General features: G+C 43.1%; 2 protein-coding genes, 2 long non-coding RNA genes and 1 other non-coding gene across 9 annotated transcripts in view; 3 read left to right on the forward strand and 2 right to left on the reverse strand.

The window, feature by feature from the left end:
* Nucleotides 1-4,673: 4,673 nt before the first annotated feature.
* On the reverse strand, nt 4,674-27,732 carry LOC137312653 (uncharacterized). Of its 4 annotated transcripts, none has more exons than XR_010960773.1 (5): nt 27,652-27,732; nt 26,715-26,841; nt 26,252-26,338; nt 10,952-10,984; nt 4,674-4,952 (listed from the first exon to the last, which is right to left on the reverse strand). It is a non-coding gene; the product is annotated as an uncharacterized lncRNA (long non-coding RNA). The 4 variants fall into 4 exon arrangements; XR_010960775.1 differs by having other exon boundaries at nt 26,248-26,338; XR_010960774.1 differs by lacking the exons at nt 4,674-4,952; nt 10,952-10,984 and having other exon boundaries at nt 24,507-26,338; nt 26,715-26,786.
* A 2,300-nt stretch (nt 27,733-30,032) lies between these two features.
* trnag-ucc (transfer RNA glycine (anticodon UCC)) lies at nt 30,033-30,104 on the reverse strand. The gene has a single exon. It is a non-coding gene; the product is annotated as a tRNA-Gly (tRNA).
* A 536-nt stretch (nt 30,105-30,640) lies between these two features.
* On the forward strand, nt 30,641-30,967 carry LOC137312569 (histone H2A type 1-H-like). The gene has a single exon (XM_067979100.1). The coding sequence runs from the start codon at nt 30,641-30,643 to the stop codon at nt 30,965-30,967; it is 327 nt and encodes a 108-aa protein (XP_067835201.1).
* Nucleotides 30,968-46,830: 15,863 nt separating this feature from the next.
* On the forward strand, nt 46,831-47,273 carry LOC137312523 (histone H2A.J-like). The gene has a single exon (XM_067979059.1). It carries the CDS (start codon nt 46,884-46,886, stop codon nt 47,271-47,273), a length of 390 nt encoding a protein of 129 aa, XP_067835160.1. The 5' UTR covers nt 46,831-46,883.
* Nucleotides 47,274-53,314: 6,041 nt separating this feature from the next.
* LOC137312545 (uncharacterized) overlaps nt 53,315-72,089 on the forward strand; it is a 19,473-nt gene continuing 698 nt past the window's right edge. Inside the window, exons 1-5 of one of the 2 annotated variants that reach the window (XR_010960754.1) lie at nt 53,315-53,814; nt 54,191-54,277; nt 58,829-58,914; nt 63,718-63,923; nt 65,997-72,089. The exon at nt 65,997-72,089 is cut by the window's right edge and continues 698 nt beyond it. This is a non-coding gene — a long non-coding RNA (uncharacterized lncRNA). The remainder of the gene's footprint in view (nt 53,815-54,190; nt 54,278-58,828; nt 58,915-63,717; nt 63,924-65,996) is intronic. The other variant, XR_010960753.1, reaches the window with a different exon arrangement.

A 72,089-nucleotide genomic window follows, 5' to 3' on the forward strand; every position in this document is an offset into this window, starting at 1 on the left:
TGGAAACAGCCTTCCAGTCGCAATAACACCCGTCAACCATTACCCTTTGCTCCTGCCACTGAGCCAATTTTGGATCGAACTAGCCAATTTCCCTTGGATCCCATGGGCGTTTATGTTTTTGACTGGGCTGCCATGTGGGACCTTGTCAAAAGCGCTGCTAAAATCCATGTGGACGACATCAAATGCACTACCTCATCGACCCTCCTTGTTACCTCCTCAAAAAATTGAATCAATTGAGTCAAACACGACCTTCCCTTAAGAAATCTGTTATCGAGATCCTGTCAGGAGCGGAGCGCAGAGATCTTCTCTGTGAACATTATGCACGGTTGCATTGAATCAAGTATGATTTTTTATTAACACGAAGAGCGTTGAAATAATAACAATCTCTTTTCCCCTTCACTCACCTGCTATAGTTACCGTCACAGCGTCGCTGATATTGGACAGCAACCGTCTTGTTTTGACGGAAATTCCATATTGGCATCGGTACTGCCCTCCCTGGTTTGTACCGGTAACCGGGAATGTTCCAATGTTGTTCTTTGTGGTGATTTGACCAGAGTTCAGTGGTTCCTTCTCACTGTAAAAGTAGTATGTTTTGTCGCGATATTTTCCGCTCACGGTGCAGGTAATGGTGACCATCTCTCCTTCTACATACACACCACTCCATTCATCAAGAGATATCCCTGGCGTTGTTAGCGGATCTGTGATGAAGTAAATGGAAAGATCAATTAGAAATGGATCTCTGGTGCTCCTTGTAAACTGGAAGGCTGGGAATTCAATAATGATTGAGCTGTGTTGACGGGAAGTGTTTGCATCGCTGACTGAGGTTCCACAAAAGTAGGATTCGGGATTTGATTAAAAAGAAACAAGGAAAGACTTGCATTAATATGGCGCCTTTCACCATCCCAGTACTTCCCAAAGCGCTTTACGGCCAATGAAGTACATTTGAAGTGTAGTCACTGTTGTAAGGTTAATGACCGTGCCAAGAAAATTAATCAGCTGGGTTTCTCTTTCCCCTGTCACAAACACTTGATCCTGACGGTTGAGTGACACTGAAGGTTTCTGAGGGCGAACTGAAAGTTCGATGTGAACATTAATGTAAATACACGAAGACAAATAGCAATACTAAAATATTAGCATTATATTATTACTGTTTGTTAGAATTCCACTTAATTTCTTATCCACAACGACGTGATTTATATAGCGCCTTTAAATTACTAAAACGTCCCAAGGCGCTTCACAGGGCCGATTTTCAAACAAAAGCTGACACCGAGACACAGAAGGAGATATTAGGACAGGTGACCAAAAGTTTGGTAAAGAGATAGGTCTTAAGGAGCGTCTTAAAGGAGGAGAGTGAGGTAGAGAGGCGGAGAGGTTTATGGAGGGAATTCGAAGGCCTAGGCAGACTGGAGGCATGACCGCCAATGGTGGGGCAATTAAATTCGGAGATGCACAAGAGGCAAGAATTGGAGGAGTGCAGAGAGGGTTGTAGGGCTGGAAGAGGTTACAGAGATAGGGAGGAGCCAGGCCAAGGAGGGATTTGAAAACAAGGATAAGAATTTTAAAATAGCAGCGTTCCAGGACTGGGAGCTAATGCACGTCAGCGTGCACAGGAATGATGGGAGAACGGGTCTTGGTACGTGTTAGGATACGGGCAGCAGAGTTTTGGATGAGCTCAAGGTTATGGAGGGTGGAAGATAGGAGTTCGACCAGGAGACTATTGGAATAATCATGTCTCGAGGTAACAAAGGCATGGATCAGGGATTCATCAGCAGATGAACTGAGGCAGGGGCAGAGACGGGCAATGTTAGGGAGATGGAAGTAGGCGGCCTTGGTGATAGAGCAGATATGTGGTCGGAAGCTCATCTCAGGGTCAAATAGGACGTCAAGGTTGCGAACGGTCTGGTTCAGCCTCAGGCAGTGGGCAGGAAGGAAAAGACTTCGGCCTTCCCATTAATAAGTTGGAGACTAAATATTTGCTCCAGCAATCATGGAATGACAGAAAGAGGCCAGATCGGCCTGTGCTGACTCTTTGAAAGACCTATCCAATTAGTCTCATTCCCCTGCTCTTTCCCCATGGCCCTGCATTTTCCCCCCTTCAATTATGTATCCAATTCTCTTTTGAAAGTTACTATTGAACCTTCTTTCACCACCCTTTCAGGCAGTGCATTCCAGATCAAATAAATGTATTTAATTTTCAACTTATCCATGCTGAGATTTATAGATATGGATCGGGCGGCGTCTGAAGATATTGCTGATATCGGTGCAATCATAATAAAGTCCAGTTGTAATATTTACAGAATATATTTCTTGCCAACTGACATAAGATAACTTAAAAAATGGCAAGATAGAGAAAACGCTTTTTTGCCCAACCAATCTCGCTCCTTTAATTCCTCAACTTATTCTAATTGGTTGAGCTGGATTTTAAACTCATCGAATGGATTCAACTTCGCTAACTCTCCATGTAAATTTATTGCAAACCTTTATCAGTCTTCTGCAGTGTCAGCTGGGGCTCACTGAGTAACACTCTCTCGCCTTTGAGTTCGAAGGTCGCAGTTTCAAGATCCACTCCAGAGACTTGAACATAAAATCGAGCCTGACGCTCACAGTGCGGCACTGAGGGTGTGCTGCACCGTCACAGGTCCCGTCTTTCAGATGAGACGTTAAACCAGGGCCCCGGCTGCCCTTTTCTAGTGAATGTAAAAGGTCCCAGGCCATTATTTCGAAGAAGAGCAGTAGAGTTTTTTCCCGGTCCTGAGCCCAATATCTACCCCTCAATCAACACCACTAGAACAGATTATCTGATCATTATCACATTGCTGAATGTGGGACCTTCCTGAGTGCAATTTCACTGTCGCGGTTCCTGCATTATAACAGTGTCTATACTTCAAAATTATTTCATTCGATGTAAATCACTTTGGGACGTCGTGAGGTAACAAAAGGCGCCATATAAATGCTACTTCTTTCTTTTATTCAAAAACTGTGGCTGTTTTCCTTGTAGCAACGGAGAATCGAGGTAATTTAGTTGCCGTGTTTCAATTGCGGATCGGATGGGACCGAGCATAGAGACACAGGCGGTTTCCGGTGATTGAGGAGTCCTAACAAATGAACATTGATTATATAACTGGAGGATAAACACCAACACGAAGTGGTTGAGCCGAAAGGCCTGTCTCCGTGTTGTATGTTTTCCACAATACTATCTGTATGATCTCCTTGTATTCCTACAGCAACCTACTAGAATCAGACAAGCAGAATTGCATCTGTCTTGCATATTTTAGTTTAAGAATCTCTGCGAAGAGAAATATGTTAAACGTGCATAGAACCTTAGTTAGACCACACTTTGAGTACTGTGTACAGTTCTGATCTCCATATTACACGGGACAAGTGCAAAACGATTTGCTGGGATGATACGAAAACTGTGAGGATATCCTAATCAAGGAAGACTGAACTGTCTGGGACCCTTTTCTTTAGAAAACAGAAGGTTGAGGGGTGACCTGATGGAGGTCTTTAAGGTTATGAAGTGATTTGATAGGGAAGACGGAGAGAAGATGTTCCACTTATGGAGGAGACCAAAACTAGGGTGTCATAAATATAAGATAGTCACCAATAAATCAATTAGAGAATTCAGGAGGAGCTTCTGTGCTGGAAGAGTGGTAAGAATGTGGAACTCATGACCACAAGTAGTAGTTTAGTTGAATAGTATTGATGCATTTCAGGGGAAACTAGATTAATACATAAGGGAGAACGGAATAGGGTGGGGGAGGCGCTTGTGGAGCATAAACGCCGGCACGGACCTGTTTGGTCGAATGACTTCTTCCTGTGCTGTAAATTCGATATAATTCTATGTAATGGTGGGAAACGAAACTGTCCAAATTTTTTTTAAGTTTTCCCATTGGCTCTTGGTTACAGCATTCTCCAGGTACCTGATTAACTGTGATTCACGATTCATTCCCAAATGTTTATGTTTGAAACAATTAACTGAGACTCTCACTCTGCAAACAATTAACCAACTTTTAAGTTTCAGTTGTGGCGATGTTATCTGAATGAAACTTGTCCAATGACAGTGCAATATGCGGCCGGGCATCTTCACCAAATTAGTTGTTCCGTTCTGTTTTCTGTTTAGTTTCTGTGAGGTGTGGCGTCTATTTAACTGTTCACAACGAATCATTGAATCTTAGAGCACTGAAGGAGGCCATTCTGTCCATTGTGCCTGTGCAGGCCCTTTGAAAGAGATAAGTAATTAAACCAATCCCTCCCCCCCCCGCAACCACACCCCCCGCTCTTTCCCCATTACCCCTGCATGTTTTTCCTTTTAAAGTATATATACAATTTCCTTTTGAATTTTATTACTGAAACTGCTTCTACCACCCTTTCAGGCAGTGCATTCCAGATGATAACTCGCTGCGTAAAACTAATGTCCTTATCTTCTCCCTGGCTGTTATGCCAATTACTCTAAACTGTGTCCTTTGGTTGCCGACCCCTCTGTCAGTGGGAACAGTTTCTCCCTATCTACACTATCAAAACCCATCATCATTTTGCACATCTTTATTGAATCACCCCTTATTCATGTCCGCTCTAAGGAGTACAATCACATCTTATCTAATATATCCACATAACTGAAACATTTGCCTTGTTGTAAATTTTTTAATACCCTGCCCCGTCTCACTCACCTGTTACTGTTACTGGCGCCCAGTCACTGAAGGAGGACAATTTCCATTCCCCGTTAATCTCATACCTATACCGGCAATGATAATATCCTTCATCATTTATTTTGGTTGTTGCAATTTGATACACTGAACTGGTCGTGGAAACTGGCAGTTCGTTCCCAGCTTTGTAAAAAGTATAATTACCACTCGGGTATTTATTGTCGTCAAGGCAGGTAATCGTGATGTTTTCTCCGGGTAAGTACACGCCAGTCTCTTCATTCGTGGTAATTTCAGGTTTCACCGGAAATTCTATATAAAAATGACATTGACTGTCAATGAGTAGATACCAACAAGGCAAGTTGGCGGCTAAGCGGTACAGAGGATGGGAAACTGGGCGCTGCTCTCCCAACCGACATCTGAAGCGCTATCGGCCCCATCAGTAGAACATAGATCAGTTTGTGTTTACTTGTGAACATAAAAACTACCCGCGGTTATAAACTACAGAGTTGTTGTACCGAGCTATGTGATAGATAGAAGAGCGAAAGAGAAAGAAAGGATACAGAGAGAAAGAGAAAGAGAAGTGGAAGCAGAGAGGGAGACATAGAGACAAAGAAAGAAAAAGAGAGAGATGAAGGGAGAGGACCACAGAGAGAGACCGGGAGATGGTGATCAGATAAAGAGGGAGCGACTGAGAGAGATGGAAATCAGAGTGTGGAAGGAAGAATGAACGGGCTAAAAGAGATCACGCAAATGGCGTGGGAGAGGGCAGGAGAGAAAGAAAGAGCGACAGAGAGGAATGAAAAATAGGAGTGGAAGAGAAACAGAGAGAAGGACTGCGAAAGAATCAGGGAGAAATGGAAAGAGCGGTATCAACGAGGCTGGACAGGAAGCAAAAAGAGGGAGCGAGTGGGAGGGAGTGACAAGTGCAATGAGACAGTGGGACGAAAGAGAGAGTATGAAAAAGAGAGGCAGGGAATAGACAATGGGCAATGAGAGAGAGGGGGTGCGGTGAAATAGGAGACGCGACTGGAATAAAAAAGAAGTGGAAAGAGGAAGTGAGAGGAGAAAGTGAGAGAGAAGCTGGACCTTTGACCTCTCCCTCAGCTATCTGTCGCTGATTGGCTCGCTGAGCTAACAAACTGCCTTGCACGAGAAACCACGCCCAACTTAATTTTGGAGCTACGCCAAGCCGGTTATCCCTTTAACTGAGAATTTGGGAGGAATTTCTCCTCATTCAGTGAATGTGAAAGTCTCTGGCAAGTGGAGTGGTTGAAGCAGGTGGCATAGATGCATCTAAGGGGGGCTAGATGCATACATGGGGGAGAAGGGAATAGAGGGCTTTGGGGGCAGGGTGGGAAGCGGTCATTAAAATGTTGGGTATAAACCCTGGCATAGACCAGCAGGAGCGAATGGTCCGATTCTGTGCTGTACATTCGATTAATTCTATGTAATCAGCCCCCTACAGAGCGCTTCGGAATGAAAGCCAGAGTAATATTGAAGCTGTGAATATCATTGGAAAGATACGGCCGAACTCCCATTGTTTGAAAGGAATGTGATGTGTGAAAATGCGCATTTCTGAGATGACTGGTACTCCAGCTAATTTCCCCCGCCTGCCTGTCTGGGAGTGAAGCTTTTCTGACGAAAGGGAAATATAACATTGTCTCCACACTACAATATAAAGGAAAACCATCGATGTTAGATTGTCATTTTCAAAATATTTACTTGCTTATCACTTTTCTGTGTCGATTTTATGTGATTCGTCCCGCAACACAAATGTTCTGCCCAAGCCCAAAAGGGATTGAGAACAGTGATCATCTTTTGTGTTGGCATTACTGACCGACAGATGGCGGTAGTGCACGTTTTTTCGGGCATCTGAAGTTGAAACCGAATAAGAATATAAGACCATCAGAAATGGGAGCAGGAATAGGCCTCAAGCCTGCTCCGACATTCAATAAGATCACGGCTGATCTTCAATCTCCACTCCACTTTCTCGCCCGATTCCCATATCTCTTGATTCCCTTAGAGTCCAAAAATCTATCGAACTCAGCCTTGAATATAGTCAACGACTGAGCATCCACAGCCCTCTGGGGGAAAGAATTCTAAACATTCACAACCCTCTGAGAGAAGACATTTCTTCTCATCTCGTTCCTAATTGGCCGACCCCTTATGTTGAGACTATGGCCTGTAGTTCTAGACTCTTCAGCCAGGGGAAATAGCCTCTCAGCATTTACCCTATCAAATCGACTATGAATGTTATACGTTGCAATGAGACCACCTCTCACTCTTCTAAGCTCCAGAGAGTATGGGCCCATTATATTCAATCTCTCTTCATAGGACAATCCTCTTATCCCAAGAATTAATCTAGCGAACCTTCGTTGAACCCTGTTTAAAGCAAGTCTATCCTTCCTTAGGTAAGGAGGCTAAAACTGTACACAATATTCCAGGTGTGGTCCCACCAAAGCCTTTTAAATTGCAACAAGGCCTCCTTACTCTTATACTCCAACCCTTTTGCAATAAAGGCTATCATACCATTTGCCTTCCTAATTGATTTCTGTACCTGTATGTTAACTTTTTGTGATTCATGCACAAGGACACCCAAATCCCTCTGACTACCAACATTTCTTAGTCTCTCACCCTTTAAAAATATTCTGTTGTTCTATTCTTCCTACCAAAGTGAATAACCTCACATTTCCCCACATTATACTCCATCTGCCACCTGATTGCTCACTCACTTAACCTGTTTATATTCGTTTGCAGCACCTTTGCGACCTCTTCAAAGCTTACTTTCTCGCCTAGCTTTGTACCGTCAACAAATTGGATAAATTACAATGGGTCCCTTCATCTAAGTTGTGAATATAGATTGTAAATAGCTGATGGCCAAGCACCGATCCATGTGGAAGCCCATTAGTTACAGCCTACCAATCTAAAAATGAACCGTTTATCCCTACTCTCTATTTTCTGTTCGTTAACCAATGCTCAATCCACGCTAATATATTACCCCTATCCCATGAGCCCTAATCTTGTGTAACAGCCTCTTGTATGGCACCTTATCGGATACCTTTTGAAAATCCAAATATTCCACATCCACTGGTTCTCCTTTATCTAGCCTGATAGTTACATCCTCAAAAACTCTAATAGACTGGTCAAATACGATTTCCCTGTCATAAAACCGTGTTGACACTGCCAAATCATTTTAGGATTTTCTAAGTTCCCTGTTACTATGTCCTTAATAATAGATTCCAGCTTTTACCCTACATCTGATGTCAAACTAACTGATCTATAGTTCTCTGTTTCCTCTCTCCCTCCTTTCTTGAATAGCGGGTTTACATTTGCTACTTTCCATTTCACAGGGACCGTTCTAGAAACTAGGGAATTCTGGAAGATCAAAACCAAACCATCCACTATCTCTACAGCCACCTCTTTTAAAACCCTAGGATGTAGGCTGTCAGGTACAGAGGGTTGGTTGGCGTTTGGCCCCATTAATTTATCCAGTACTTTTTCTTTTCTAATCTTAATCACTTTAAGTTCCTCACTCTCATTGGACCCTTGGTTCCACACTATTTCCTATAAGTTTTTTTATGCCTTCTACTATGAAGACAGATACAAAGTATTTGTTTAACGACTCTGCCCTTTCCTTATTCCCCATTATAATTTCTCGCGTCTCTGCCTCTAAGGGACCCACGTTTACTTTCGCTAATCTCTTCCTTTTTACATACTTGTGGAAGCTCTTCCAATCTATTTTAAATTTCTTGCTAGTTTACTCTTATACTAATTTTTCTGCCTCTTTATCAATCTTTTGGTCATCCTTTGATGATTTATAAAACCCTCCCAATCCTTAAGCTTACTCCTCCTTTTGGTACAATTGTAAGCCTTTTCTTTTAATCTAATACTATCCTTAACTTCGCAAATTAGTGACGGATGGATCACTTTTTTCATGGTGTTTCTATTCCTCAAGGGAATGTATATTCGTTGATAATTATGAATGATTTCTTTAAATGTTCGCCATTGCTTATCGACTATCATATTGTTTTAATCTAATTTCCCAATCTACCTTAGGCAACTCGCCCCTCATACTTACATAATTAGCTTTGTTTAAATTTAAGTCCCTGGTTTCGGACATAACTCTCAAACTCAATATGAAATTCTATCATATCTTGGTCACTCTACCCCAGAGGATCCTTGACTATAAGATTACGAATTAACCCTGTCTCATTACACAATACTAGATATAATATAGTCTGTTCCCTAATTGGTTCCTCGATATATTGTTCCAGAAACATGTCTCGAATGCATTGCATTAACTCTTCCTACATTTTTTTCCAATTTGGTTTTATCAGTCTATATGGAGATTAAAGTCTCCCACGATTATTGCATTACCCTTGTTACATGCTCCTCGAATTTCCGGATTTATATTCTGCCCAACACTATAACTACCGTTAGGGGGCATGTAAACTGCTCCCAACAGTGTTTCCAGCTCCGTGTTATTTCTTAGCTCCACCAATTCTGATTCTACTTCCTGATTTCCTGAGCTAAGATCCTTTCTCTCTTTACCTCATCCTTTATTATCAGTGCTACCCCTGAGAATCCCTACGTGGTCAGTTTTCGGTAAAATATTAAAATGTCTACGTGGCAAAGAAGCAGAATGCAAAATGGTTAGAAAGGGTTAATCAGTTAGTAACTGAGATTGATACAAGTGGCCTGGCCCTCCTGCTGGGCCATATGTTTGCTTAGTCAGCAGGCCTGCATTGTCTTATCAATGATAGGTCTTTGATGTGAGTCAAGGACTGGTCTGAATGTCTCCATGTTTATGGCAGATCAATATAGGGAACGAGCTTAGCCAAAGTTGAAAGACATTCCAGGTTGGGAGATAAGGAACAGAAGGAACAGGGAAGAACATTCCAAGTTGGAAAGTGAGGAAGTTATCCCCTTTGATGTCTAACAGCAGCATGATCAGCACATGATTATTTATGATTGGCCGGAAATAATGTAACCTCGCATGGCAACCTATGCCCGGCTTATGATTGGTGTTGACCCTCGTTAAGTATGTTCCAACCCTATTGATTTGTATAAAAACGTGTGGATTTCTGTATGTTTCTTGTTCTTGCTCTGCCAGCATAGAGGGACTCTATCAGGAGTCCAAATCAATGCTGCAGACTAAGAACCCTGCTATTAAAGATGTGTTGGACTTTAAAATGTATTCGACTTCAGTTATTACTGAACCAGACTGAGGGGAAAGAATCCGGATGGTCACCCCCACCTCCCAACCCCCCACCACAAACTCTTCCATTTTGTCTATAATTTCTAATAAATCAAGTAACCTGGAAAAATTTGTTAGATTTTTGTTCGGCAAGGGTATTGAGGGATATGAAACCAAGGCAGGTAAACGGAGTTAGGATTCAGATCATAGAATTACATAGAATTACACAGAATGTACAGCACAAAAACAGGCCATTCGGCCCTACAGGTCCATGCCGCTGTTTATTGTACACACCAGCCTTCTTCCTCCCTACAAATCTAATGTATCTGCATGTCCTTCTATTCTTTTCTTCCTTATGTGTTTATCTAGCTTCCTTTTAAATGCATCTAAGGCAGCTGCCTCAACAACACCCTGTGGTAGCGAGTTCCACCGTCTAACCACGCCCCGGGTTCTCCTGAATTCCCTATTTATTAGTGACTACCTTATATTTATGGCCTCTAGTTCTGGTCTCCCCCGCAAGTGGAAACACCATCTCTATGTCTACCCTATCAAACCATTTGATAATCTTAATGACGTCTATCAGGTCATCCCTCAGTCTGTTCTTTTCAAGAGAAAAGCGCCTCAGCCTGCTCAACCTTTCCTGATAGGTATAACTTCTCAATTCCGGAATCATCCTCGTAATTCTTTTTGCACTTTCTCCAGTCCCTCCTTATCCATTTTCTAATATGGAGATCAGAACTGTTCACATTACTCCAAGTGTGATCTGAGCAAGATCAGTCATGATCTGAAGGAATGGTGGAATAAGCTCGAGGGGCCGAATCGTCAACATTTGTTCCTGTGTCCCGATGTTCCACCTGGAGTGTTGTTTGCAGTTTTATAACACACGACAGAGAAAGTTTATGGATGTACCGTTCGAAAACACGGACATATCCCATAGTGCCTTCGCAATGACAGCTGCTGACAATGCAGATCTGTATTACTGCTACCAATGACACAACATGATTGGTTACAGTAATCAAATTCATTTACATAAAAACTAACTGAATGATTTAGCAGTCTAGAACATTAGTTATTGAATTTCATTATTTTAGATAAAAATGTCGGCACTAACCTTGAGAAACGCTCTGCCGAGCCCCAAAGATAACTAAAAGGAGAAAACATTAATTAGTTAAATGAACACCAGCACCTTGAGACGATCAATATAACAAGCTGATTTTCGTGAATTGTTATATGGATATTTCACAGTGTGATTGCATTGGAGGCATTTTGGTCCGTTTCGGTTAAACTCCCACTCCAGAACTTGAGAGAGTTCCAGATTTCCACCACTCTTTGTTTGAAAAAGTACTTCCTGCTTTCACTCCAAATGGTCCAGCTCTTAATTTTAATAACATGACCACTTGTTCTCGATTCCCCTCTATAACTGAATAAAATCAATCGAGATGTCCCTTTGTAAATCATTCCAATTACCCACGACAAGTATCAAAAGGTGCCCTTGGGCCTAATGACACAAAACCGCATGAAAACTTGTTCAAAAAACACGAAGGGCTCATTTTGTGGCTGAGTGAAACCGTCAGTAAAAGACAAGGGAAAGCTGCTGGTGTGGTGTATGTGTGCAGACACTGTGTATCTTTACAGATCTTCACATGCATCCACATCACGAAACAGAATTGCAATGCAAGCGTCGGAGCTCCAATATGGAATAGATGGATGCATTAACGGTGGGAGTTGAGATTTTAAAAAATGGAGATGGTAGGGTTAATGTTGAGCTTAACGGACAGCTGCAGCACTGTGTTTGTTGAAGGACGTTTGTCTCCACCCACTGTGCATGTCTTTATCTCAGTGATGTGGTGAACTCGAGCATACTGAGGGAGGAAGTGGTGTCTAAATAATGAGAACCGAATGGTGTTTGAATTCACTGGAAACCGATAGTTTTACAGTCAGTTTACTCACTGTCACAAATTGCACAATGCGGGTGTCGTCGGCATAGAAGGAAGAGGAAAACTGAATACCAAAAAATAAAGCAGAAAAAAATATTTCAGGCTGAAGTTAATAGCGACAGGAAATGCTTACATTGGAAACCTAAGGTTTCAGCTCAGAAGCGCTTCACGTCAGACAAACAGGAAGTTAAACGCTGACAGCATGAACAGAGCATCAGAGCCAAGGATATGTTTAAACACGTTCAATGAAAATACAGTGTGGCAATCTTTGTAATACGTTTTAAACCGAATAATTAATTTTCGATGCCACCACAATTAGAATCATAAAGTTATAGAATGTTGCAGCGCAGAAGGAGGACGTTCAGCCCATCGTGCCTGTGCAGGCTCCTTGAAAGTGCTATCCAATTAGTCCCAGAGGCTTGCACTTTGCCCATAGTTCTGCATGTTTTTCCTTTTCAAGTATTTACCAAATTCCCTTTTGAGGTGCAGTAATAGACTGCTTCTCAGGCATTCAGTTAGTACTAACATTGAATTCTGTTAAAATACATGCAGAGGTAGAATTTCACCTAGCATCTCTTATATTTGATATAAGGCTACTTATATACAAAACTGATTGGGAGAAATCGGAGGTGATAATCGGCCTTTTAATCGTGTATTATGCTGCAATTTTAACTGGGCTTTGAAACCAAACTAATTTATTTCTGAGTCCAAATTATTTAAACTTATTAAATGACGTTGAAACCACAAGATTTGAATCATATTTTCACAAGAAATAAATCTATTTGTTCCAGTTTCCACCATTCATTTATTTAAAAAGTAAGTCACCTTGCAGCTCGGTTGAAAATGTAATCAACTTGAAATTGTAGTAAGCAGTGAGGAGGATAGTAGCAGAATTCAGACAGACTGGTGAAAAAATGGGCAGGTGTCATTTAATACAGAGAAGTGTGAAGAGATGCATTTTGGGAGGAAGAGTGAGGCGAGGCAATGTGAACTAAATGATACAATTTTAAAGGTGTTGCAGGGACAGAGAGACCTGTGGGTATATGTACACAAATCATGAAAGGTGGCAGTACAAGTCAATAAATCTGTTAAATAAAACTTATAGGATCATTGGCTTTGAAAATAGAGGTATAGAGAAAAGAAGCAAAGAGGTTCTGCTAAACCTTTATAAATCATTGGTTTGACCGCAGCTGAAGTGCTGCGTCCAATTCTGGGCACCACATTTTAGGAAGGATGTCAAGACCTTACAGAAGGTGCAGAGGAAATTTATTGGAATGATACCAAGGATAGGGAACGTCAATTAATTGGAGAGACTAGAGACGCTGGAATTGTTCTCCTTAGAGCAGAGAAGGTTAAAGGGCCATTTAATAGAGGTGTTCAAAATCATGAAGGTGTTTGATAGAGTAAATAAGGAGTACATGTTTCCACTGGCAGAAGAGTCGGTAGCCAGAGGGTCAGATTGAAAATTATTGGCAAAAGAACCAGAGGCAAGATGAGGAGAATTTGTCGACACAGTGAGGTCTATCAAGATGTCCGTTTGTAAATAATTCCAATAATCCATGGTCACTATCAAAAGGTGGCCTTGAGCCAATTGACACAAAACAGCGTGAAAAGTTCTTCAAAATGCAAAAAGCCCCGTTTTGGGACTGAGTGAAACCGTCAGTGAAAGATAAAGGGAAGCAGCTGGGTTGGGTGTTTGTCCAAACATTGCATTTTTACAGATCCCCACATCTCCTCACCACGAAACAGAATTGCGTTAGAAGTGTCGGAGCTCTATTATGGGATGGATGGACGGATGCATTAACGGTAGGAGTTGATATGGAAACATTGGAGATTAAAAGCTTCATGCTGAGCCTAACGGGCAACTGAGCACTGAGTTTATTGAAGGACATTAGTCTCCACTCACTGTGCAGATCTATATCTCTGTCATATGATCAGCTCTAGCACACTGAAAGAGGAATTGGAGTCTAAATAATGAAAACCGAATGGTGTTTGAATTCACTGTAAACCGGTACTTTTACAGACACTTCACTCACTGTCACGAACATCACAGCATGAGTGTCATCGCTTTGGAAGGTAAGATCCGAGATGAATAAGTAAAGAATTGGAAAATATTACATGGTACATTTTTATTGATGAATAAGGAAGCCATATACTACTTGGAAAATAAGAGTCTAAATGGGATACAGGAGCGAATCAATCTAGGGGTACAGATTTACAAATCATTGACAGTAGCAAAGAAAGTTAACAAGGCCATAAATTGCAAACAAAGCACGGGGGTTCATTTCTATAGCACTAGAATTGAAAGGCAGGTAAATTATGTTAAACTTGGTTAGACCACACTTAGAATACTGTGTACACTTCTGGTCGCCATATTTTTTATAAAACGGATGCAGAGGCACTGGAGGAGGTGCAAAAAAGATTCAGAAGAACGAAACCAGAAATGAATGGTTACGCCCATCAGTAAAGATTGAACATTCTGGGGATCTTACTCTGGAAAAGAGAAGGCTGAGGGGTGACATGATAGAGGTTTTGAAAATTATAAAGTGGTTCGATAGGGTAATAATATGGAAGATATTTCCACTTGTGAGACAGTCCAAATCCAGGATCCCTACATAAAATAGTCACTAATAAACCCAATAGGGAATTCAGGAGAAACTTCTTTACCAAGGGAGTGGTGAGAATGTGAAACTTGCAACCACATGGGGTAGTTTGGGCGAATAGTATAGATGCCTTTAAGGGGAAGCTAGATAAGTACATGAGAGGTGAAGGTGTAGAAGGATATGCTGATAGGGTTAGATTATGTAGGGTGGGGCGAGACTCGCGAGGAGCATAAACACCGGCACAGACCATTTACGACGAATGGCCTGTTTCCATGCTGTAAATGCTATGTAATATCAGGTTGAAGTTAGCAGTGAGAGCAAATGCGTAAAAAAGAAACATTTTGAACGTAAATTCACCGTGTCAAACTTTCTGATATGCTTTCAACCGAAAGTTAATTTCAAATAATTATTTAATTATTTGAAAACCACCAATATTACAGGTGTAGAAACAAACTTATTCTTGGTCACTGGTTTATTAATAAAATTCAATTCAATTCACTTAAAATACGGAGACATGTTTAATATTGCAACTAATATCTCGTAAGCCATAAATAAGGAGAAGTATTTAGGTACAGCATTCAATCGGAATGGGAGAAAGCAGAGGATACAAACAGTCTCATGGCAGTTTTGCAAGAGGAGGAGAGTACCTGAGGAAACTGACCATTCACAATTTCAGCTGGTTTGGGTCCCGGAATGGAAGTTGGGGAGTCAGCTGTTTCCTCCGAATAAGGTCAAGGGACAGGAGATGGGTCTAATGGGCAAGCTCAGCTCGGAAATACATACGTGGAAATCGGAGGGAAACTAGAAAAAGGATCAGGATCAGGGCTGGGTGATGGGGGAGCCTTTGGAGAGGTTGGGCGTGGTGATATTGGGAATTGTGGGATGCAGCAGAGGCATCTGAATGGATGGTCTTAATCTTAGTGACTTCAGTTATGTGGAGAGACTAGAGAAACTGGGATTGTTCTCCTTAGAGCAGAGAAGGTTAAGTGGAGATTTAATAGGGGTGTTCAAAATTATGAGGGGTTTTGATTGAGTGTGTAGTGAGAAACTGTTTCCACTGACAGGATGGTCGGGAATCAGTGGATACTGATTTAAGTTAATTGGCAAAAGAATCAGAAGGAAATTAGGATAAATTTTGTTACGCCACAAGTTGTTATGACCTGGAATGGTGGTGGAAGCAGATTCAATAGTAACTTTCAAAAGGGAATTGGATAGAAACATGAAAAGGGAAACAATGCTGAGAGATGGTGAAAGATCAGGGGAGTGGGATTAATTGAATCGCTCTTTTAAATGCTGGCTTATGCATGAGGAGCCGAGTGGCCTTCCTCTGTGCTGAAAGACTTCATGAAGTTCACGAGGTCCTCGTATTTATTGTTAGAGGTGAGTGTGGAGAGGGATGGGAAAGAGATTTATGGAGATTGTGTGTAGTGAGCAAAAGAAGCTGGAGGTTATCTTTGGTCCCTAGAGTCATCCTGGAGCAGCAGGCGGTTTTCAGAGAGGATATTGTCTTTGTTTTAGTTCTGGGTCAAACATACCTGGTGATGGATGGCTAAACCAATTGTAGGAGGATAGGAATATAGGAACAGGAGTCGGCCATTCAGCCCCTCGTGCCTGCTCCGCCATTTGATAATATAATGGCTGACCTGTGATCTCACTCCATGTACCTGCCTTTGGCCCATATCCCTTAATACCAGGTATACTCAAGGTATGATCCAGGTATGCTCAAGTCTGCACCCCTTGGAATTGAGGGGCTGGACCAGCAGGAACGATCAGGATGGAAGAGAGTAAACGATTTACTAGGGACAAGGACAAACGGTTGGGGAATGTGAGTGGTTGAGCGGACGGACAGCCGCAGAAGTATAATGACGAATAGCGGGTCAAAGCCTATTCAACGGGGAGAGCGAAAGTGTTTATTCCAAAGGTGGAACGCAGAAGTAATTTGATTTGAAGTAAGTAAGGAGATGTGGGTTATGATGCTTGCAAGGAAGTGACTGAGGCCTTGGGAGTGTACAACTCTGGGCACCACACTTTCGGAAGGATGTCAAGGCCTTGGAGAGGGTAAAGAGGAAATTTACCAGCATGATCCCAGAGACGAGGGACTTCACTTACGTGGAGAGAATGGAGAAGCTTGGATTGTTCTCCTTAGATCATATAAGTGTCAAGGCAGACCCTTCAAGGGAGTACCTTCAGCACACAGTTCAAGAAGGCGGCTCACCACCACCTTCTCAAGGGCAATTTGGGATGGGCAATAAATGCTGGCCTCGCCAGGGATGCCCGCATCCCATGACCGAATAAAAAAAATAGAGGTGTTCAAAATAGCGAGGTGCATTAACAGAGAAAGCAGGGTGAAATTGTTTCCTCTGACAAGTTGTCTGTAACCAGAGGTCACAGATTTCAAACAATTTACAAAAGAACTAGAGGGAAATGAGTGGAAATGCCTACATGAGGAGGCTTGTGAAAATCTGGAATGGACTACTTGAATGTTTGATGGAAGCAGATTCCACAGGAACTTCCAAAGTGCAATTGGACATGTACTTGATGTGGACGAATTTGCAGGGTTATGGAGAAAAATTGGGGCGTGTGATAAATTTGGATAGGAACATAGGAACATAGGAACAGAAGTAGGCCATTCAGACACTCTTGCCTGCTCAGCCATTTGATAAATTCATGGCTGATCTGTGATTTAGCTCTACTTACTTGCCTTTGGCTCATATCCCTTAATACCTTTGGTTGCCAGAAAGCTATCTATCTCAGATTTAAATTTAGCAATTGAGCTAATATCAATTGCCATTTGCGGAAGAGAGTTCCAAATTTCTACCACCCTTTGTGTGTAGAAATGTTTCCTAATCTCACTCCTGAAAGGTCTGGCTCTAATTTTTAGACTGTGCCCCCTGCTCCGAGAATCCCCAACCAGCGGAAATAGTTTCTCTTTACCCACCCTATCCGTTCCCCTCAATATCTTATAAACTTCGATCAGATCACCCGTTAACCTTCTAAACTCTAAAGAATACAACCGCAATTGGTGTAATCTCTCCTCGTTACTTAATCTTTGAAGTCCGGGTATCATTCTAGTAAACCTACGCTGCACTCCCTCCAAGGCCAATATGTCCTTCCGAAGGTGCGGTGCCCAGAACTGCTCACAGGTGCGGTCTAACCATGGTTTTGTATAGCTGCAGCAAAATCTCAGCCCCCTTGTACTCCAGTCCTCTATATATAAAGGCCAGCACTCCATTTGCCTTATTGATTATTTTCTGCACCTGTTCATGACACTTCAATGATCTATGTACATGAACCCCTAAGTCCCTTTGGGCATCCACCGTTTTTAACTTTTTACCTTTTAGAAAGTACACTGTTCTATCCTTTTTTGATCCAAAGTGGATGACCTCACAATTGTCTACATTGAATTTCATTTGCCACAGTTTTGCCCATTCATCTAATCTATCAATATCGCTTTGTAATTTTATTTTTCCATCTACACTGCTTACAATGCCACCAATCTTTGTTGTGGAGATGCCGGTGATGGACTGGGGTTGACAATTGTAAACAATTTTACAACACCAAGTTATAGTCCAGCAATTTTATTTTAAATTCACAAGCTTTCGGAGGCTACCTCTTTCCTCGAAAGTTTTTTCAACTGCCCCTTGGCAACGGGCAGTTGAAAAAACTGTCTGTAATCACCAAGCATTGTTCTGTGAATTATAAATGCGATTTCATTTCGAGGATTTCATTTCCACATCGTTCACCTGAGGAAGGATGTCGCCTCCGAAAGCTTGTGAATTTAAAATAAAATTGCTGGACCAATCTTTGTGGCATCGGCAAATGTGGATGAGACATTCTATGCCTTCATCCAAATCGTTCAATGAGCCAGCATAGGCAGGATTGCATGAATGGCCTCCTTCTACGCTGTAAGATTCTATGATTCTATGATTCTTGTCAACTTGAAATTGTAGTAAGCAGTGAGGAGCATATTGGCAGAGCTCAGGAGGACATTGATAGAACGGTGAAATGGGGAGACAAATGGCAGATGACATTTAATGTAGAGAAGTGCGAAGTGATATATTTTGGGAAGAAGAATGAGAAGAGGCAATATTACCGAAATAATCAAATTTCATAGTGGATGTAGGAACAAAGAGACCTAGGGATTCATATACACAAATATTTGAAGGTGGTAGTTGGAGATTAAACTGTAAATGCCAACCCTCCGGCCAGTGGAAACAGTCTCTCCATCTACTCGATTAAAACCTTTCACTATTTTTTTCTAAGCAACGGCCAGCAGTAGCACTGTGTTTGTTGAAGGACATTAGTCTCCACCCACTGTGCAGATCTATATCTCACTGCTGTGGTCAATTGCAGCATTTTGAAGGAGGAGGTGGAGTCTAAATAATGAGAACAGAATGGTGTTTGAACTCACTGGGAACCGATACTTTTACAAACTGTTCACTCATTTTAACAAATGTCACAATTCGGGTGAACGGTGTGGAAGGAGGATGTAAATTGAACATGAATAAGGAAAGAATCTGAAAATATTGCAGGCAGAATTTAACAGTGATATCAAATACTTACAACGGAAACCAGTGGTTTCAGCTCAGAAGCGCTTCACCTCGGACAAAAAGGAAGTTTAACCGCTGACAGTAAGGACAGTCAGCAGAACAAAAATGTGTTTAAACACACTGAATGAAAATTCATTGTGCCAATCTTTCTGATTTTCTTCCAACCGATGGTTATATTCATTAATTCTTTAAAATCAACCACTATTAGAGGTGCAGTAACAGATATATTCTCAGGCATTCATTTATTAATAAAATACAATTCAAGACACTTAAATAAATAAAAATATTTAATATTGCAACTAACATTTCCGAAGCTATAATTAAGGGGATCCATTTAGGGACAACACTCAAACAGAATGGGAACCCCTGACAGTAAGAACATTGGAGCAGAATCAAGAATGTATTGAAATATATTGAATGAAATTATATTGTGGCAATCTTTCTGATAGGCTTTTAACCGAATAATTAATTAATTCTTTGAAATCCACATCTAATAGTGGTGCAGTAGCACACTGATTATCAGGCATTCATTTATTAATAAAATTGAATTGAATTCACTTGAAATTGATTGAGATGTTTAATATTCCACCTAATATCTCCTAAGCTAGCAATAAGGGGATATATTAGATTGTGCCCCATTGTTCTCCATTTCACCACCATAACTGAATAAGGACTATCGAGAGGTGTAAATTTGTAACTAATTCCAATAATCCATGGTAAGCATCAATTGGTGCCCTTGGGCCTAATTACACAAAACAGCATGAAAAGTTGGAGATAAGGGGTTAATACTGAGCCCAACTTGCAGCTGCAGCACTGTGTTCATTGAGGAACATTAGTCTCCACCCACTGTGTAGATCTGTATCTTAGTGACATGGTCAATTCTAGCACACTGAAGGAGCAAGTGGAGTTAAAATAAATTCCTAGAGCTGAGTTATTCACCAGAAACATTTCGTTCTACAGACAGTACACACACGCTCACAAATATCACAAAACCCCTAAAATCGAGGTGAAAGACGGAATAGAGAATGAAAAATATGCAAGGAAACTGAAAATGGCCAGTACTGAAGAGAACAGTAAAAGCAATTGGCTTCATGACTGAAGACAGCGGTTTCAACTCAGCGGTGGGTTAGTTCAAAGAAAGAGGAACTTAACCTCTGACAAAAGGAACAATGTCTCAGCACCAACGAAATAGCTAAAAATATATTTACTAGTTTATCCACTGAATGTGTTAAAATGTTGCTTCTCCCCTTTTTCTCTCTATCTCCCCCAAAGACGTGTATTCACGAAGGGAGTTGCTCAGGGCCGCCCTCCAATACCCCACCGCATTATCTGCTCATGTCTGAGTGCAGGGGTTGATTGACCTGAGGTCAGCCGTGGTGACCCCTGTATAAATGCACCCTCCTACCGCGCATGCTCATTTCCAAGCATGGAACATATAGTATCATAGAATCAGAGAATCAGAGAAGGTGACTGCACGGCAGGAGGTCATTCGGCCCATCGAGTCCGCGCCGGCTCAATGCATGAGAAATCCAGCGAGTCCCACTGCCCTGCCAAAAATAGCAGTGCTCGTCCGAGATGCAATAAGATGCGATAAGGCGACACTTGGCCGATATTTTATTCAATGGCTTTGGGACACTGAGCCCAATGGTATCGCCGCTACCACCCATCCCCCCCGCCCCTTGATAGAGAACGGCAAACTCAGCGGATGTTGATCGTTGAATTTTCCTTTTAAATATAACTTACTCCTAAACTATAGACAGTAACTGGGCAATCGGGAGACCAATATCTCCCCTTTTCAACGCGCCCCAAGGCGCCTCACTGGAGCGTTAACAAACAAAATGTGACACCGAGCCGCTAAAGGAGATATTAGGTCAGGTGACCAACAGTCGGTCAAAGCTGTCGGTTTTAACAGACAGATTCTCATCGATTCAATTGTGAAAGAAAAACTGGATCCGAGATACTTTAATACCGATATGAAGAGAGATTGTCTTCCATATAATGGGAGTGAAGTTGGTCTGCACCAGTAAAACGAAACGGGCTCAGAGCGAATCCCCCCGCCCCACCCCCCGCCATTTTACATCGTTTGGCGCAGGACACATTCCTGTCCTGTGCCGCAAATTTACCAGTGTGTTATGGAACCAATAGAGTAACATTCAGTTCAACTTAAAGCCTTTTTGAAACCTCAAACCTCACGGGCTGAAATCGCGCATTATCTGACATATACATGACCGTTTTATTTCTGTTTCTCCATCTATCCCCTTTCTGTCATGAAGGAGGGGACTCTCCCTGGAACTCGGTTCGAAGGGCGGCGCCTATCGGTTTTGCGCTCCGATAGAGTGGACACTTTCCATGCCTGAGCTCAGATGCTGTTTGTCCGCAGACAGTTTGAACACAGAAAATGCGGACATCCACCAATCAGCACATTACAACCGGCGCCACGGCCACTCTCTCTGCTTCTTTCTCCGGACTAATCGCTCACCATTCCTGTAAACTAACACTCGTTACACCCCCCTCACCGTTACCTGCAGAGAATTCAACACAAGCAAGCAATCGCTCTGAATGCTTTCCAATGTGAAGGGCACCACACCAAATTATGAGTTGCTTAAATCCACTGAGCTACCGGTTCAGTCTCACTCTCCCGCTTACAGTTGCCCACTGAGACCGGGAATTGGTATAAAATTGTTTCACGACTCACCAAACAATAGTAAAAAGGCGGTTGTATCCATTTTCGAAGAAGTGCTACTTTGAGGCATGAGAGCTGTGAGGAACGGCGACTGAGTCACTTGTTCCAAATCAAAGAAGGACAAACCCGGAAGGGTTGAGAGACTGAGAGCGGATACAGAGGCTGGGTGGAAATGAATTGCCCCCCACAATTAAAGCAACAGCACCGAGTTTTGTACAACCCGAAATAAGATGTGGTTTGGAACATTGCAATGATCTAACATAGAAGCCTTTGACTATTAGACGGTGATCACAGGATGAAGGGGTTAGAATGGATCGTGTACCCAGAACAACACCGTAAATCATTTGTGTTTAGTTAGAAAGATTGCTCTCATCATGGTCAGGATCTCTATTGCTGGGAAGGGACCGTGTCCCACTTCAGGCACTCGGTGTCAGCATCAAGCACCCAAAATTCAGGTGCAGGAAAATGTAACAACAAAATGCCTCAACCCAAACCTCAGAAGATTTACTGTATCAATCATTGCTGTTCTAATTCCCAAACAGCCCTCCAGTTTCTACCTCTCCCGTCAGTTTTATCAGCAGAAAGTTCAAGAATGAACAGAATCAATTGGCTCATTTCAAAATCGCCCACTTTATCTCTGAAAGACTCTTTACCATCAAAAGATACCGAGAGAAACAGCAGGGATGGAAACATCTAGTTTAATAGTTCGAGATTGTAAAGTCAGTCTGGATTCCAGCGTTAGGCACTGGTGGAATCCCATCTGTTTCCCATTCTGGTGCCTGTTCCTGCACTGCCTGTGGACCCCATTCCCTCTGACCTTTCCCCCAACCCCACTTCCTTTGCTCAGACTCTGAAAAATTCCAATTGGAGAAAGTTTCCATCGATTTTTGTGTTGGGAATTAAACCAGATATCTGCGCATGCGTGATTCAGAACCGCCCCCAGTGCTGGTTGTTGGTGAGCTGAAGAGCGCATGCGCGCTCCCTTCCCCAGCTCGGCCTGTGGGCGCCATTCCCTCAGTGAGCGGTGTACATGAATGTGGGGTTTATTCTGTATCAGTCAGTCTCTTTAAAACAGCCGGGAATGTATATAAGTGTGGAATTAACTCTGCAACTGTCAGTCTCTCGTACTGCACATGAGTGTGGGATTTATTCTGTATCTGACAGTCTCTGGTACTGTGTGTGAGTTTGGGGTTTATTCTGTATCTGTCAGTCTCTGGTATTGTGTGTGAGTGTGGGATTCATTCTGTATCTGACAGACTCTGTTACTGTACATGAATGTGGGGTTTATTCTGTATATGTCTGTGTGTGGAGCTATGTGCGAGTGTGGGATTCATTCTGTATCTGTCAGTCTCTGATACTGTTTTTGAGAGTACGGTTTATTCTGTGTCTGCTTATGGTGCTGTCTGCGAGTTTGGGTTTAATTCTCCATCTGTCAGTACCTGATGCTGTGTGTGTGAGTGGGGTTTATTCTGTATTTGTAAGTCTCTGATACTGTATATGAGAGTCGGGTTTATTCTGTATCTGTGAGTCTCGGGCACTGTATATGAGAGTGGGGTTTATTCCCTATCTGTCAGTCTCTGCTACTGTGTGTGAGTTTGGGATTCATTCTGTGCCTGTCAGCCTCTGGTACTGTGCATGAGTGTGGGGATTATTCTGTATCTGACAGTCTCTGTTACTGTACATGAATGTGGGGTTTATTCTGTATCTGTCAGTCTCTGTTACTGTACATGAATGTGGGGTTTATTCTGTATCTGACAGTCTCTGTTACTTTACATGAATGTGGGGTTTATTCTGTATCTGTCAGTCTCTGTTACTGTCCATGAGTGTGGGGTTTATTCTGTATCTGACAGTCTCTGTTACTGCACATGAATGTGGGGTTTATTCTGTATCTGACAGTCTCTGTTACTGTACATGAGTGTGGGTTTTATCCTGTATATATCTATCTCTGTTACTGTACATGAATGTATGGTTTATTTTGTATCTGACAGTCTCTGTTACTGTACATGAATGTATGGTTTATTCTGTATCTGACAGTCTCTGTTACTGTACATGAACGTGGGGTTTATTCTGTATCTGTCTGTCTCTGTTACTGTATGTGAATGTATGGTTTATTCTGTATCTGACAGTCTCTGTTACTGTACATGAGTGTGGGGTTTATTCTGTATCTGTCTGTCTCTGTTACTGTATGTGAATGTGGGGTTTATTCTGTATCTGACAGTCTCTGTTACTGTACATGAATGTGGGATTTATTCTGTATTTGTTCAGCCTCTGATACTGCATAAGAGAGTGGGGTTTATTCTGTATCTGTCAGTCTGTGGTACTGTGTGTGAGTGTGGGGTTTATTCTGTATTCGTCACTCTCTGATACTGTATATGATTGTGGGGTTTATTCTGCATCTGTCCATCTCTGGTGCTGTATGCGAGTTTCGATTTCATTCTGTATCTGTCAGTCTCTGACACTGTATATGAGTTTGGGGTTTATTCTGTATCTGTCAGTCTCTGACACTGTATATGAGTGTGGGGTTTATTCTGTATCTGTCAGTCTCTTGTACTGTCTGTGAGTGTGGGTTTTATTCGGTATCTGTCAGTCTCTGGATCTATACATGAGTGTGGACTAACTCTGTAACTGTCAGTCTCTGGTGCTGTTTGTGAGAATGGGATTCATTCTGTAACTGTCAGTCTCTGGTACTGTTTGTGAGAATGGGATTCATTCTGTAACTGTCAGTCTCTGGTACTGTGTGTGAGAATGGGATTCATTCTGTATCTGTCAGTCCCTGGTACTTTACCTCAGTGTGGGATTCATTCTGCAATTCAGTCTTTATTCTTATTTCAGTTGACATTATTTTATATAAAACTATATCTTTAATACTTCAAAGAACATGCAGTTTTTCTTCGAGTGTTTTATTTGTAAATGTGGATTCGCTTTTCGATTTTCTCCAATAAAACTTGTGTGAGTGTTGGAGTAATATTACATCTTAATCTCTGAACTCTATTGTGAATGATCATGTACCTTTCATGCTGTTAATGGTGAAATTATTGGACTGGTATGTAATGGGTAACTCATTCTGCAATAATGGGATTAATTCTCTATCTCAGTCTGACATTGTATGTGATTTTTGGACTGGAATGTAATATGGAGTTCAACCTGCACTAATGGAATTTATACTGTATCTATCAGTTTGATCCTGTATAAGATTTTTGGACTGAAATGTGATGTGATGTGTAGCTCAGTACATGCTCATGGAATTGATACTGCATCTTTCAATCTGATGCTGTAAGATTGTTGGACTGGCAAGTTATACGTAACTCAATCTGAAGTAATGTGACTGTGAGATTCATTCTGTATCTGTCTGACTGTGGTACTGTGTGTGAGTGTGGGATTCATTCCATATATGTCAGTCCCTAGTACTGTATCTGAGTGAGATTCATTCTGTTCCTGTCAGTCTCTGGCACTGTGTGTGAATTTGGGATTCATTCCATATCTATCAGTCTCTGTTGCTGTATGTGAGTGAGACATTCATTCTGTTTCCATTAATCTCTGATACTGTAATGAGTGATATAAATTCTGTATCTATCAGTCACTGGTACATTGTGTGAGTGTGGGATTCATTCTGTATCTGTCACTCTCTGGTACTATGTGTGAGGGTGAGATTTATTCTGTATCTGTCAGTATGTGGTACTGTATGTGAGTGGAGGGATTTATTCTGTATCTGTCAGTCTCTGGTACTGCGTGTGAGTATGGGATTCATTCTGTGTCTGTCAGTCCCTGGTATTGTATGAGAGTTTGGGATTCATTCTGTATCTGTATGGAATTTTTCTCTCAGGTTACATTATGATGTTGAAAACTACGATTTAAATAATTTAATCCTGACATAGTTTTTCTCATTATTTAATTGGGAAATATGGATACACTTTAGGATATGATCTAGGTTTTAGTCAGATAATGTGTGCAATTTTTGGACTACTCTTAAATCTGTATCTCTGTGAGTATAATTTTGATTAACAATATATCTTTCAAACTGATATGGTGACATTTTTGAACTGGTATAGTAGCTATAATGTGTACCTCAGTTTACAATAATGGAATTGATACCGTATCCCTCAGTCTAATCCTGCATTAGATATTTGGACTGGTATGTAATGTCTAGCTCAGTTTGCACAAATAGAATTGATACTGTATCTTTAAATCTCATATTTTGAGTATTATAAACTGGTATCTAATTTCTTTCTCAGGTTACACTGTCACAGCATTTCTCAATCTGATACTGTATGTGAGTTCTGGGCTAGTATTCAATTGGAATCTCAGGGTACATTATTGGGATTCATTCTGTACCTCTTCAATCAGGTACCATGTGTGATTTCGATCTAGTATTTAATGTTGCCCTATTGTGAGATTGACGCATGCTTTTCAATCTAAGAGTGTGATTTTGGACTGGGATTTTTGTATCTCCCTGTCAGCGGGACTGAGTTAGGGGGAAATGGAACAGTATCTACTTCACCTGCTCTGTTTGACAGTGGATTGAAAATGTATCTCTATAACTTGGGAACAGTGTGGGACTGACTACTTCTGCTGTCTGAGACTGTGGAACTGATGACCTGTCTGTGACTCCATGCTCTCTGTGAGTGATAATGTACCTACTGTGTGTGAGATGGAGCTGGCTGCACTGTTCCTTCTGCTTTGGATGGAGGAAACATCACATTTATTGTTGGTCCTTCAAGGATTTGCCTGTAGAAATAAAATAAACTCTCCTTACTCAAGAACATGTGAGGTAGAAAATACAAAAGTGATCAGTTTAATATCTCTGTAAATGATCATTTTGAATATCGACAAATGAAAACCAGTGATACAAACAGTGTCAGTGTCTGACTCCACTGCAGTACTGTAGCACTCAGCTTCTGCACACCAGGTGTGTTGGGCGATTTAAGAAAAAATGTTTGACATCCAGACACAAACCAAGCCCTCCACTGATCCATAAATGGGACTACCCGATTGGGCGGGGACTTTTGTAAAGGCCTGGTTTCTAATCCCCTCTCCCATGGGACTAACCGTTCAACAGAAACCAAACAGCCGCTGTTCAAAATGTGTCCTTCACACTTCTCACCTGGTGCCTGCAATAGATGATCTTTGTATAACTCCCCACATCCTTACTGTCCGGCTCTGTTTCCACTCTTCACTGTCCAATAACAATAAACAGGGTGAGACTGGAACTAAACCAGGACCATTCACTCCTGGTTTGGGGAGAGAAAGCAGCAATGATTTTAAATAGCAGGTTCTTCCCATTCTCTCTCCCTTCCCCTGGACACACCATGTACACACAGAACCCGAGAATGACCTCTCCCTTCCCCCGCTCACTCCATGTTCCTGATCTACTCCGCCTCTTACAAACAGCACCCGGACTCCCCCTGCCCTTCCCCCGGACTCAATGCCGATCTCTGAGCCCATCTGCGGACACGGACCCGAAGCAATGAGCTGCTGTATCAAGGCTGCTCTTTGCTCCCTTCCCCCGGGGGCCGTGATCTCTCTATTAAGCTGTAAATCCCCCGTCCCACACACTCTCCCTCCTTGCCTCTATTAAGCTGTAAATTCCCCGTCCCACACACTCTCCCTCCTTGCCCCTATTAAGCTGTAAATCCCCCGTCCCACACACTCTCCCTCCTTGACACATCCTCGCTTATGAAATCCAGATTCATCGCAGCCTCTATTTTTCTCCCTTTCTCTCCTGAAGGTGCTCAGTGATCTTGCGGTTCGGCCCCACTCACTGTTTGCCCTCCAGTACCCGGCCAAGTGGTAATTCTGCACCTGTGAGCCTTTACAGCGAGCTGTCGGCAGTTCAACCATGGGGAGCAGCACAGCCGCCATCTCTGGCTGATTCTGTCCGGCAAAGCTGAGGCCAACGGGAGCAGATCAACAACAACCTGCATTTGCACTGAGCGGAGTCTCAGCAACACCGAGTGCGGGGCAGGCCTGAATCAGAACCGGGGGCCCGGTGGACGGGCGGGCTACCCCTGCTCCATCAAACCCCTCATCCAGCGCCTCACCCGTTCTATTAGCCGCTTCCCGGTATCTTCTATCGTTTCTACCGAGTCCGACTCGCGACAAACGGCAGGGCCGAGGCGATCTGGAATGCAAGCCGGCCTTGGGAGCATGCGCAGTCTGATCAGGAAATGAGCGCCTTGTAGAGTCAGAGGAGTTTCTGGGGCGCGGCGCATTGTGGGGCCTGCGGCCGCCATTACTCGGCGGGTGTTGGTCAGTGCCCGCGTCGCCAACAGAACCGTGTCGAGAAATACAGATTGTGGAATTCTGAGCCGATTTGGTGAACAGACACTGACCGTACAATGTAGAACAGTGTTTCTCAAACTGTTTTCCTCACGACCCAGTGGAAGAAAAATATTTCCCCATGGACCCAAACCAATAATATCTTCTGACTGGAGTTTTCATCAAATCCCAATAAAGGTCAATACATGCTCGCTCTTCACTCCACTTCAAGTAATAAATAAAATTAGACATCGACGTTCCTTGAAAATCATTTTAAATACAGTATAAATACAATAAGAAAACGGTCAGGTTGAGTTTCACTTAGTTAATGTGACGGGTGTTGTTCATTGTCTCGTTCCAATCTGGATCACAGGATGAAAGCGCTTCACGCATATCAGGTGTCGCTTTCTTTCTCTTGTTTTTAACCTTGTCAGAGTCGAAAATCCTAGTTCGCAGATGTAGGTTGTTGTGAACGGCAGCAACAACAGAACACTAATCTTACTTAACAGAGGATATTCTTTGAAAGCACTGATCGAAAAAGATGACAAACTGAATGACTTGTGGTGTGTTTTCAGTGTGCTCACAGGTGAGTCGCATCAGCTCGTTTTCTTCCTCAAGCATCAAGTTTAGCTTCATTATTGATTCAGGATTTCCGAAAGCAAAAGGATCTTTCACCCAACGCTTTCCCATCAAATTTTCAAATCCCTCTGCAGGGAAGTAGCGATCAAAATGTTCAGACAGAGCAGCGAGATGTAACTGTATGACACATTTCATTTCATTCCCTTTATCTTCATTGATGATGTTCTCTCCACCCCAGAGGGCTGTGGATGCTCAGTCGTTGAGTGTATTCAAGAATGAATTTGTTAGATTTTTGGAGAAGGAAATCAAGGGATATGGAGATAGGGCGGTAAAGTGGAGTTGAGGTTCAAGTTCAGGCATGATCTATTGAATGGCGGAGCAGGCTCGAGGGGCCGTAAGGCCGACTCCTGCTCATATTTCTTATGTTCTTATCCTGACAGAGGTGCGGTGCCCAGAACTGAACACAGTACTCTAAATGAGGTCTAACCAGAGGTCTGTATAACTGTGACATAACTTCCACTCCTTTTTATTCCAGATCCCTAGAGATAAAGATCAAAATTCCATTACCGTTTTAACTTTTTTTTGCATCTTTAATGAATTGTGTACTTGGTCCCCTAAATGTCTCTCCTCCCCCACTGTTCCCAGCTTCTCCGCATTTAGAATATACCCTGATCTATCTGTTTTATGGTCCAAGGTGGATGACTTCACACTTCCCCACGTTGAACTCCATCTTCCACAGTTTTGCCCACTCACTTAATCTATCAATGTCCCTTTGCAACTTTCTGCTCCCATCTACAATGTTAATTGTGCCACCTAACTTCGTGTCATCAGCACACTTGGATATAAGGGTCTCTACATAAGAACGTAAGAAATAGGAGCAGGAGTAGCCCATACGGTCCCACGAGCCCTCTCTGCCATTCAATCAGATCAGGGCTGATCTTCGACCTAAACTCCACTTTCCCTTCCGATCCCCATATCTCTTGATTCCCCGAGAGTCCAAAAATCTATCGATCTCAACTTTTGAATATACTCAACCACTGAGCATCCACATTCCTCTGGGGTAGAGAATTCCAAAGATTCACAACGCTTTGAGTGAAGAAATGTTTCCATAAGTCGATCCTACATAGCCGTCCCACTTATCTTGTGACTATAAGCTTCAGTTCTTGACTCTCCAGCCAGGGGAATCAGCCTCTCAGCATCTACCTGTCAAGCCGTCTAAGAATGTTATACATTTCAATGACATCACCTCTCATTCTTCTATCTCCACAGAATATAGGCCAATTTTACACAATATTTCCTCATACTACAATTGCAGCAAGACCTCCTTACTTTTATATTCCAACACCCTTACAATAAAGGCTACCATATCATTGGCCTTCCTCACTCTCATTAGACCCTTTGCAGCTCACTATTTCCAGCATGTTGTTCCTCTATTCCTTCTAGAGGGAAAAGAAATGAAGGCTGAAATCATTTTACTATAATTACACCCGTTTATGTTTTGGAAACAATATCCAACTGAACTGTATCAAATTCGATTGCAAACTTAAGAGTTTCTGAAGGAAATAAACAAATGAGAACACTTAATTGCGATGGCCGGGAATCGAAGCCGGATCAACTGCTTGGAAGGCAGCTATGCTCACCACTATACCACCATCGCTGACAATGCACGATGCTAAGATAGTTGATAAACATCAGAACCTGAACAGACACTGCAAACTGTTGGATTTTGTCCTTCATTTGAACTGCTTTCTGACGGATCCTTTCTCGCTCTGTTGCAGTTCCCGTTTCCGCCCAGTAGATGTCGCCAACCCCCCAATCAATGGAAATTACACAACAGCCAGTCATCCTTCAGCTGAAATCGGCCGCATCACCCATTCAGTGAGGTTAAATAATTACATTAAATGATTACGGAGACCTGACTACCAGCTGGGCACGACTGGCTGCTTAATATTCAAGTCTATAAGATCTTTAGAAAGGACAGAGAAGTAGGGAAAGAGGAGGAGTAGCAATATTGCTAAAGGACAATATTACAGCAGTTGAAAGATCGAATATCAATGAGGGTGAGCGGGCAGTGTAAACACTCTGAGAGAGACCCATCACAAATGCCCCCACTGTATTCATCCAGAAGGTATAAGAAGGGCGAGTGCTGGAGATTTCTTCATTCTGCGTAAAAGTATTTGTGAGATTGTGGAAATGTCTGGAAGAGGAAAATCCGACGGTAAAGCTCGGGCCAAGGCCAAACCTCGCTCATCCTGGGCCAGACTTCAGTTCCCTGTGGGCCGTGTTCACAGGCTCCTGCGAAAGTGGAACTATGCTAAACGTGTGGATGCTGGAACCCCGGTCTATCTGGCTGCTGTGCTCGAGTATCTGGCGGCTGAAATCCTTGAGCTGGCCGGCAACGCGGCCCGCGACAACAAGAAGACCCGCATCATCCCCAGATACCTGCAGCTGGCCATCCGCAACGACGGGGAGCTCAACAAGCTGCTGGGAGTGGTGACCATCGCTCAATGTGTCGCCTGATATCCAGGCCGTGCTGCTGCCGAAGAAAATCAGCATTGTCGGCTCCAAGAGCAAGTAAAGCGGCCAAGACTTAATCTGATAACCCAAAGGACAGGACCAACTTATTGAAATCTTTGAAGAAGGAACAGAAATTGAATACAAGTTTAATGCAGTAGATGCAATATATTTGGATATTCCGAAGGCCTTCGATAAGGTACCGCATTGTAGACTCATGGCTAAGTTCAGAGCATGTGGTGTCAGGGGACAGGTGGCAGAATGGATAGCAAGCTGGCTACAAAACATAAAACTGAGAATAGAGGTTAAGGGTCGCTACTCAGACTGGCAAAATGTGGGAAGTGATGTTCCAGTTGCTGGGACCACTGTTCTTCACAATTTACATTAACGATTTGGATTTGGGAATCGGAAGTACAATTCCAAAATTTGTGGACGACACCAAATTGGGGAATGTAGTTAACACAAAGGAAGAATGCATCAAAATGCAAGAGGACATTAATAAACTTACAGAATGAAGAATAAGGAGGTCACACACTGCTTGGATTATAAGAGTCTAAACGGGATAGAGGAGCAAAGGGAACTCGGGGTACAGATATACAAATTACAAGAAGTAGCGACGCAGCTCAATAAGGTCATAAAAAGGAAACTCAAACACTCGGATTCACTTCTTGAGAGATAGAATGGAAAAGCAAAGAAGTTATCTTAAACTTGTATGGGACCTTGGTTAGACCAAACTTGGAGTATTGTGCACAGTTCTGGTCTCCATATTATAGAAAGGACGGAGAGGGATTGGAGAAGGTGCAAAAACGATTCTCATGATACGAGAAATGAGAGAATATTCTTATCAGGAAATGCTGGGTGTATTTTCTCTGGAAAAGTGAAGGCTGAGGCATGACGTGATAAAGGTCTTACGATAGGCTTTCATAGGGTAGACATAGAGAAAATGTTTCCACTTGTGAGGAGTCCAAAACTAAAGGTAATAAATATAAAAAGGTCGCTAATAAATCCAATCGGGAATTCAGGAGAAACTGATTTCCCCAAAGAGTGGTTAGAATGTTGGAAACGCTACTACAAGGATTAGTTGAGACAAATAGCACAGATCCATTCAAGGGGAATCTAGATTAAGACACGAGGAAGAAAGGAATAGAAAGGTATCCTGATAGAGTTAGACGAATTAGGGAGGGAGGAGGCTCGTGTGGAGCATAAACGCCGGCACAGACCAGTTGGGCCGAATGGCATGTTTCGGTGCCTTAATTTCGATATAACTCAATGTAAAGGCTCTTTTCAGTGCCAACCACTGTATCTGTTACTGTCTGAAGGGAGACGCTGATAACATGCGACCTGTGTTGCTTTGAGCTGCTTTTGTCTCGTTGTAGACGAGATGAAGTACTAATGGGACTGGAGTCGGTGCACCGACCACCGCTTCTGGACCCCAGTCCACACATCATCTGATTTCTTGTATTTATTTAAACTACTTGCCATGCCATGCTCGTAAAGCATCACCAGAACTGATCGACTAATCTTTCTACATCTGTGGAATTCAGCGCTTCGCTACGTTTCTAATCTATTTTGTTGGATTATTTACAAAACGCATCAAACACACTGTAGAATCAGTGAGATCTAACTCTGAGCAGAAACAAATAACAGTGAACGGCCTGGTGCCCAGGAGATCAGAAACATTACTTCGCCTGTTAACAACTAAACCGTGTTTCGAGTCCACCGACCCGCGTTGGTTCCATATGGGGGATTAAGCAGATAAAGCGGGAGGGGAGGAGTCAGAGTGACAGACAGAGCGCAGAGCGGCCTCTGATCTTCCAGCTCCACCTCCAGCTTTCTCCACCCGCCAATTTAAAACCGTTTATCCATAATAGAATCGAAACACTGTGCTCCGCACAAACCCTTACAGACTCGGGCTTCATATTCAAGGATTTCCAGAAACCTGGAGCTTCAACTAAGGCATGTTACAATTAACAGTCAGTAATGTTCCTGCCTAAATACAGTCCCTTCGAAAACAAGTCACCCCGCCTCCTTCCATTTCAGTCCCAGACCCGATTCTATCTCCCCACACATCCCCTCACAGACGGGATCAGCAGTTTACAAACACCTTATTCCAGCTGATTTGGAGAAACTCGTGTGTTGTGGTTTGAGTTGTGATGCGGAGTTTCTCCACCAGTGTTACCGTCTCATAGAGACTCTCGCCCTGAATCTGTGAAAAGAAAATGACCATGAACTGTGACTGGAGCCTTAGACTTCCCCAGTTACAGTGAGGCCCGTTCCGGACATCTCATTCTCTCTGTTTTATATCAGACTGTATCCCACCTTCATGTCCAGCAAAACAGAAACACACACACTCTGTCACTCTTACACTTCCTATCAGTGTGTTCATATCACGCTCAAAAGCAGTATCGACCCCAATATACTGCATCAGAGAGAGAGGGGATGACAGACACGGTGAGAGAGAGCGGAGAGACAGATGCCGCAGTATCAGTTTCAGAAGAACCTGTGAAGTTCCGCTGAATCCAGAAAAATCCTATTGGAGAGACAAAAGATGCAATCTCATCTCTCACTGATATTGTACCAGACGCAGACACAATATTAATCCTACACTCAGTGCAGAGAGTGACAAAAACAATGCGCCACATTTAACCCTCTCTTGCCTGCTGTACTATATTCGGTTTTGCAGCTCAGGACCGTTCGGTAATACTCTCAGTGACCGAGAGTTTCACTCTGATTAAATAAATCTGGGACCGGTGCTGTCAGATATTAATCCTGCACGGTCCCAACAAACACACTGACTCACTCTTTCCTCACATGTTTCTCCAGGATTGGTTTGAGAAATCCTCCCTCCCCCATCCCCGAGTTTCGGAGCGACACGTCAGATGTTTCAGTAAAGAGTCCAAGACTGAACAGAAACCACATGCTCATTTCACAGCCGCTCACTTTATCTCTGAAAGGCTCTTTACCATCAAAAGATACAGAGAGAAACAGCACGGATGGAAACATCTCGTTTTATAGTTGGAGATTGTAAAGTCCGTCTGGATTTCTGCGTTAGGCACTGGTGGAATCCCATCTGTTTCCCATTCTGGTGCCTGTTCCTGCACTGCCTGTGGACCCCATTCCCTCTGACCTTTCCCCCAGCCCCACTTCCTTTGCTCAGACTCTGAAAAATTCCAATTGGGGAAAGTTTCCATCGATTTTTGTTTTGGGATTGAAACCAGATATCTGCGCATGCGCGTCTCAGCCCCGCCCCCAGCGCTGGATTTTGGTGAGCAGAAGAGCGCATGCGCGCTCCCCTCCCCCAGCTCGGCCTGTGGGCGCCATTCCCTCAGTGAGCGGAAGAAGATGGTTTAAAACAGCCGGGAATGGAGAGATCACGGCCCCCGGGGGAAGGGAGCAAAGAGCAGCCTCGTTACAGCAGCTCATCGCTTCGGGACCGTGTCCGCAGATGGGCTCAGAGATCGGCATTGAGTCCGGGGGAAGGGCAGGGGGAGTCCGGGGGCTGTTTGTAAGAGGCGGAGTGGATCAGGAACTGGTCCCGGAACATGGAGTGAGAGGGGGAAGGGAGAGGTCATTCTCGGGCTGTGTGTGTACAGGGTGTGTCCAGGGGAAGGGAGACAGAATGGGAAGAACCTGCTATTTAAAATCATTGCTGCTATCTCTCCCCAAACCAGTAGTGAATGTTCCTGGTTTAGTTCCATTCTCACCCTGTTGTTTTTGGAGAGTGAAGAGTGGAAACAGAGTCGGACAGTAAAGATGTGTGGACTTATACAAAGAACATTTATTGAAGGCACCAGGTGAGAAGTGTGAAGGACACAATTTAAACAACTGGTGTTATATTTCTGTTGAACGGTTATTGTCCTGGGAGAGGGAATTAGAAACCTGACCTGTACAAAGTCCCCGCCCCATCGGGTAGTCCCATTCATGGATCAGTGCAGGGGTTGGGTTGAGTCTGGATGTCACTAAATTGTTGTAAAACAGCCCAACACACCTGGTGTGCAGAAGCTGAGTGCTGCAGTACTGCAGTGGAGTCAGACACTGACACTCTTTGTATCGCTGATTGACATAATTATCATTAACAGAGCTATTAAACTTATCACTTTTGTATTTTCTGCCTCACTGGTTCTGGAGTTACAACAGTTACTTTTTTCTTCTGACAGAAAAATACTTGAAGGGCCAAGAATAAATGTGATGCTTCCTCCATCCGAGGCACAAGGAACAGTGCAGCCAGCTCCTCCTCACACACAGTCGGTACGTTATCATTCACAGAGACACAGACAGGTCCTCAGTTCCACAGTCTCAGACAGCAGAAGCAGTCAGTCCCAAACTGATCCCAATATCCGGAGGCACATTTTCAATCCAACACGGAAACAGAGCAGGTGATGCAGACGCTGTTTCCATTTCCCCCTAACTCAGTCCCACTGACAGGTAGATAAAAAATCCCAGTCCAAAGTCATGCTTTAAGATTGTCAATCCCACCGTAGGTTAACAGTAGCTACGAATTAAATACCAGATAGTAATCACACATGGTGCCCGATTGAAAGGTACGGAATGAATTGCAATAATGTAACCCGAGATTCAAATTGAATACTTGACCAGAACTCTCGCACACATGTGAGTTTAATACATGTCGTATCCATTCGAATAGTGTAGCATGAGATACAAATTGCAGACAGGTCCAAAACTCTCATACAGTGTCAGATTGAGAAATGCTGTGACAGCGTAACATGAGAAACAAATTAGATATCAGTTTATAATACACTCATGGTATGAGATTTAAAGATACAGTATCAATTCTATTAGTGCAGACTGAGATACACATTACACAGCAGTCCAAAAATGTCATCATATCAGTTTGAAAGATATATTATCATTCAAATTTGTGTTCAGAGATACAGATTTAATCATAGTCCAAAAAGCACACAATTTATCTGATTAAAAACCTCCAGCATCTTATCCGAAAGTGCATCCATATTTACAAATTAAATAATGAGAAAAACTATTCAAACATTAAGATATTAAAGCTAAATTATTGAACGCTATAATATAAACAGAGAGAATAATTTTACAGACACAGAATGAATCCCACACTCGCATACCGTACCAGAGACTGAGACATGCAGAAGGAATCTCAAACTCACATACAATACCAGAGACTGACAGATACAAAAAGTGAATCCCACACTCACACACAGCACCAGAGACTGACAGGTAAAGTATGAATCCCACACTCACACAAGCTACCTGAGACTGAGATACAGAAAGAATCCCAAAATAACCTACAGTATGAGAAACTGCATATGTGGAAATAATACAACACACACACACAGCACTAGAGAAGGTATATACAGACCGAAACCCACACACAGTACCAGAGAAGGTATATACAGAGTGAATCCCACACACAGTAATAGAGAAGGTATGTACAGAATGAATGCCACACACAGTACCAGAGAAGGTATATACAGAGTGAATCCCACACACAGTACCAGAGAAGGTATATACAGAGTGAATCCCACACATAGTACCAGAGAAGATATATACAGAGTGAATCCTGCACACAGTACCAGAGAATGTATATACAGTATAATTTCCACACACAGTACCAGAGAAGGTATATACAGACTGAATGCCACACACAGTACCAGAGAAGGTATATACAGAGTGAATCCCACACACAGTACTAGAGAAGGTATATACAGAGTGAATCCCACACACAGTACTAGAGAAGGTATATACAGAGTGAATCCCACACACAGTACTAGAGAAGGTATATACAGCGTGAATCCCACACACAGTACTAGAGAAGGTATATACAGAATGAATCCCACACACAGTACTAGAGAAGGTATATACAGAGTGAATCCCACACACAGTACTAGAGAAGGTATATACAGAATGAATCACACACACAGTACTGTAGAAGGTATATGCAGAATGAATCCCACACACAGTACTAGAGAAGGTATATACAGAGTGAATCCCGCACTCACATAGAGTACCAGAGTGTGACAGATACAGAATCTATCCCACAATCACACACAGTACCAGAGACTGAGAGATCCCAAATGAATCTCACAGTCACCTACATTAGTACAGGCTGATTTACACTTAACATACCAGACCAAATATCTCATAATGTCAGATTGAAAGATACATTATCAATTCCATTGGTGCAGACTGATCTACACATTACATATCACTACAAAAAAACTGACACAGATTCAGACTGAAATATACAGTATTCCATTCACACAGACTGAGCTACACATTATATACAAGTTCAAAAATGTCACCATATCAGTTTGGAAGACACACCAAATCACAATTGTGTTTCCATCGATACAGATTTAATAGAATTCCAAAAAGTGCCCACATTCTCTGATTATAACCTGCAACATTACATTTTGAAGTGTATCAGTATCTACCAATAAAAGACTGGGGAAAATATTCATACATTAAGGTATTAAAGTACAGTTTTGAATGCCGTACAATAAACGGAGATACAATTTACTTAAATATAATGAATGAATCTCACACTCAGATACAGTGCCAGAGACTGACATGTACAATGAATCCCATGCTCACACAATGTACCAGTGACTGGCAGATCCAGAGTGAATGCCGCACTCACACACTGTGGTACAGACTGACAGATACAGAATTTATATCACTCACATACTGTATCAGAAATTAAGAGGTATGGAATGAATATCTCACTCACTTACAGCACCAGATACAAACAGAAACAGAATGAATCACTCATACACGCGCGCGCACGCACACACACACACACACACACACACACACACACACACAACCAGAGACTGATAGGAACACAATTAATCCCACACTCACATACAGTACCAGTGATTGAGAGATACAGAATGAATCCCACACTCGCACACAGTACCAGAGACTGACAGATACAGACTGAATCCCACACTCACACACAGTACCAGAGAATGACAGATACAGGATGAATCCCACACTCACACACAATACCAGGGACTGACAGATAAAGAATTAATCACACACTCACACACAGTACCACCGATTGACAGATACAGAATTAATCTCACAGTCATGTTACTGCAGACTGAGTTGCACATCAGATACCAGTCCAAAAACCTCATAGTGTCTGATTGAAAGATGCAGTATCAATTCCATTAGTGCAGACTGAGCTACATTTTATATACATTGCAAAATACTCATACAGTATTATACTGAAACATACAGTATCAATACCATTGGTACAGACTGAGCTACACGTTACACACAAGTCCAAAAACCTCATAAATGATCAGACTGGAAGATGTAGTTTCAATTCTATTATCACAGACTGAGACACAGATTACATGGCAGTCCAACAATCTCATAAATGATGACTGGAAGATACAGTATCAATTCTATTCGCACAGACTGAACTACACATTACATATCAGTCCGAAAATCTCATACAATATTAGGCTGAAAGATACAGTATCAATTTCATTAGTGCAGACTGAACCACACATGATATAGCAGTCCAAGAATCTCAAAGAGTATCAGACTCAAAGATACAATATCAATTCCATTAGCACAGACTGAGGTACATGTGACACACCAGTCCAAAAATCTCATAGAATATCACATTGAAAGATTCAGTATCACTTCCATTAGTGCAGACTGAGCTACATCTCACATTCCAGGCCAAAAATCTCATACAGTATCAGACTGATAGAGACAGTATCCACTCCTTTAGTGCAGGATGAGCTACATATTGCATGCCAGTTCAAAAATCTCATAGTGTTCGACTCAGATACAGAATTAATTCCATCAGTGCAGACTGAGCTGCACACTACATACCAGTCCAATAATTTCACTGTGAACAGATTGAAAGGTACATTATCATTCACAATAGAGTTCAGAGATTAAGATGTGATCCCACTCCAAAACTCACACATGTTGTTTGATTGAAGAAAATTAATATTTACAGATTAAATACACGATGAAGAACTATATCATTTAAAGTGTTAAAGATACAGTTTCAAATACAATGCTGTAAACTGAAATAAGAATACAGAATGAATCCAGACTTGCACATTGTCTCAGAGACTGAATTACAGAATGAATCCCAAACTGAGATAAAGCAGCAGAGAATGGCAGATACAGAATGTATCCCACACTCAGATACAACACCAGAGATTGACAGATACAGAATGTATCCCACACTCAGATACAACACCAGAGATTGACAGTTGCAGAGTTAATTCCACACTCACACATAGTACCAGAGACTGACTGATACAGAATGAACCCATCACTTATATGCAGTACCTGAAACTGACAGATGCAGAATATACCCCATGCTCACACTCAAAAACAGAGTCTGACAGATACAGAATGAATCCCAACGTACCAGAGACTGACAGATACAGAATGAACCCATCACTTATATATACTACCTGAAACTGACAGATGCAGAATATACCCCATGCTCACACTCAATAACAGAGTCTGACAGATACAGAATAAACCCCACCAGACACAGTACCAGAGACTGACCTCTACTGGACGTAAGCGAGAACTGTAAAAGAGCGGAACAAATTCACATTTCCTGTCGTGGGAACAGAAACAGGACAATGTGCAATGTGAGGAAAGTTTCTGTCTGTAACTTTTATTCTCGTATTTTTGCACATTTTGATAGTGAAAAATGAAGTCAATTGATTCATAATATTTTTTTTGTTTTACTCATTCGATAGTTGTGAATTTGACCCATTATTTTTCACTTACATTGCGCAGTATTTCTCTCTAATTTCTCAGGATGATTTACATTGCTCCTCTGTCCCGTTTAGACTCTTAATTTCCAAGCAGTATGTGGCCTCCTTAATCCCCTTGGCAAAATGCACCAGCTCACACCTTTCTATATTGAAATTCAATGGCCATTTACACGGCCGTTCTGCAAGCTGATTTTGTCGTAGTCTTCCTCGATATAGACAATAATACCCGAAATTAATTACAAGAATTTATAACAGCGTTGCAAGTAATGTTTGGTCCAACAGCTCGTCTCCATTCCCAGTTTTTCTAAATCCCACTCGTGCAATATAATGTGAAGAATGAGTTGATCTTCTGTCCCTCTCTCATCTGCAAACTTCAATGATCCGGGATTTGGGGACATCTACTGGCCGGAAGCAGAACTGCAACAGTTCGGAACAAATTGCTGAAACCGGACAATGTGCAGTGTGAGCGTGTTTGTGATTGGTGCCAGGTACTAAATCTGATTTTTTTTCTACCTGCCCTGTTTGTGATTGAACAGTAAACAGAGCCGGACAGTAAGGATGTGGGGAGTTATACAAAGAGCATCTATTGCAGGCATCATGTGAGAAATATGAAGGACACATTTTAAACAGCGGCTCTGTGGTTTTGGTTGAACTGTTAGCCCCATCGGAGAGGGGATTAGAAGCCTGACCTGTGCAAAGGTCCCCGCCCCATCGGGTCGTCCCATTCATGGATCAGCGAAGGTGTTGGATTGTGTCTGGATGTCACTAAATTGTTGTAAAACAGCCCAACACACCTGGTATACAGAAGCTGAGTGCTGCAGTACTGCAGTAGAGTCAGACACTGACACTGTTTGTATCACTGGTTTTCATTTGTGGATATTACAATGATTATTAACAGAGAGATTCAATTGATCACTTTTGTATTTTCTACCTCACCTGTTCTTGAGTTACAAGACTTAATTTCTCTTTCTACAGGTAAATACTTGAAGGACCCAGAATCAGTGTGATGTTTCCTCCGCAAGGAACAGTGCAGCCAGCTCCTTCTCACACACAGTATGTACATTATCACTCAGAGCACAGAGACACAGACAAGTCATCAGTTCCACAGTCTCACACAGCAGAAATAGTCAATCCCACACTGATCCCAATCCAACAGTCAAACAGAGCAGGAGATACAGATGGAATTTCCATTTCTAAACAAATCAGTACCGCTGACCGGCAGATAAATAATTCCCAGTCCAAAATCACACCCAGTATCAGATTGAAAGGCTCTGTTTTAATCTCACATTAGTTCAGCCTTAGCTACAAATTAAATACCAGTTAGAACTGACACATGGGACCGATTGATAGATACAGAATGAATCACAATAGTGTACCCCGAGATTCAAATTAAATACCAGCCCACAACTCACACACATTATGAGTTTAAAGATGCAGTATTCATGCCAATAGTGTACACTGAGATACAAATTAGATACCAGTTCAGATGTTACCCATATTTGACTCACATATATGTCCACAAACTTCATAGTGTCAGAATGAAATGTACAGTGTCAATTCCTTTACTGCAGACTGAAGTACACATTAGATACCAGTCCAAAATTCTCATACAGTATCAGATTGAAAGATACAATATCAATTCCATTAATACAGATTGAGCTGCTCATTATATACCAGTGCAAAATTCACATGCAGTATCGTACTGAAATATACAGTTTCAATTCCTTTACTGCAGACTGAGGTACACAGTAGATGCCAGTCCAAAAATCACATTCAGTGTCAGACTGAAAGACACAGTTTCGATTTGACTCGTATAGACTGACCCACACGTTACATGCCAGTATACAAATCTCACACAGTATCAGACTGAAAGATACATTATCAATCCCATTAGTGCAGACTGAGCGACACATCATATACTGGTCTAAAAATCTCAGTGACAGGTTGAAAGATACAGTATTAATTCCAACAGTGCAGATTGAGCGACACATGATATATGGTCCAAAATTCGAATACAGTATCGTAATGAAAGATACAGTATCAATTTCATTACTGCAGACTGAGGTACACATTTGTTACCAGTCCAAAATTCTCATACAGTATTAGATTGAAAGATGCATTATCAATTCCATTAGTGCAGACTGAACTACACATTACATACAGTCCAAAAATCACATTCAGGGTCATGCTGAAAGATACAGTATCAATCCCAGTATTGCAGACTGAGCCACACCTTACAAACCAATGTAAATATATTACACGTTATTAGACTGAAAGGCACAGTACGAATTCCATTAGTACAGACCCAGCTACATATTGTATGCAGTCCAAAATTCGTATATACATATTATCATATTGAAACATACAGTCTGAATCCTATTAGTGTAGACAAAGCTACACATTGCAAACGATTCCAATAATTACTTCAAACTCATGCTGAAAGGTATGGCATCAATTCCATTATTGCGGACTGAGTTATTCCTGACATACCAGTCCAAATATAGCACAAAGTGTCAGGCTGAAAGATAAAGTATCAATTCCATTAGCGCAGACTGAGCTACACAATAAATACCAGATCAATAATTTCACGGTAATATATTGAAATATACATTATCATTTACAATAGTCTTTCAAGAGATTAAGATGTAATCCTACACCAAACCTCACACATCGTTTGATTGAAACAAAATACAGAAGTGTATCCATATTTAAAAAATAATGCTAGACAAAGGACCGTGCAAACATTAATGAATTAAAGATACAGTTTCAAGTAACATGCTGTATCCTGAAATAAGAATACAGAACGAATCCAGACTTGCACTTTGTCCCAGAGACTGAGTTACAGAATGAATCCCACACTGAGATAAAATTCCAGAGATTTCCAGTCACAGAATGAATCCCACACTCACAGGTGGCTCCAGAGACTGACAGATACAGAATGAATCGCACACTCACAGACAGTACCAGAGACTGACAGATACAGAATGAATCCCACACTCACAGACAGCACCAGAGACTGACAGATACAGAATGAATCACACACTCACACACAGTACCAGAGACTGACAAATTCAGTATTAATCCCACACTCACACAAAGTACCAGAGACTGACAGGTTCAGAATGAATCCCACACTCACACAAAGTACCAGAGACTGACAGGTTCAGAATGAATCCCACACTCACACAAAGTACCAGAGACTGACAGATACAGAATGAATCCCACACTCACATACAGTACCAGAGAATGACAGATAGAGAATTAATCTCACACTCACAGACAGTACTGGAGGCTGACAGATACAGAATGAATATACAGTCTGACATCGACTGGCCGTAAGCGAGAACTCTAACAGAGTGGAACAAATTCACATTGTCTGTCGTTACAGAAACAGGACAAAGTGCAATGTGAGGAAATAGTTTCCCTCTGTAACTTCCACTCTGTTTTTTAAAAATATTTTGACAGTGAAAAAATAAGACAACTGACTCATAATAAAGTTTTTGTTTTGTTGATTCAAAAGTTGTGAATTTGCCCCATTATATTTCACTGTACATTGCGCAATATTTCTGTCTGATTTCTCAGGACATGAATTAGATTAATTCAAATAAATCGAACTAAAACACAAATAAAAACTGAGCACAAAGCTGGAACTTTTAATGGCGACCGTCAAAAGTGAAAGGGATGAAAGGGAGAGAAAAAAATACCAAAAATGCTGGAAAGACTCAGCAGGTCCGGCAGCATATGTGGAGAAGGGAAGCTCGGGTTAACGGTTCAGGACTATGACCCTTCAATAGATCAGAAAGGTTAATCCGACATAATTTAAATAAGGGACGGGATTCAGCAGAGAGAAAAAGCTTCAGAAAATCTATTAATTTCACTGAATCCGGGCAATTGTTTCACGTATCCACTGTACAGATCAGTGTAAATAATAATACAAAGGGAAAGAGTTAAATTCAAAGTTATGGGGGAAATAAATGACCTTTAAAAGTTTTTTTAAAATATAAATAAGACCCGTTTGTGTTTTCGAAACACTATCCCTCTGAACATCATCAAATTCGGTTCCAGTCTTGGTGATTCTGAATTCAGCGTGCTGGGATTCAAACCTGTTGGAATTAACTGTTTGGAAGGCAGCTCTGCTCACCATTATAGCGCCTTATTTCACTAGGAGGGAAAAATCGTGTGTTTCTGTGGAGTTTGGGTTTGGGGTTTCTGGTACTTTAATCATAGACAATAAATAGTTTCCAAACATCAGCCCCTGAACAGACACAAAAAGCTGGTAGAATTTCTCATTCATAGATATTAAATAAGAGGATGGCAAAAGCGAATAGGAAGAGGTTAGGAAGAAGTCACAAAAACAATTAGGGAAGAAAACAGCAACTACGAAATCAAATTATCAAGGAATATAAAAAGAAATAGTAAATTATTCCACAGACACAAAAATAACAAAAGGAAAACCAGAATAGTTTGAGTGCCACTAAGGGATGCACAAGATAAACTCACAGGTAATGTCAGCGAAATGGCAGAAATATTGAATTGTTACTTTGCCTCAGTATTTACCAGGGAGATTAACAGGGTAAATATGATATAGAGGAAGAGGTAAATAAAGATATCAAAACATTTAAGTTAGAAAGGGTGGTTAAACTGGTCCAGATGGATTGCATCCGCACATATTAAATGAAGCAAGGGAAGAGATAGCAGAGGCACTGTTACATATATAGAAAAAAAATCATCACAAAAACGAATAGTGCCAAAGGGCAGGATGATAGTTAATGTGATTCATATATTTTGAAACAGGAGATAGAACAAGTCCAGGGAACTATAGGCCAGTTAACAAAAGGTCGGTGGTAGGAATGATCATGGAATCTTTTACTCAATGAAGCAATCGAAAAACATCTAGAAACCGAAAATATAATAAAGAATAGTCAGCACGGATTTCAGAAAGGGAAGGTTTAACAGTTTGACAGAAGGTTTGAAAGTTTAAATTACAGTTCAACATAACTTATCTGCTTTTCAATTCTATTCCTCTAGAAATAAACCCCAGTGCTGTGTTTGCTTTCTGTGGCCTCATCAACCTGTGTTGCTACTTTTAATGATTTGTCAATCTGTACCCCGAAATCCCTTCGCTCTTCTACCACATTTAGACTCTTATTTTCCAAGCAGTATGAGGCCTTCTTATTCCCCCGAGCAAAATGCACCATCTCACACCTTTCTATATTGAAATTCAATGGCCATTTACACCGCCTTTCATCAAGCTTATTAAAGTCTTCTTGTATTTTGTTGGATTCTTCGTCAGTATAGACTATACACCCTAAATTAATGACAAGAATTTAATACAGCATGCAACCAACATTTGGTCCAACCAAATGTTTCCAATTCCCAGTTTTTCTAAATGCCACTCGTGCAATATAATGTGAAGAATGAGTTTATCTTCTGTCCCTCTCTCACCTGCAAACTTCAATGTCCCGGGGTTTGGGGACATCTACTGGCCGGAAGCAGAACTGCAACAGTTCGGAACAAATTGCTCAAACCGGACAATGTGCAGTGTGAGCGTGTTTGTGATTGGTGGCAGGTATTCAATCTGATTGGTTTCTTCAGATATCCAATCAGAGAGTGAATGGAAAAGGTGACGTTGTATCACTCCGAATGACCCAATCACAATCAATGCCTTCCTCCATCCCTCATTAGCATAGGGCTGTGGGGCTGCCTATTTAATCCGAGTTCGGAGCGGATTTGGGTCATTCCTGGGTCTGAAATTGAGTTTGAAAATGCCTGAGGACAAGAAAGCAGCTCCCAAGAAGGGCGCCAAGAAAACCTTGAGTAAAGCACCAGCCAAGGGCGGCAAGAAGCGGAGAAAGTCGAGGAAGGAGAGTTACTCCATCTACATCTACAAAGTGATGAAGCAGGTTCACCCCGACACCGGCATCTCCTCCAAGGCCATGAGCATCATGAACTCCTTTGTGAACGATATTTTCGAGCGCATCGCGGGTGAGGCTTCCCGCCTGGCCCATTACAACAAGCGAGCGACCATCAGCTCCCGGGAGATCCAGACCGCCGTGCGCCTGCTGCTGCCCGGGGAACTGGCCAAACACGCCGTATCGGAAGGGACGAAGGCGGTGACCAAATACACCAGCTCCAAGTAAAACTCCACAATGCACTGAAAAAAATGAACACAACGGCTCTTTTAAGAGCCACCCACAGTCTCTCTGAAGACGCTGTAACGACCCCTCTGTGTAGAATCATTTTACTGTAGAATGTTTGATACTAACTGTTTTTCTATAACACTTGTGCTTTTCTAATTTCTCTTGAAATCTAGCAGATTCTCGTCATCACTGCCGGTTATAATCTGTGTGTTTCTTTTTTTATTTAGTCCCAATAACCAAAAACGTGTCACTGATCCTCTCGTTCTCGTTCATATTCCGACCCTTCCCCCGCTACTGCCCATTAAGAGCCGTTTTAAGGGGGTGGATTAGACTTCAGTCATTTCTTTCTCCTTTTCACGTTTGTTCATTATTCGGGAATATCACTTTCAGAACCGCAATCCTTTGTAAAGCAACAGCCTTGAAAGGGACTTCACACCGAGTACAGAATAGTCTAAAGGATCTGTTACTGTTCGACTTCTTACACCAGGAGTCCCGGCTCCGGTTTCGATCGCGATGCAGCTCCTGCGAACAGGGATCAATCCACAATCTGTCGTTTGTTCCTTTCACAAAGATTGAGCTGGAATCTGTCTCGTTACAAAATGGGTCTTTATTCCCGCCCGATTGAAAATGAACGGTTAATGAAGCCGGATTTTAACCGCAATGTATAAGGTTCTGGAAGTTGTGACGGGAAATGTGGAACAACAGAGTAAAAGGAAAGAGATATTTAAATTTTTGTCTTTCGCGACATTATTTACTAAATCCGCTTCTTGTGTTACAGATATATTGGCGGGCTTTTCAAATTTCAAAAAAACGGATCAGCTCGGTATTTTCCGTCCTTTTCTCATTCGGCTATTGATTGGTGAATAAAACAGCTCTCTGAATGGGCTGTTCGTTGAACCAATGAGATTGAGAACAGATGAACCAATTACAAGTGCCCCCACTGCACTCCTCCAGAAGGTACAAGAAGGGCGAGTGCGGGAGGATTTCTTCATTCTTTGTGAAAGTGTTTGTGAGATTGTGGAAATGTCTGGAAGAGGAAAAACCGGCGGTAAAGCTCGGGCCAAGGCCAAGTCTCGCTCATCCCGGGCCGGACTGCAGTTCCCTGTGGGCCGTGTTCACAGGCTCCTGCGAAAGGGGAACTACGCTGAACGTGTGGGTGCCGGAGCCCCGGTCTATCTGGCTGCTGTGCTCGAGTATCTGACGGCTGAAATCCTCGAGCTGGCCGGCAACGCGGCCCGCGACAATAAGAAGACCCGCATCATCCCCAGACACCTGCAGCTGGCCATCCGCAACGACGAGGAGCTCAACAAGCTGCTGGGACGGGTGACCATCGCTCAGGGCGGGGTGCTGCCGAATATCCAGGCCGTGCTGCTGCCGAAGAAAAACAGCAGTGTGAGCACCAAGAGCAAGTAAAGCGGCCAAGATTTAACCTGATAACCCAAAGGCTCTTTTCAGAGCCACCCACGCTATCTATGAAAGGGCTGGTCACTGTCTGTGGGATCAGGAATTAACTTCAAAAGGACTTAGTTTCTCGAATCGGAATCAACAATAACTTGTTATGCACACATCATCCATATCGGTCTGTTGCAGTAATCGCTTCCGGACCGCAGATGTCGCCAACCTCCAATCGATTATAATTTGCAGTTTGTCTGGTGAATGAGACAAAATACCAGAACCGTTAGAATTGCCAACTGGGCGGGTGGGATACAGAAATACCAGGGACGCTTAATATTATTTACCGTCCCATCCTCGGACAACACTGGCTCAGTCTGTGTTATTTTACCCAGATTTGTACAACGGATGCTGACTGATGTACTGTTATTGTATCAGCGATTACTGAATTAAGAATGTGAGTGAAATTTGTGTTTGGATGTGAGTGAGGTATTTATTCTGTCCCTGTCCGTCTGATATCTGCTCCCTCCCCTTTATAAGTTTCCCATTTAAGCAAATTTCTCACGACCCTGCCATTTCAACCCAGGAGATCACAGCTCTTTCCATCGCCGATTTGGTGGCTCTGAAAAGAGCCTTTGTTGCACTTGGTGCTGAAGCCGGGTCGGGTTTAGGCGCGCTCCCCGCGGATGCGGCGGGCCAGCTGGATGTCTTTGGGCATGATGGTGACTCGCTTGGCGTGGATGGCGCACAGGTTGGTGTCCTCAAACAGCCCGACCAGGTAAGCCTCGCTGGCCTCCTGCAGGGCCATGACGGCCGAGCTCTGGAAGCGCAGGTCTGTCTTGAAGTCCTGAGCGATCTCTCGCACCAGGCGCTGGAAGGGCAGTTTGCGGATCAGCAGCTCGGTGGATTTCTGGTAGCGGCGGATCTCCCTCAGAGCCACAGTGCCGGGTCTGTAGCGATGAGGCTTCTTAACTCCGCCCGTGGCTGGAGCGCTCTTCCTGGCCGCTTTGGTCGCCAACTGTTTGCGAGGAGCTTTCCCGCCGGTCGATTTGCGCGCTGTCTGCTTGGTCCTGGCCATTTTCTGAACAGATCTCAACACAACCTGAGACTGTGAACACGGAGTGCGCTCTGGGGCCGCCTTTTAAAGCGTCTAAGGGTATCCGCCCCTGGCCTGTGATTGGCTGAGGTTTCTCCCCCAGACAAGGAGGGACTGCCCCGGGACTGTGATTGGCAGGTTTGATCCAAGATCTGTCAGTCAGACCAAAACGGCGGGAGGTATTGGGTCCCAATTGGCTGAGCTGAAATTAATCTTCAATTTCAAAAAGCCCGCCAATTTCAGAGCATCAAATAACAGTTTCAAGAAAATGTCATTTCCCTCCAGCAATTTAAGAATCTCTCTCTTTATAATCTCCGTTATTTCCTTCTCCCCAGCTCAAATCTCAGGCTGTTTCACATTCCGGTTCATTCTCTGATCTGTCTGTAAACGGGCGGGAACAAATCCCCGGTCATTGCTTTCCGTAACGGGAATTGCTTTCCAGCTTCAATTTCAAAAATCCCGCCAGTTCCGGCCCGGTGAACCGCTCCTCAAACAGAAACTTCACATCGAACTGATAATTGAATGAGGGCAGGAAATAAAGACCGAGCAGAGAGGACACAGCGGGAGAGGGAGTGAGGAGGGATTTTACTCTGAGCGGAGAAGGTAATGTCTGGGGAAAGACTCTGTATCACCGCCTGTTCATTTATACCGTGAAACCGGGAATTCCGCTCCTTCTCTCGGGATGGCCGAGAACCCCGGCCGTTGTTTCTGATCTCCCTGTACCGAGTGTTGGGGTATCTCCCCATACTAATTAAATATCGGAAACTGATTCCCCATCCTGAGATCTTTCCTCTCCCCGTTCCCAGGTCAGTGCTCTCTCTGTGAGGCGGTGGGTGGCTCTTAGAAGAGCCTTTGTTTTGTGTTCGGTTAGAAAGGGTCGAGTTGTTCAGCCGCCGAATCCATAGAGAGTGCGGCCCTGCCGTTTCAGAGCTTACACCACATCCATGGCAGTGACCGTCTTGCGCTTGGCGTGTTCAGTGTAGGTGACCGCGTCCCTGATCACATTCTCCAGGAAAACCTTCAGCACCCCGCGGGTTTCCTCGTAGATCAGACCCGAGATCCGCTTGACACCGCCACGGCGAGCCAGGCGGCGGATGGCTGGTTTGGTGATCCCCTGGATGTTATCACGAAGCACTTTACGGTGCCGCTTGGCTCCGCCTTTGCCCAGTCCTTTGCCTCCTTTACCTCTGCCAGACATGATTATTCTTCACTCAAATCGCTGCTGAATGAACAGCAAACTGATGTTGGTTCCGTTTTTATGCAGCCTGCCCTGACCTGACTGAAACACACACAGGGTGAGAGAGAAAGGGGAGGAGACAGAGATAAATATTAAACAGGGAGGGGAGGAGACAATCAGAGTGACGGACAGAGCGGAGAGCGGCCTCTGATCTTCCAGCTCCACCTCCAGCTTTCTCCACCCGCCAATTTCAAACCGTTTATCTATAATAGAACCGAAACACAGCGCTCCGCACAAACCCTTACAGACTCGGGCTTCATAGAATCCCGGAGCTTTTCAATAAGCCCCGTTACAATCAATAGTCAGTAATATTCCTGCCTAAATACAGTCCCTTCTATAACAAGTCAACCCGCCTCCTTCCATTTCAGTCCCAGACCCGATTCTATCTCCCCGCACATTCCCTCCCAGACGGGTTCAGCAGTTTATAAACACTTTATTCCAGCTGATTTGAAGAATCTCATGTGTTGGGGTTTGAATTGTGATAGCTGCCGATCTCCGCCAGTTTTACCCTGTCACGGACTGTCGCCCTGAATCTGTGAGAAAAAATGAACTGGGACTGGAGCCGAACACACGCCAGTTCCAGTGAGGCCCGGCCCGGACATCCCATTCTCTCTATTTTATTACAGACATTGGGGGTCGGGCGGTGATAGCGAATGTCAGCGAGTCACCAGGACCCTGGGTTTATTTGAAATGATTTCTATCTGAAATCTGAGCCCGGCCCCGGGACAGGAATCATCTGATTCCAGGATCAGCTCTTTTCTGAGAGACGTGGGTGGCTCTGAGAAGAGCCGTTGGGTTCAGATGGTCACAAGTTGCACTTGATTTTTTACTTCTTTTTGCCCGCTGCTTTCTTAGGCTTTGCTGACTTCGGCTTGGGCTTGGACCTCGCCCTCGGTTTTTCCACCTTCTTCGCCTTCGCCTTCACTGGCTTGGGGGTCTTGGGCTTCTTCGCCGCCGCTTTCTTCTTAATTGGTGATTTCGCCGCCTTTTTCGTGGTCGATTTCTTGACCGCTGATTTCTTGACCGCTGATTTCTTGGCCGTTAATTTCTTGACCGCTGTTTTTTTGGCCGCTGGTTTCTTTCCGGGAGATTTCTTGGTCACTTGTTTCTTCACCTTCTTTCCCACTTTTGCCTGAGTTTCCTTCTTAGCGACTCTGAAGGAGCCCGAGGCGCCCGTGCCCTTGATCTGCACCAGGGAGCCTTTTTCCACATTTCTCTTGATACTTAATTTGATCTGGGACCGGTGCTTCTCCACATCCAGGCCTTTGGCAGCCAGAACCTTCTTTATCGCGGCCAGGGATATCCCCTTGCGATCCTTGCAATCCCCCAGAATCTTGAGGATCTGTTCGCCCAACGGGGGACCGGTGGTCTTGGGTCGGGGAACCGCCTTCTTCTTCTTCGGAGCCTTGGGTGGAGCGGCGGCGGCAGGAGGAGCCGTTTCGGCGGCTGCAGTGTCTGTCATGTCCGGGACTCTGTCGAAAATCTCTCTGACAGTCAGAGCTGGGTCAGAAATGAAACGAGAGGCGGCGGCACAGAGCAACTTGAAGGCACAGAGCGGACGGGGCGGAGACATCCTGCTGTCAGCTCCCGGCCCCTCCAGCCTCTCTGTGTTTCTCTCTCCTCTTAAACTCCCCGATTCCAATTCAAATCGGGCACTCCAGACTCCCAGACGAGCCCCTTCCTATATCTCACACCGGAATGTTTGCTGTCGAAAAACTTTCACCGGAATTAAAAGCTCCAGTTTCGATTTAAACCCGTTTCATTGCTGCACTGATCGCGCTCTCTCACCCGATCGCTGACATGATCTCCGTTTTTCACCTGAAATCTTGAATTGATCTGAAATTTTACCTTAAATTTCCACTTCGGAGCTCGGCAGGGGAGGAGGGCGATCCTTTGACAGGGATTTTTTTAAATTTTACTCAAAAGGGACTCGGAAATCTGGCGATGAGACCGGCCACACAAACACAGTGACATTAATCTAACCCGCCCGCCCATTTAACACACTCTCTCTGACACAATGTTCACATCTTTACATTCACAGGACAAACTGTTCGCCAGATTGACAATTCCCGTGACAGGCTTTCCTCCCCGCTCGGCCTGTGCTGCAGATTCACGGAGTTGAGTTGTCGTTTCCCAGCACAGTAACTGTTAAACACTCTGAGGCCGGCGCTACTCACAGTGTCTGGTCCCCAGATTCAGGGGCAGCAGCCAATCACAGCTGTGGATGTGATTATCCATATCTTGTTTTACATGATTATATTATTCACACTCAGCAATATGTTTGGTTGAGACGATAATACAAATTCTCCTCTCTGGGCTCCTCCAGTCTCTCTGTCTTTCTCTCCCTCCTCCTAAACTGACTGACAGACAACAGTAACTGGTGTTCTATCCGTCCCATTCTCAACACCCAGAGACGGCCAGTTGCTGAATAAATTCAACATTCATAGGCAGTCCAGTGTCAGGCCGTTACAGGCTGTTTCTCCCCACCTTTCCTTATTGGACTGGAGACTGATAAATGCACCGTCAGACCGGCTCATACATAAGAGAAGGGACAGTGACCGTCTCACCAACAGCACCGGAGGTCTGTTCACAGACACAGAATTAGTCTTTACCTTCCAACAGGGTGTTCATATTACGCTCAATAACACTATCCCGCTTTCATGTACAGCGCTGGAGGGAGAGAAATACAGACGGACAGATAAAGAGACAGACAGAGACAGGCACACAGACAAAGTATCATTCTCACACTTCCTCTCAGTGTGTCTGTTTCACACTCAGCAAACAGTATCCCACCTTCGTGTACAGCGCTAGAGAGATACAGACAGGCAGAGTATCAGCCATACGCTTCCCATCAGTCTCTCTGTATCACGCTCAGCAGCAGTATTCCACCTTCATATGTTGTACAAAAGAGAGAGAGAAACTGACCTGCAATGTCCCGTTTTCACCCAGTAACAAATTGGAAAATTCTCCATTCCAATTGCCATTCCAAGCTGGAGTGACGGAAGATGCAGTCTCATCTCTCACTGATATTATTTCAGAGACAGACACATTATTAATCCCACTCTCAGGGACAGTGTCACGCATTTAACCCTCTCTTGCATGTTGTACCCTCTGCAATTTTGCAGCTCAGGGCCATTCTGTATTTCTCTCAGTGACCGAGAGCTTCACTCCGATTGAAATAAACTGGGACTGTAGCCGTCAAATATTAATCCTACACGGTTCCAGCAAATACACCGACACCCACTTTCCTCCCATGTTTCTCCAGGATTGGTTCGAGGAATCCGGCCTCCAGTTACGGAGTCACAAGTTTCTTTATCAGTAAACGGACCAAGAATGAACAGAACCAATTGGCTCATTTCACAGCCGCCCACTTTATCTCTGAAAGACTCTTTTCCATCAAAAGATACCGAGAGAAACAGCAGGGATGGAAACATCTAGTTTAATAGTTAGAGATTGTAAAGTCAGTCTGGATTCCAGCGTTAGGCACTGGTGGAATCCCATCTGTTTTCCATTCTGGTGCCTGTTCCTGCACTGCCTGTGGACCCCATTCCCTCTGACCTTTCCCCCAGACCCACTTCCTTTGCTCAGACTCTGAAAAATTCCAATTGGGGAAAGTTTCCATCGATTTTTGTATTGAGAATTAAACCAGATTTCTGCGCATGCGCGACTCAGCCCCGCCCCCAGCGCTGGTTGTTGGTGAGCGGAAGAGCGCATGCGCTCTCCCCTCCCCCAGCTCGGCCTGTGGGCGCCATTCCCTCAGTGAGCGGAAGAAGATGGTTTAAAACAGCCGGGAATGGAGAGATCACGGCCCCCGGGGGAAGGGAGCAAAGAGCAGCCTCGTTACAGCAGCTCATCGCTCCGGGACCGTGTCCGCAGATGGGCTCAGAGATCGGCATTGAGTCCGGGGGAAGGGCAGGGGGAGTCCGGGGGCTGTTTGTAAGAGGCGGAGTGGATCAGGAACTGGTCCCGGAACATGGAGTGAGCGGGGGAAGGGAGAGGTCATTCTCGGGCTGTGTGTGGACAGCGTGTGTCCAGGGGAAGGGAGACAGAATGGGAAGAACCTACTATTTAAAATCATTGCTGCTTTCTCTCCCCAAACCAGTAGTGAATGTTCCTGGTTTAGTTCCAGTCTCACCCTGTTTATTGTTATTGGAAAGAGAAGAGTGGAAACAGAGCCGGACGGTAAGGATGTGGGAAGTTATACAAAGAGCATCTATTGCAGGCACCAGGTGAGAAGAGTGAAGGACACATTTTAAACAGCGGCTGTTTGGTTTCGGTTGAACGGTTAGTCCCATGGGAGAGGGGATTAGAAACCTGACGTGTGCAAAGGTCCCCGCCCCATCGGGTCGTCCCATTCATGGATCAGTGCAGAGGTTGGGTTGTGTCTGGATGTCACTAAATCGTTGTAAAATTGCCCAACACACCTGGTGTGCAGAAGCTGAGTGCTGCAGTACTGCAGTGGAGTCAGACACTGACACTGTTTGTATCACTGGTTCTCATTTGTGGATATTCAAAATAATCATTGATATGGATATTAATTCGAACACTTTTGTATTTTCTACCTCACTGGTTCTTGAGTAACAAGAGATAAATTTCTTCCTGCAGGCAAATCCTTGATGGACCCAGAATCAGTGTTATGTTTCCTCCACTTGAGGCACAAGGAACAGTGCAGCCAACTCCTTCTCTCACACAGTAAGTACATTATCACACACAGCGCACGGAGACACAGACAGGTCATCAGTTCCACAGTCTCAGACAGTAGAAGTCGTCAGTCCCACACTGATCCCAAGATCCAGAGACACATTTTCAATCCAACAGTCAAACAGAGCAGGTGAGGCAGACAATGTTCCATTTCCCCCGAGCTGAGTCCCGCTGACAGGTAGATACAAAAATCCCAGTCCAAGATCACACTATCAGATGGAAAGGCACTGTATCAATCTCACAATAGGGCAACATTAGCTACGAATTAAATACCAGATCAAAATCACACATGGTACCCGATATAAAGGTGCAGAATGAATCCCAATAATGTACACTGAGATTCCAATTGATTACTCGCCCAGAACTCACACACATGTGAGTTGATACACTATGCGAATGGATATTGCATGTATCATGTGATACAAATTGCATACGAGTCCAAAACTCATGTACAGTATCAGATTAAAAATGCTGTGAGAGTGTAATCTGAGAAACAAATTAGATATCAGTTTATAATGGACTCATATTGTGAGATGTACAGATACAGTATCAATTCTATTAGTACAGACTGAGCTATACATTATACGCCATTTGAAAAGTGTCACCATATCAATTTGAAAGATACATTATCTTTCACAATAGTACTCACAGAGATACAGATTTAATAGTAGTTCAAAAAGCACACAAATTATCTGATTAAAACCTACAGTGTCAAATCCTAAAGTGTATCCACATTTACCAATTAAATAATTAGAATATGATCTAAACATGAAGATATTAAAGCTAAATTTTTTTATGCCATAATGCAATCTGAGAGAATAATTACATACAGATACAGAATGAATCTCACACTCAGATATAGTACCAGAGACTGACAGATGCAGAAGGAAACCCAAACTCACATACAATAATAGAGACTGACAGACACAGAGTGAATCCTACACTCACATATGGTACCAGAGATGACAGATACAGAATGAATCCCACACTGGCATACAGTACCAAGGGCTGATAGATATCTAGTTAATTACTCACTCTCATAAAGTACTAGAGACTGACAGAAAGATAATGACTCCCACATGCACACAGTACCAGAGCCTGAGAGATACAGAATGAATCACACACTCACACACTTTACCAGAGACTGACAGATAGAGAATGCATCCCACACCAACATGCAGTCTGAGAGGCTGCATATACAGAAAGAATTCAACACCCACATACAAGACTGGAGACTGAAAGACACAGAATAAATCCCACACTCACAGTATCAGAGACTGCATATATAGATTAAATCGCAAACTCACACACACTACTGACAAGATACAGAATGAATCCCACACTGACACACTGTTCCAGATACTGAGAGATACAAAATGAATCACACATTAGTGCAGGCTGAGTAACATTATTTACCAGTCCAAGAAGTATCAGATTGAAAGATACAGTATCAATTCCATTAGTGCAGACTGATCTACACATTATATATCACTAAAAAAACTGATGCAGATTCAGACTGAAATATACAGTATTCCATTCATGCAGACTGAGCTACACATCATATACAAGTTCAAAAATGTCCCCATATCAGTTTGGAAGATAAACTAATTCACAATTGTGTTCCCATCGATACAGATTTAATAGTAGTCCAAAAAGTGCCCACATTCTCTGACTATATTCTAAAGCATTTCATTATCAACCAATTAAACACTGGGAAAAATATGCATTCATTGAGTTATTAAAGATAAAGTTTTGAACACCATACTGTAAACGGAGATACAAATTACATACAGATAAGGAATGAATCTCACACTCAGATAGAGGGCCAGAGAGTGACACACAGAATGAAACCAGCACTCACACAATGTAACAGTGACTGAAAGATACCGAATGAATCCTACATTCACACACAGTAAAAGGGACTGACAGATATAGAATGAATCTCACACACCCACAGTACCAGAGCCTGACAGATACAGAATGAATCCCACACGCACAGACAGTACTAGGGACTGACAGATACAGAATGAATCCCACACTCACAGACAGCACTAGGGACTGACAGATATAGAATGAATCCCACACTCACAGACAGTACTAGAGACTGACAGATACAGAATGAATCTCACAGTCACACACATTAATGCAGTCTGAGTTACACATTACACATCAGTCCAAAAATCTCATAGTGTCAGATTGAAAGATACAGTATCAATTCCATTAGTGCAGACTGATCTACATATTATAAAGCACTACAAAAAACTGATAAAGATTCAGACTGAAATATACAGTATACCTTTCAAGCAGACTGAGCTACACATCATATACAAGTTCAAAAATGTCACCATATCATTTTGGAAGATAAACTAATTCACAATTTTTTTCCTATCGGTACAGATTTAATAGAAGTCCAAAAGCTGCCCACATTCTCTGATTATAACCGAAAACATTATATTTTAAAATGTATCATTATCTACCAATTAAACACTGGGAAAAATTATTGATACATTGAGGTATTAATGAGAGAGTTTTGATCACCATACTGTAAACAGAGACACAAATTACATACAGATAAAGAATGAATCTCACACTCGGATAGAGGGCCAGAGACTGACATGCAAATTGAAAACAGCACTCAAACAATGTAACAGTGACTGACAGATACAGAATGAATCCTGCACTCACACACATTACAAGGGACTGACAGATACAGAATGAATCCTACACTCACACACATTACAAGGGACTGACAGATACAGAATGAATCCCACACTCACACACATTACAAGGGACTGACAGACATAGAATGAATCACATACTCCCACGGTACCAGAGACTGACAGATACAGAATGAATCCTAAACTCACACACTGTAGCACAGACTGACAGTGACAAAATTTATATCACTCACAAACAGTACCAGAAATTGATAGATGCAGAATGAAAGTCTCCCTCACATATAGCACATGACACTGACCGAAACAGAATGAAACGCTCATTCACACAAAATACCAGGGACTAACACATATTGAATGAATCCCATACTCACACACAGTACCAGAGACTGACAGATACAGAGTTAATTCCACACTTATACACAGTACCTGAGACTGGCAGATACAGAATTAATCCCACTCTCATATACAGTGCCACAGACTTGCAGATACAGAATGATCCCAAACTCATATGTAGTGCCAGAGACTGAGAGATACAGAATCAACACCATGCTCACACTCAGTACCAGAGACTGGCAGATACAGAATGAATCCCACACTCACACAGTATCAGATATTGACAGATGCAGAGTAAACCCCGCTCTCACACACAGTACTGGAGACTGACTTCTGCTGGACGTAAGCGAGAACTGTAAAAGAGCGGAACAAATTCACATTTTATGTCGTGGTTACAGAAATCGGACAATGTGCAACGTGAGGAAAGGTTCTGTCTGTAATTTCTACTCCCGTATTTTTGCTCGTTTTGTTATTGAAAAATGCTGATAATTGTTTCATAATAAAGTTTTTGTTTCACTCATTCGATAGTTGTGAATTTGCCCCATTATATTTCACTGTACATTGCGCAGTATTTCTCTCTGATTTCTCAGGACACGATTTGCATTGCTCCTTTACCACATTTAGACACTTATTTTCCAAGCAGTATGTGGCCTCCTTATTTCTCCTGGCAAAATGCACCAGCTCACACCTTTCTATATTGAAATTCAATGGCCATTTACACGGCCGTTCTGCAAGCTTATTTTGTCGTAGTCTTCCTCAGTATTGACTACACCCCCTAAATTAATTAAAATCATTTAATACAGCATTACAACCAATGTTTTATCGAAAAAATGTTCTCCATTCCCAGTTTTTCTAAATCCCACCCGTACAATATAATGTGAAGAATGAGTTTATCTTCTGTCCCTCTCTCATCTGTAAACTTCAATGTCCCGGGGTTTGGGGACATCTACTGGCCGGAAGCAGAACTGCAACAGTTCGGAACAAATTGCTGAAACCGGACAATGTGCAGTGTGAGCGTGTTTGTGATTGGTGGCAGGTATTAAATCTGATTTTTTAAACCTGACCATTAACCTTTAGTGTTTGTTATTGAAGAGTAAACAGAGCCGGACAGTAAGGATGTGGGGAGTTAAACAAAGAGTATCTATTGCAGGCATCAGGTGAGAAGTTTGAAAGACACATTTTAAACAGTGGCTGTTTTGTTTCGGTTGAACGGTTCGTCCCATGGAAGAGGGGATTAGAAATCTGATATGTGCAAAGCTCCCCGCCCCATCGGGTAGTCACATTCATGGATCAGTCCAGGGGTTGGGTTTTGTCTGAATGTCACTAAACTGTTGTAAAACAGCCCAACACACCTGGTGTGCAGAAGCTGAGTGCTGCAGTACTGCAGTGGAGTCAGACACTGACACTGTTTGTATCGCTGATTTTCATTTGTGGATATTCAATATTATTATTAACAGATATTAATCTGATCACTTCTGCATTCTCTACCTCACCTGTTCTTGATTTACAAGAGATACGTTTCTTTCTACAGGCAAATACTTGAAGGAGCCAGAATGAATGTGAAATTTCCTCCACCCGAGGCAAAGGAACAGTGCAGCCAGCTGCTTCTCACACACAGTAGGTATATTCTCACTCTCAGAGCACAGAGACACAGACAGGTCATCAGTTCCACAGTCCCACACAGCAGAAGTAGTCAGTCCCACACTGATCCCAAAGTTCCAGAGACACATTTTCAATCCAACATTCAAACAGAGCAGGTGAGGCAGACACTGTTCCATTTCTCGCGAACTCAGTCCCGCTGACAGGTGGATACAAAAATCCCAGCCCAAAATCACACTATCAGATTGTCAATTTCACAAAAGGGCAACATTAGCCATGAATTAAATACCAGATATCCCGAGATTCAAATTGAATACTAGCCCAGAACTCTCACACACACGTGAGTTTAATACATGCAGTATCCATTCGAATAGTGTATCATTCAAATACAAAATGAAGGCCGAAACTCATGTACAATATCAGATTGAGAAATGCTGTGACAGTGTAACCTGAGAAACAAATTAGATACCAGTTTATAATATACTCACAGTATGAGATTTAAAGATACAGTATCAATTCTATTAGCACAGACTGAGATACACATTATTTACCAATTCAGAAATGTCACCATATCAATTTGAAAGATAAATTATCATTCACAATATTACTCACAGATTTACAGATTTAATAGTAGTCCAAAAAGCACACAAATTATCTGATTAAAGCCTCCAGCTTCAAATCCGAAAGTGTATCCATATTTACCAATTAAATAATGAGAAAAGCTATTCAAACATTAACATATTAAAGCTACAGTATTGAACATCATAATGTAATGTGAGAGAATAATTCTGGACAGAAACAGAATGAATCTCACACTCCGATACAGTACAGAGACAGACATGCAGAAGGAATCCCAAACTCGCATACAGTACTAGAGGTTGCCAGACACAGAGTGAATCCCATACTCAAGTATGGTACCAGAGATGACAGAAACAGAATGAATCCCACTCAGGCATACAGTACCAAGGACAGACAGATACCGAGTTCATCCCACATTCTAATAAAGCACTAGAGACTGAGAGTTAAAGTATGAATCGCAAACTCACACACAGCAGCAGAGACTGACAGACACAGAATGAATCCCACACTCACACACAGTACCAGAGAATGACAGATACAGAATGAATCCCACACTCACTCACAGCACCTGAGACTGACAGATACAGAATGAATCCCACACACACTCACAGCACCCGAGACTGACAGATACAAAATGAATCCCACACTCACATACAGTACCAGAGACTGAGAGATACAAGGTGAATCTCACAGTCACCTACATTAGTGCAGGCTGAGTTATAAATTACGTTCCAGTCCAAAAATCTCAGTGTCAGATTGAAAGATACAGTATCAATTCCATTAGTGCAGACTGAGCTGCACATTAGAAACCACGACAACAAAACTGATACAGATTCAGACTGAAATATACAGTATTCCATTCATGCAGACTGAGCTACACATTATATACAAGTTGCGAAATGTCACCATATCAATTGGAAGATGGACAAATTCACAATTGTGTTCCCAATGTAGATTTAATAGAAGTCCAAAAATAGATGCCCACATTATCTTATTACATTTTTAAAAATGTCATTATCTACCAATTAAAACTGGGAAAAATTATTCATACATTTAAGTATTAAAGATACAGATGTGAACGCCATCCTGTAAATGAAGATATAAATTAGATACAGATAAAGAATGAATCTCTCACTCCGATAGAGTGCCAGAGACTGATATGTAGAATGAATCCCAAACTCATACAATGTACCAGCGACTGACAGATTCAAAATGAATCCCACACTCACACACTGTAGCAGACTGACAGATACAGAATTTATATCACTCACATACAGTTCAGAAATTGATAGATACAGAATGAATGTCTCACTCACATACAGCACCAGAGACTGACAGGAACAGAACGAATCGCTCACACATACAAAATCAGAGACTGAGAGATATGGAATGAATCCCAAACTCACACACAGTACCAGAGACTGATCGATCCAGAATGAATACCACATTCACATAGAGTATCAGGAACTGACAATCACAGAATGAATCTCACAGTCACACTACTGCAGACTGAGTTACATTTTACATACCAGTTCAAAGATATCATAGTGTCAGATTGAAAGCGACGGTATGAATTCCATTAGTGCAGACTGAGCTACATAGTAGAAATATTAGTAAATACTCATAGAGTATTATACTGAAATAAACAGTATCAATATCATTGGTTCAGACTGAGCTACACATTATATACCAGTCCAAAAACCTCATAAATGATCAGACTGGAAGATACAGTATCAATTCTATTAGCACTGCCTGACCTGTACATTACATACCAGACTGAAAATCCCATAAAATCTTCGACTGAAATAAACAGTATCAATTCCATGAGTGCAGACTGAGCCACACATTATATAGCAGTCCAAGAATCTCATACCCTATCAGACTCAAAGATACAATAACAATTCCATTAGCACAGATGACGAGTCCAAAAGTCTCATAGAATATCAGATTGAAAGAATCAGTATCACTTCCATTTGTGCAGAATGAGCTACACATCACATTCCAGTCCAAAAATCTCATACAGTATCAGACTGATAGATACCGTATCAATTCCTTTAGTGCAGGCTGAGCTACATATTACATACCAGTCCAAAAATCTCATACAATATTAGATTGAGATGCAGAATTAATCCCATTATTGCTGACTGAGCTATACATTACATACCAATCCAATAATTTCACCACAAACAGATTGAAAGGTACATTATCATTCACAATAGAGTTCAGAGATTAAGATGTAATCCCACTCCAAAGCTCACACACGTTGTTTGATTAAAGAAAATTGAAAAGTTTATCCATATTTACAAATTAAACACTGGACGAAGAACTGTATATAATTTAAAGTATTAAAGATACAGTTTCAAATACGATACTGTAAACTGAAATAAGAATACAGAATTAATCCAGACTTGCACATTGTCTCAGAGACTGAATTACAGAATGAATCCCACACTGAGATAATGTCGCAGAGAATGACAGATACAGAATAAATCCCACACTCACACACAGCACCAGAGACCTGCAGATACAGAATGAATCCCACACTCACATACAGTACCAGAGACTGACAGATACAGAATTAATCCCACACTCACACACAGTACCAGAGACCGACAGATACAGAATGAATCTCCACACTCACAGACTGTACTGGAGACGACAGCTATAGAATGAATGTCACAGTCACATTACTGCAGACTGAGTTACACTTTACAGACCAGTCCAAAGATCTCATAGTGGCAGATTGAAAGATACAATCTAAATTCTATTGGTGCAGACTGAGCTACATATAGGATATAGTGGTAAATACTCGTGTTTGCTGAAATAAACATTATCAATGCCATTGGTACAGACTGAGTTACACATTACGTACTAGTCCAAAAATCACAAATGATCAGATTGGAAGATACAATTTAAATTCTATTCGCACTGCCTGAGCTGAACATTATATATCAATTAGTGAAAACTGAGCCACACATTATATAGCAATCCAAGAATCTCATACCGTATCAGACTCAAAGATACAATATCAATTCCATTAGCACAGACTGAGCTACACGTTACTCACCAGTCCAAAAATCTCATACTGAATCTTTCAATGTGACACTGTATCAATTCCATTCGTGCAGCCTGAGCTATACATTGCATTCCAGTACAAAAATTTCATACAGTATAATAATGATAGATACAGTATCAATTCCTTTAGTGCAGGATGAGCTACATATTACATACCAGTCCAAAAATCACATACAGTGTTAGACTCAGATGCAGAATTAATCCCATTATTGCAGACTGAACTACACATTACACACCAGTCCAGTAATTTCAACGTGAACAGATTGAAAGGTATATTATCATTCACAATAGAGTTCAGAGATTAAGATGTAACACGACTCCAAAACTCTCACACGTTGTTTGATTAAAGAAAATCAAAAAGTGTATCTGTGTAAACAAATTAAATGCTCGATGAAGTCATGTATATACTTTAAAGTTTCAATAAAATAGTGGAAACTGAAATAAGAGTATAGAATGCACATTGTCACAGCGATTGAATTGCAGAATGAATCCCACACTGAGATAAAGTAGCAGAGAATGGCAGATACAGAATGTATCCCACACACAGACAGTACCAAGCGACTGACAGATGCAGAATATACCCCATGCTCACACTCAGTTACAGAGACTGACAGATACAGAATAAACCCAAGTCTCATATCCAGTACCAGAGACTGACCTCTGCTGACGGGAAGCGACAACTATAATAAGGCAACGAATTCACATTCTCTGTCGTGGTTCCAGAAACAGGACAATGTGCAATGTGAGGGATGTTTCTGTCTGTAACTTTTACTGTCGTATTTTTGCACTTTTTGACGGTGAAAAATGAAGACAATTGATTCATAATAAAGTTTTTGTTTCACTCGTTCCATAGTTGTGAATTTGCCCCATTATATATCGCTGTACATTGCACAGTATTTCTCTCTGATTTCTCAGGACACGATTTACATTGCTCCTCTACCCCATTTAGACTCTTATTTTCCATGCAGTATGTGGCCTCCTTATTCCCCCAGCGAAATGCACCACCTCACACCTTTCTATATTGAAATTCAATGGCCATTTACAAGGCCGTTCTGTATGTTTATTTTGTCCCAGTCTTGATCTGTATTGACTATATCTCCGAAACAAATTACAAGAATTTAACACAGTATCACAACTAGTGTTTGCTCTAACAAAATGTACTTGCAGCTCGTCTCCATCCCCAGTTTTTCTAAATGCCACTCGTGCAATATAATGTGAAGAATGAGTTTATCTTCTGTCCCTCGCTCATCTGCAAACTTCAATGACCCGCGGTTTGGGGACATCTACTGGCCGGAAGCAGAACTGCAACAGTTCAGAACAAATTGCTGAAACCGGACAATGTGCAGTGTGAGCGAGTTTGTGATTGGTGGCAGGTATTAAATCTGATTTTTTTAAACCTGCCCATTAACTTTTAGTGTTTGTTATAGAACAGTAAACATAGCCGGACAGTAAGCATATGGGGAGTTATACAAAAAGCATCTTTTGCAGGCATCAGGTGAGAAGTTTGAAGGATACATTTTAAACAGCGGCTGTTTCGTTTTGGTTGAACGGTTAGTCCCATGGGAGAGGGGATTAGAAATCTGATATGTGCAAAGGTCTCCGCCCCATCGGGTAGTCCCATTCATGGAACAGTGCAGGGGTTGGGCTGTGTCTGGATGTCACTAAATTGTTGTAAAACAGCCCAACATACCATACAAGGAGGGTGAGTGTGCGGGACTGGGCATTTACAGCTTAATAGGGGCAAGGAGGGAGAGTGTGCGGGACCGGGGATTTACAGCTTCATTGGGGCATGGAGGGAGAGTGTGGGAAGGGGAATTTGCAGCTTAATAGAGGCAAGGAGGAAGAATGTGGGACGGGGGGTTTGCAGCTTAATAGGGGCAAGGGAGATAATAATGTTCCACAGAAACTGGAACTCTCTGTTCTGAATTTCTGTCCTGTACTTGCAGAGATCACTTACGTAAACGATGAGGACAGATTGCATAGATAAGGTTAAGGGGTCATTTAATTGAGGTATTTAAGATGATTGAAGGATTTGATCGAGTACATCGAGAGAAATTATTTCCTCTGGTGCGAGAGTCTGGAACAAGGGTGGTAGTGGGGCGGGGGTGGGGGGGAGGGGATCACCTTAAAATTGGAGCTCGGCCATTGAGCGGTGATGTCAGGAAACAATTGTTCACACAAAGGGGAGTGGAAATCTGGAACTCTCTTCACTCCAAAAAGCTGTTGAAGCTGGGGGTCAATTGTAAATTGAGATTGATAGATTTTTGTTTGGCCAGAGTATTAAGGGTTATGATAGCAAGGCAGGTATATGGAGTTAAGATACAGATCAGCCATGGTCTAATTGAATGACGGAACAGGCTCGTGGGGCTGAATGGCCTGCTGCTGATCCGATTTTGCTAAATGCAGCAATCGGCAATAAGGTTGTGGAAGGCAGGGGCCTTGCTCACAGGTGAACGGATGATGGAGATGCGGAGCGAGGTGGTTACTAGTCAGGGAGTGTCTGTCAATGAAGGATAAATTGTGACGAACAAGGGAGTGTCTATAAATGAAGGCGAAATAGTGATTGGCCAGGTTGTGTCTGAATGAAGGAGAAATGGTGACTGGTCAGGGAGTGTCTGTAAATGACGGAGAAATGGTGACTGATCAGGGTCTGTCTGTAAATGAAGGAGAAATGGTGACGGGTCAGGGAGGTCTGTAAATGAAGGAGGAATAGTTACAGGTCAGGGAGAATCTGCAAATGAAGGAGAAATAGTGACAGATCAGTGACCGTCTTTAAATGGAGGAGAAATGGTGACTGGTCATAGAGAGTTCGTCGCCAAAATTAGGAGATATCACAGATGGAATGCTTACAGGCAGCAAAGGGAGGGACATAGTATCGAAATGAGGGAGAGAGCAGAAACATCCAGCCGGAATCAGCATCTTCAGGAGAGGAGAGGGAGGGGGACCAGTGAGTGTCGAACTGAACCCAGCCAGAGTCAGCACGTTCAGGGGAGGAGAGGGAGGGGAACCAATGAGTGTAGAACAGAACCCAGCCAGAGTCAACACCTTCAGGAGAGGAGAGGGAGGGGAATCAGTGAGTATAGAACAGAACCCAGCCAGAGTCAACACCTTCAGGAGAGGAGAGGGAGGGGAACCAGTGAGTATAGAACTGAACCCAGCCAGAGTCAGCTCCTTCAGGGCAAGAGAGAGAGAGAGAGAGGAACCGGCGAGTGTCGACCTGACCCCAGTCAGAGTCAAGGCTTTCAGGGGAGAGAAAATAAACTTAAATAGAAGGAAAACTGTTGGAGATGGTGCGATGGATTTGGATTTCTGCAGAGGGAGGAGGGTGAGTGTTTGGGACGGGGATTAACATTCTGGGGGAATGAGCGGGAAGAATGTTCCATCGAAACGAGAATTTCCTGTTCTGAATTTCTATCCTCCAATCACAGTGTAAACTCCTTTCACAGGGTATTAGAAGGGGAGGATTTGCAGACGGGAAACTCAAACCAAACATCACATCAAGATCTGACAGTCACTCAATTCACCAGCACCTGAAGATCATCGGGTTTGAATACAGAAGGAGGAATGTTTGTCGATTCTGTCTGTGGGAAAAGATTTGAAACATCCCTGTGACTGGAAAACAACCTAGAAACACATACCCGAGTGAGAGTGTTCCAGTGCACTGACTGTGCAAAGAGCTTTAACCAGTTACACAGCCTGAAAAAAAATCACACCATTCAGAGGACGGATAAACCGTATACGTGTTGTGTGTGTGGACGAGACTTCTATTGATCGTCCAACCTGGAGAGACACAAGGACACCCGCACCATGGAGAAACTGTGGAAATGTGGGGACTGTGGGAAGGGATTCAATTACCCGTCCCAGCTGGAAACTCATCGACGCAGACACACTGGGGAGAGGCCGTTCCCCAGCTCCGTGTGTGGGGAGGAATTGAATGAGTCATCCAGCCGACTGAAATACCACCGAGTTCACACCGGGGAGAGACCGTTCACCTGCACTGAGTGTGGGAAGGGATTCACTCGATCATCCAACCTGCTAACACACCAGGAAGTTCACACCGGGGAGAGGCCGTTTACCTGCATTGAGCGTGGGAAGGGATTCACTCGATCATCTCACCTGCTCACACACCAACGAGTTCACACTGGGAAGAGGCCTTTCACCTGATCTCTGTGTGGGAATGGATTCACTTGTTCATCCAGTCTTCTGACACATCAACTTGTTCACACTGATAAGAAACGTTTTAAATGTTCTGACTGTGAAAAGAGCTTTAAAATTACAAAGGATCTACTGGCACACCAACGGATTCACACAGGGGAGAGGCCGTTCACCTGCACTGAATGTGGGAAGGGATTTACTCTGTCATCCAACCTGCTGACACATCAACGCACTCACACTGGGGACAAGCCGTTCACCTGCACTGAGTGCGGGATTAGATTCACCCAGTCAGCCCACCTGCTGACACATCAGCGAGTTCACACTGGGGAGAGGCCGTTCATCTGCTCCAAATGTGGGAAGAGATTCACTCGTTCATCCTACCTCATTGAACATCAACTTGTTCACACTGGTAAGAGACTTTTTAAATGTTCTGACTGTGAGAAGAGTTTTAAAAGTAAAAGGCATCTTCTATCACACCAACGCACTCACACTGGGGAGAGGCCGTTTCCCTGCTCTGTGTGTGGGAAGGGATTCACTCGGTCATCCCACCTGCTGAGACACCAGAGAGTTCATATGTGACTCCAGGGGTTCGATTCTGCTGTCAATCACATCTAGGAATGAACCACGTTCATTCTGACAGGTGGGGTTTGTTTCTGATGTTAATAACCCCTTTAACTGTGCTGGAGTTTGGTAATCTGTACAAGTGTTCAATGAATCAGCTTTCTTTTAAACACAGTGGGCTAAATTTTGGGTCGTGTAGCGCCCGTTGTTTCTGCGCTACGTGGCGTCTCGAAGTGCCAAGATACTGTCTTGGCTGCGTGTGCACATTCCCAGCGTGACGTGCGCCGGTCGCCATCTTGGACTAGGTATTTGCACGTGCGCAAATACCGAACGCCGGCAGCATGTAAAGTAAGGAGAAAATGGATACAATCAGTGTGCAACGATAATTTAAAGTGATAGACACCATTTTGGAACTTAAGGTTCAACTCAATGCAGTCATAACCATGAGCATCAAAACATTTTTTAGAGTGTCTGGAGGACCCCCGAGCAGCGTCATTTTAAACGGACCATGCAGGATGTACAGGCTCGAGGCTGGATTATTGATTCTGGCTGCTGATGGATTTGTGACTGTTTTTGGAGGTTTCCTATTCTTGAATACGACGACGCGGGGACGTAGCCTAAAATTTAGAGCCAGGACTTGCAGGAGTGAAGTTAGGAAACAATTCTACACACAAAGGGTGGGAGATGTTTGGAACTCTCGTTCTGCAATCGGTAGTTGATGCGAGCTCAATTGTGAATTCTAAATCTGAGATTGATAGATTTCTGTGAACCAAGGATATTAAGGGATATGGGGCTAAGGCGGGTATACGGAGTTAGGTCACAGGCCCACCACGATATCATTGAATGACGGAACAGGCTTGAGGGACTAAATGCCACTGCCACTTATTGGCTCCTGTTAGGCGCCACGTTCTCCTGCGAGAAAGTGGGACATGTATCTGGGTGTTGTGACTGTCATGGGTGAATAGCTACCAGTATATGTGTCCTGTGGCTTGCAACAGTGATAATGTGTAAGGTTGAGAGGAAGCATCTGACTGTAAGAGTTGAGTACTGATTGAAAGAGTTTGTTGGTATGTGGGTGATGGTGGGTGCAGTGCCTGGTGCAGTTGGTAGGAGACGACACTTGACAGTTGACCTCACTCACCTTGACCACTCGTGTCAAAGTATTAAACTTCTTCCTGCACGGAATCCATGTTCGTCGTGCTGTGCGCCTAGCATTGACTTCGTCCCCTGCTGCCTCCCACTGCCTTTTTGGCATTTGTCTGGAGGGCGTCTTGACCCTCGGCGGATATAGGATGTTCCTCCTTCTGTCCACCTCCTGCACCAAGGTGCATCAGCAGAGAGCCTTGGTGCATGCGCTCTTGCAGTCTCAGATTGGCAGATTGGAGTGGTCTGGCATACATATTGGAGGATGTGGGATTTAGTGGTGTGCAACCTTTATTCAATGTTTAACACAACTCATCAGTTTGTAAACATAGGGTTAGGGTAACATAGGGTAAAGCATCTGTGCTTTACATGTGTGATGTCTGATCTCCATGCAGAGAGCAGACTTATTATTAGCAAGTAACAGGTACCGGCTACCTTTAAGAGATTTTAAGAGACACCCTCCCTTTAAGAGATTGGAACCCCCCGCGCCCCCCGCTCCCCGCCCCGGCTGGTGGAAAATGCGCATTTCTATTTCTACCCTATCGAATCCTTTTATAATTTTAAATGTATGGTTCAGATCACCCCCCAACCTTCTAAACTCAAGGGAATGCAAACCAACTTTATGCAACCAGTCCTCATAATTGAACCATTCAAGCCCCAGTGTCATTCTGGTGAATCTGCACTGTCCCCCTCCAAGGCCAATATATCCTTGGTGAGGATTAGTTCTCCAGATGTGGTCTGACCAAGGCTCTGTAGAACAGAAGCATCACTTCCTTCCCTTTGTATTCCAGCCCTCGAGATAAAGGCCAATATTCCATTAGTCTGTGATTACTTTTTTAATCTGTGCACTAGTTTTGTGTACATGGACACCCAAATCCCTTTGCTCCTCCACCGTTCCCAGTCTCTCACTTTAAGAAAATACTCCAATGTTTCCTTCCTGCATCCAAAGTGAATGATCTCACACTTCCCCACATTGAACTCCACCTGCCACAGTTTGTCCATTCACTTCAACTGTCCCTTTTAACTTCCTGCTTCCATCTACACCACTTACTGTGCCTCCTAACTTAGTGCCACCTGGAAACTTGGATCTACAACTCTCTACTCCTTCATCCAAGTTATTGATAGATATGGTGAAAAGCTGAGGCCCCAGTACAGATCCCTGGGGACACCACTTGTCATATCCCGCCAATCAACGAACGTTCCCTTTATCCCTATTCTCTTCTCCGACCTCCCAACTAATTCCAACCCAAGTCACAAGGTCACTTTCAATTATGTGCACTTTTCATTGATTCTATTAATCTCTTGTGCTGAACGTTTTCAAATACCTTCTGGAAGTCCACATAGACAACATCCATAGACACTCCCCTGTCCACCTTGTTAATTACATCAAAAAATCCAGCTAGATTCGTCAGACATGACCTGCCCTTCACAAATCTATGTTGACTCTGTTTGATCAGCTCAGACTTGTTCAAGTGCTCAATCATTTTGTCTCTGATGATAGATTCCAGTAACTTCCCCACAACTGACCTTTAACTGACAGGTCTGTATTTTCCTGGTTTCTTCCTCCCTACTTTCTTAAATAACGGAGTGACGTTTTCAACTTTCATCCACAAAGGTACAATTCCTGAGTCGAGAGAGCTTTGAGAAATTATGACTAATGCATCTGCAATTTCCCCATCCGTTTCCTTTAATACCCTGGGGTGGAAACCATCAGGTCTTGGAGATTTCATTCTTGTTTGCAGTTATTTATTTATCAGATTGTGTATAACAAGACTGAGTGCCCCAGCACTGACTGTGTACATAACAGGACTGAATGTCCCAGCACTGACTGTGCACATAACAGGACTGAGTCTCCCAGCACTGACGGTGTGTATAACAGGACTGAGTGTCCCAGCACTGACTGTGTGTATAACAGGACTGAGTGTCCCAGCACTGAATGTGTGTATAACAGGACTGAGTGTTCCAGCACTGAAGGTGTATATATCAGGACTGAGTATCCCAGCAGTGACTGAGTGAATAACAGGACTGAGTGTCCAAGCACTGACGATAAAACAGGAATCTGTATCCCAGCACTGACTGTGTGCATAAGAGGACTGAGTGTCCCAGCACTGACTGTGTGTCTTACAGGGTTGACTTTCCCAGCACTGAATGTGTGTATAAGAGAACTGATAGTCCCAGCACTGACTGTTCTCCCAGTGTACATGATCGTGCGTAGAATGTACATGCGCTGTGGGTGGAGATAAATGGGTGGGGTAGACTCCATGATAGGGTGGAGTGACATGCGGTTGACGGTGGAGATTAAATCGTTTGGAGGATGTTACAGAGATAGGGAGGGGGCGAGGACCATGGTGGGAATTGAACACGAGGATGAGGATTTTAAAATCCAGACGTTGCCGGATCGGGAAACAATTTAATAACACACGAACAGAAACTTACGGTTCACTGCCCGGCGGACAGGTGGAGAAGACATTGATGTCCGCGGGGGAACAGTCAGGGTCACAGCAGCAGTCGAGGTCGCAGAATTCGCCAGTCAGGTCACAGGTACAAATGGGAACTCCTGGAAGACACACACACACACACACACACACATACACACACAGATCTTACAACAGAGTACGTGACGGTCTCAAAGACCACATCCCTCCCTTGCCTGAATCCATGATCACCGTCTTCTCCATCTCCCAAAATCAATCTTCAGACTTATCCTCCCACTGCTTTCTACTCACCGAATTACAGCTCCCAGATACCCAGCACAACCCACTTAATAAATAATAACAATTGTGGAGAGAACAGAGAAGTTGGGGTTACTCTCGTTGGAGCAGAGAAGGTTGAGCGGCGATTTACCAGAATGGTAACGGGGATGAGGGACTTCAGATACCGGGAAAGACTGAAGAAGCTGGGATTGTTCTCCTTAGAGCAGAGACGGTTAAGGGGAGATTTAATCGAGGGATTCAAAATGAGGAGGGGTTTTGATGGAGTCGATGGGGAGATACTGTTGCCACTAACGGGAGGGTTGGTAACCAGAGGACACAGATTGAAGAAAATTGGGAAAAGAGCCACAGGGAGATGAGGAGAATGTTTTTAGGCAGCGAGTTGTTCTGATCTGGAATTCACTGCCTGAAAGGGCGGTGGAAGCAGATTCAATAGTAACTTTCAAAAGGGAATCGGGTCAATCCTTGAAGTGGGGAAATTTGCGGGACTGTGGGGAAAGAGCAGTGGAGTGGGACTAATCGGATCGCTCGTTCACAAAGCCGGCACGGGCGTGATGGGCAGGGCGGCCTCTTTCACGGTGCCGGCACAGGCGCGATGGGCCGAGTGCCCGCTTTCACAGAGCCGGCACAGGCGCAATGGGCCGAGCGGCCTCTTTCACAGAGCCGGCACAGGCGCGATGGGCCGAGCGGCCTCTTTCACAGAGCGGGCACAGGTTCGATGGGCCCAGCGGCCTCTTTCACAGAGCCGGCACAGGCGCGATGGGCCGAGCGGCCTCTTTCTGTGCTGTTCGATTCTCGCTCACTTTTGGGCTCCGACCCACGGCCCGTTTGACTGGGAGGCGGCAGAGTGACTCCCCCCGAGCCCAGCTCGACACCGGGCGCTGCCAGAGTGGAGATTCACCGGGCCCGCAGGAGGCCCCGAGTAACTCCCTCCGATTCCCCTCCCTACCCCCGCTCTCCCCTCTCAGG

Source organism: Heptranchias perlo, unplaced genomic scaffold (genome assembly GCF_035084215.1).
Source record: "Heptranchias perlo isolate sHepPer1 unplaced genomic scaffold, sHepPer1.hap1 HAP1_SCAFFOLD_43, whole genome shotgun sequence".
Lineage (NCBI taxonomy): Eukaryota > Metazoa > Chordata > Chondrichthyes > Hexanchiformes > Hexanchidae > Heptranchias > Heptranchias perlo.

Excerpts from the sequence above, each read along its gene's own strand:
- LOC137312569 (XM_067979100.1), top strand. The coding sequence starts at position 30,641 with ATGTCTGGAAGAGGAAAATCCGACGGTAAAGCTCGGGCCAAGGCCAAA.
- LOC137312523 (XM_067979059.1), top strand. The coding sequence starts at position 46,884 with ATGTCTGGAAGAGGAAAAACCGGCGGTAAAGCTCGGGCCAAGGCCAAG.